Below are 64,232 nucleotides of genomic sequence, written 5' to 3' on the forward strand. Positions count from 1 at the left end.
GAACTCATTGTCAACTCTAAAATTGTACAGTAAACTAAAATTATTCTGTTTCCAATTCGACAAGTGCACAAACTTGGTATTAACGTCAATGCCCTCATGACATCACATACTATAAAGCAACACTAGGGGCGGGGGTATTAATCACCTTCAGTGATACTTCTAGTTTCTTCTATACGCTTAAGGGCGAGACACATTTTGGCATTTGCCTTTGTAAAAAAAAAAAGAGTGCATCACTATGGTCGACACCCCTCATGATACATTTGTAGTTTATTCCAGTATTACTTCGTGAAGATGTATAAGTAAGATTTATACAGCATCAAGTATGAAATATCAGGTACACAGCTTTAACACATAATATAGTTTTTACTCACTCTGCTTGGATCAATCGTTGCAGGTGCCATCAGAAAACTTCTCCAAGAGATTGATGTGGAGAATGTCACCTTGCCCATGCATAAGAAAGCTCGGTACCATGTGTGGTGATGTATTGGAATACCGGGACTTTGAAACCCTCATACATCCCAATTGGTTGAACGGTAAGGTATGTGCCAGCATGCATTGTTAGATGTATGAGTGCAATGTGTGTTGATGTGAATGTGTGAGGTGAGTGTATATAGTACTGAGTATTATATATATATATATATATATATATATATATATATATATATATATATATATACTAGCAGCACCTGTGGGAATCCACGGGTCTGAGGGGTTTCATTTTTTTCTCATATATACGATTTTGCACATAAAATAAAGAATTATATAGATAAAGAATGATGATAAAGAACATGAAATAAAGAGAAAAGTTTTCTCATTCTTTCGTTACTTGTGCTCTCTTCTACCCATGACCACCGTCCAACCCCCAAACACACACACACATTTCCTCCCCCGCAGAAAAAACAAGCAAGCAAACAAACAAACAAACAAAAACAAATATTCAGAGAAACATTACCAAAAGCGCTTATGAGATTCTCGGAAAGTTCTGCCCACAGATTCTTCCCGTCAAAACGGGGAGATACTATTGACACTATGACTTTGATATTAATATAACATATTCCTATACCCCCTGCTCTTGCATCCATGCAAGCACCCGAGGGAATCCACGGCTGGTGTCAAGGCCTAACATTTTTCTTCATTCCTATTTGTTTTCCGCCGTTACGGGAGAAAAATATTATATTTTCGTCTTCAATTGCTTCCTCCTTTTTGTTTTCAGTCACCAAAACTTGGTTTGATAGATCATAGAATCATCCGTTTATCTGCTTCAGACTATACATCATCATTATTATCATCATATTATTCTTCTTATTAGGCCCCTATTGTTATATTGTTATTATAATTATTATTGTTATTTTGGGAGGGGGATCATAGTCATTAGGTTTAATAAGTAATTACCCGTGGGAATCCATGGGTCTCAGGGCCTCGTAATTTTTCTTTAATATTTCTTTTCCCACGTTATTGGAGAAAGATTTTTTTTGTCTTCATTTGCTCCCTCTTTTTTTAATTTTTATCACCAAAACTTGGTTTGATGGACCATAATAAGAACCACCCATTTCATTTCCACTTGTAACTTCAAAAATAGGCGATCGCCAATCTAGGTTTTTCCCCACGTCCGCTCATCTTATGAATATCATGTTTACAGCAGCTATGCAGTAAACGAATGTACAGCGGCACGTGTTTTATCTGATATGGAAGGGTACGATCGGCAAGTACAAATTTAAGTGGATATATAGCCGTCCTAAACAGTCTGAGTACAATGATACCCGACTTGAGAGTAAACTAAATGATGAACCCGAGCTGCATAATTTCCTGCAGTTGTGCAAAATACAATAAAATAACAGCCAAGAAACTTAATAGCTGTTTTGTTAGGGAATTAAGTTGGCCACCTTGAATGAACTTTTAATTAGGTCTACGTTTAACTTGGGAAATTGTGGAAGACATTGTATTTGAGGGTCCTTTGTCCTTAGCTGTGGAGGTTAGCTTTTTAAGTGTGAGAAGGGGAGCTGAATTTTAGATCTCGCCGAGTATACAGACCTACGGTAAAGCTATGTATATAGGGGAAGAACATTTTCTGAAAATGATGATTATAGCCTGCTGCTCATCATCAGTCAGTCCAAGTGTATAGTCTTCGAAGTCTGAAATATCTTGTGACACTTTGATAGATCTGGTGAATATGTAACTTTGGTTACAGAAAAAAAGCTGCCGAGGTCAGATCCGAACTACACACCAATTGTTGAAATCTCCCTATGTTGGAATATACAGTATGTGTGGCAATGATAGTGATGACAGTCACAAAAATGGGACTGTGAGAACAAGCCCACAGGAGTGCAATTTGGTGATGCCTTCCCCGCGTATCTCTCTCTCTCTCTCTCTCTCTCTCTCTATAAACATATACATATATATATATATATATATATATATATATATATATATATATATATATATATATATATTATATATGTGGGCATATAATTATGTATATTGATATATACATACAATGTATTTCTTTTTTGCTTCTGTGTGTGCCATGCCGTAGCATTACACATTCCCTTGAGAAGATGACATTACAAAACAAAGTATACAAATGAATGTTCCCACCAGATTAGATCTCAAGGTCTTAAAAATGAAGGAAATATTGAGCTATTTGCTGGACAGTTTAATTAAGGAATTCTCCATTTTTTGTGCATTATTTTACTGCAAAACAAAAAGTAGATAAGTACATGGGCATGTTGACAACCAAAGCCTCAGAAGAAGATAGGAAAGTGGTATATGAACCAGTGCCATCCATTTTACTTTCAATAGGTGACTTTTTTACTTTGTTCTTTATGTACCCTGGGGCAGAGTGCTGATGATTGTAGTTCCTCCTTAATTTGTAATACATTTTTAATACTTTCTTGATTTTGTGAATACAAGATTTTGTTTAAAAGTGATAACCGGAAGGTTTTGTTTCTTTCTTGGATTATATTTTGTTAGGTCATAAATGAGCACCTCCATCTTCTTCGAAATGAAATCAATGTACAGGACTATGGACATGTGTTCATCTTACCCTCGTGTGTTGCTGTACAGTGGAATGTCCGTGGAATGGCAGTTCAAGAAGGTATGGTCACGAGTTTTGCAGGCAATGTTTTTCTACTGTAAAGCAGTTGTGTTATTACCAACACAAAAGACTTAAGTTACTTTCATACGCAGTTGCTAAATATGAAACTTACGTATAGCAGTTGATGATTAGCTCCAGTCTTGACCTCACAATGCATGTTCACATGTGCACAAAACTTTAAGATAAAACTTAAAGGACAAGTTCACCTTCATAGACATGTGGGTTGAGTGAATGCAGCAATATTAGTAGAACACATCAGTGAGAGTTTGAGGAAAATCGGACAATCTGTTCAAAAGTTATTAATTTTTTAATTTTCTGCTCAGTCACGGCTGGATGAAAAGACTACTATAGCTTGTGATGTCACATGAGTACAACTATATAAAGAAAGAATAAAGAAAATTCAACATATTTCCATTTTTCTCGCATAACAAAAGAACACTGGACTTCTCTCTTTCAGAAGGCAGGGGGAATAATATTACCCTTAACATACGTCAGTAGCAAGTCGAAGAAATGTGCACTTTATTCAAAAAGTAAAGTTTTGTGAAATTCTCTTTTTATTTTCCTTATGTAGTTGTACGCATGTGACATCATACACTGTAGTAGTCTTCTCTTCCAGCAGTGACTGCGCAGATACTTAAAATATTCGTAACTTTTGAACGGATTGTCCAATTTTCCCAAACTTTCACTGATGTGTTCTACTAATATTGCTGCACTCTCTCAATCCTTATGTATATGAAGGTGTACTTGTCCTTTAAGAGTGAATCCTGCTCAATTTTTGTACAGGAATTGCAGAATCTTGTCACTTAACCTTTAATATACCCATGCAAAATAGCGCAGCTGGAGGTTGACTCAGACGCAAACTCACAAGTTCGTTGATTATTGTTGTGAGGTGATGTTGGGCACTGGTGTATATTGTGTAACAATCTTTGGGTTTGTACTCAGATGAGTGAGTATCAGCACTCATAATATTGTGGGGGGTTTTTTAGAGCGAGAGAAAGAGAAAGAATATTTTGGGCAATAAGGTCAAAAATCAAATGTAAAGCGTTGAGTGAAAACGTGAAAATTTTATATTTCCTCATATCTCGAAAATGGTTCAAGGTAGGCCTATACATCATTCATGGAACTTAGTGAATATGCAAATACTGATTGGCAGTGTATGATTGTTGCGAAAATGTTATGGTCAAAGGTCAAGGGTCAATGGCCAATTAAAAGGTCAACTCAAGCTTTGATTATTTCCCTACTATGTATGCGGTTTTTTTCTTGTTTTGTATGAGCCTGTAGTAATTTCACATTTTTATATTCATGTTATATTGCATATAAATATTGTTTCTTCATTTTTATAAAATCAATTTTAATTCAGCCTCTGGCTGTGTTCAATGATTTGTTAGATAAAGGTGCTTAATAGTAATAATAAAAAATTACTAACATTATTCTGTGTACTCACTGATGATGACAGTGTTTCTAATCATCAACTAATCTTTAAGATTGCTAGCTTTTGAGTGCACTCACACGGCAATTAACTACAAGCTAATCATCAAGAGTTTAATTTTGAACGTAAATTTATGTAAAGTTTAGGAACAGCAAGTGAATGCCACTTTTCTAAGAGTGGGTTTGTGTAGTAACAAAGAATTGTTGGCAATTAAAAAAATATGAGATGATAAAGCTTATCAACTGCTTGAGCAGATCGAAATCTGTCAAAAGAACCAATTCCACGCTTTGAAAAAAAAATCATAAAATATAAAATGCCCACATACATCGATCCTCAAATCGTTGAAATGATGTATGAAAAAAACCCACATATACCTCCTTGAACTACTAGACATTGTAACGAATGACGAAAAGTTGTCATTCACTTTAAAATGAGAGTATTGGTTTATTTACCTGTAGGTGACCCTTTCAAAGTTCAAGTGGGCATTTATGCCAATCAACATTAGACAGAGCCACTAGATCCTTCTTGTGGCAAATGTTCCAGAAATGAAAATGTCTGTTCCTGACTCCCTTCGGGATCTGATCACACCATCTATACGTGGACAAGTTCAGGTCAGCTTTTCAAAGATAATGTGCAGAATGCCAATAGACATATGTTATGTTTTGATATCGATCTTTTATTCTTAGAATGGTGTTTAGTACGCCATTCAATGAATTTATTACAGTGAGTATATAAACATGTACATTCAATTTTTCACTCACAGTTCTGCAAATCAAAGGAACATTTATTATGTGTATTGACCTATATTCCCTTAGGTTTTTAACAATTGACCCCAGACTTGACATGTGCAACTACTATCATAGGAGAAGAACAAACCCCCCTTGTCTCTTCAAAGATAATGTACAGAATGCCAATGGACATATATGTTATGTTTTGATATCAAACTTTTATTCCCTCCATTTCAGTGGTGTTTAATGAACCATTAAATGAATATGTTATAGTGAGTACATTGTCATGTACGTACATACATTTCTTTTTCACAGTTCTACAAATCAAAGGACAATATGTTTATTGACCTAACTCCCTCAGTTTTTTTTTTTTTTTTTTTTTTTTTTTACAATTGACCCGAGTTTCAATTGCTTTCATAGGTAGAGGTACAGACCACAAGAGTGTTTTGTAGTCAGGATATCATAACGCATAACCATGGCAACATTGCATTTTCATTAAAAAAGATCATTACTTCACATTTGGCTTCTTCAGAAAGTTTCAGCGAAGAAACACTAATTTCATACAGTGTAATATTGTTAATTGAAATTGGAACATAAAAAAGATGCAAAGTCTGACTGACACGGTTGTCAGTTTATAGTTGCCATTGCAACCAGCAATAGCAAAGATAGCTAAATTATATATCAAAATGTCTGTAATAAGATTTTAGGAAAAGTCACCAAATTTGGACAAAATGGAATGAATGGCGAAGGAGTGGCAAATGACACCGAATCCTGAAATGCACTAGAAAATATATCAAAAAAGGCTTTGTTTTAAATTTCTTATTGCTTTGTCACTTGATACTTTCTCAATTAAGGTTCATGAGTTTGTTAATGCTGGGAGCGTGCCTTCTATTGTCAAGCAATGAAAACTGTCTCGCCACCCCTTGATCATGTTATCGTCGGAAGGAAAACTTTGAAGGTGTTTTTCTCGAAACTCTGATTTCCTCAACCACTTGACATGCGCTAATATAATCACTGACATCTCCGCAATTGAGTACTTTTACGAGTTGTACTAAATATGACATTAGAGTAGAAGAGTAAGGGAATGATGTCATGCCATTTTCAGAAGATTGTCCTCCCCCGACCTTCGGATCCTTTTGTTGTAGCGGGTCACATATTATACTTGTGATCTCCAATAGGGTATTTGGTTAACCTCAGCATAAGCCAGGACAAAAAAAAAAAAATCAAATACATTTTTTCGTCCATAAGAAAGATGTTCTATGTGTGTGTCTAGATCAACGCTGATTTTTTTTTAATGAATTACAAATAGAGTGTTGTCATCTATTAATAGATCCAATTACTTAAGTAATGCCAACAAGTTGACTTCATTTTGAAGCTAATGAGAGTCAAGCCCTCATCCCCACCACCTCAATCTTATCTCCTTTTTTGCATTTTGGCTGTAGCTCTTCAGTAAACCTTTACCTTTACCTTTATCTGTTTCTGTATGTTGGTAAAGGCACTCCATGGCACAGAGGGCCCAAGAAACAGGGGAGCTCCAAGTTGAGTGGAGCCATGATGAGTCCCTGACGTCTGCACTGCAGAAGGATGGAAGTTCGTGTGGTGCCTTTGTAATGCTGGTAATTAAACAGGACTAGCATTCTTCTTTATTTCAAATATTCTGTGAACAAGAACATATACTAATATATTCTTTTCTTGTGCCCATCATGTAAAAGTGAAGAGGTACTGCATGCTTTCAGGTTGTTTATTTGTCCATCCCATAACACTTAATTGCAAGTTTAGAGAAAACAAAAACAACAACAACAAACAGGCTTTTATGTTGGCTGACCATGGTATCTGCTACAGAGACTAACAACTAGTCTAGGGCTAAATCTCTCAAGATCAAAGGTTTGATGTGAATTGTATAGATAGGTATGCTAGTACTACAGTTAACAAAAAGAATAGGGCCTACACGCATTTAAAATCATGGGGTTAATCATAGAAAATAGTAGAACTGAATTCTCACCATATTTCAGAAATGGCTAAAGGTTTATCTTCATGAAACTGTAGGCCTACTCATATGGTTGTACTGACTGACAATAATTTTCTCAGGAAGTTCTTATGCCTCAGATACGCCATAAAGTGTCACCTGAGGCATTATATATTTTCAGGTTGTCGTTCTGTCTGTCCTTTCGTCTGTCTTTCTGTCTGTGTGACAGTTGAACTGACCTGTCTTTTGGGAGTTGAAATGAATATTTCCTCTGAATGCTGTGTTGCTATTTTCTTACAAGGTCAGTCTAGAACATGAAATCTTAGTGTTATGTGTCTGCAGTAATGACATTTATTACTTTGACAACGTCAATTACAGATCCACTTCATCTTTTACTTACAACAGCTTTGTTAATGGTCCTTTAAACCCAGGTAGACGAGCTTGATGATTTCATGTTGATATCTTATCAATACTAGTTGACTATAATAAGACATTCACATATAGATTTCATACACTAGAATGTGAATTTTACATGTTTCAGCATGTTGATGTTCCAAGTTTGCTTATTGATATTATCACATTTGTTGAGCCAGTCTCCTGACTCTTTTTTTAGGAATATGTTTAAGATTGTATTTCCTAATTAGATGTAATAGTACACGTGATTGGTTACGTATTTCTTTACTCACATAAATGTTAATGAATATACGTATATATGTGTATATGTGTGTGTATATATCTATATATATATATATATATATATATATATATATATATATATATATACATTGTACACACAAACAAACAAACATACATACATACATAGTTATGTTCATTAATTATTATTATTATGATGATGATGATTATTATTATTATTATTATTATTAATAGTATTATTATTTGTCTTTGTCTTTAGAACGCATTAGCGATCACAAGAGGTCTGAATCCAGCTAGCCTTGGTCAGGTACATGCAAGAAAAATGAGGGATATGTACTAAGGGCATTACTGGCAGCAGCAGTGAAACCACCCAAGCAAAGACGAATCTGTGATGCTGTGGGGTGCAGCAAGCCCCCTCTGCCAGCAGACTGGGTTTGTTGTGAGGTGTGTGGGAGGTGGTGTCACCTCATATTTGTTGACATCTGCAGACCTCCAAAGGGTGACTTTGTATGCCCTGTGTGTAAGGCACAGTATGAGTAGGTGAATATAGAGGACCATCTTCCATATGTGACCGTGCATCACAAAAAAAAAAGTCTTACACTTGATTTTACGTGAGGACTCTTGAAAGGGGAAATGGGTCAACTGAGTCAATCTTGTGTGTTTCATATTTGCTGAAAGAGCTATCCTTCTACATAATTCTTTAGTTTGGGATCATAACATGAATGTGAAATTGTGTTTTCAGCAGTTTTTCTTCAACCTTTTTGGAGGAAGAGTAGAACGATCAGGTATGTCCCCTTTTCATTTCTTGAGATTATTTACACACTCTTTACTTTTAAGTCTAATAACTTTTGAAACGATAAGTCTACTGATTTGAAAGTTGACATTAAACATGCATACAATATGTTAAAGGAGCATGCTCAATTTCAGCTTAATCTGATAATTCCTTCATTGTGGTAGCTCCAGTGGTTTACATTCATTGCACAGCTAGCACGGCTTGGTAAAGATTAAGTGCTTGAATAGACCCTCTTTTCTCAATTCACACTTTTCCAGAGTGTGTGCTTTCGTTCTAGTATTTAGATAGGTTAGGGGAGTCCATTTGAATTGTGTGATACATCATTTTAAAGCTTAGAGTCCGCTCTTTAAGAATCTGCCCTTAACTAAATATCAATGTCTGGCAACGTTTTGTTGGTTTTGTGATGCATGGTCACATTATGTCACATAATCATTCTGGATGGAGACATCAGTTCTCCAAGTATATATATTATAATGCATTATTCTACCAAGTGGCTTGCATTAAGGTCATAATGACATTTCAATCTTGTAAAGATAACTTGGGGAAACAGTCTCTTCTGCCCAAAATTAGTATACCAAATCAAAAAATCATAATTGTGTATGCAAAATGGCGGCTGAATCAGCATAGATTGCAATTTCAGAAATACATCTTCTCCAACCATCTTATTATAGGAAATATGTAGTATATCATGGCAAAATACCATAGGCACATGCCAGTAAATGTTTTCCTCGCTGTATATCAAGATCCTTTTATTTTCAGTGAATGTTTAATGTAATTGATAGAGACTTTATCCTGATATGAATGCATTTGTACATACCTTTATACAGTTGTTCATACTCATACTTCCATAAAATGCAATGGAATTGATAAAGGAGACATGGCCCTAAAGTCTAAGTGAAAATTTTACACATGTATGTGCCCAAGCTTAACCCCTCGATCGCCCAAAGTCCCCATTACACAAAACAGTAAATGCAAATGCATTTGTTATAAAAGCATAGATGATTTTCATCAAACTATCACTAAGTGCCTGTTCTGAAAATGTGCACATATACCATTTAGGACATAACTTTCTGAAGTTGCTAATTTGCATATTTGGCTGCAACATGCTTGTGAGAAACATGTAATCAGATATTTTCTTGTAACCCTTCATGGTTAGTAAGGATCACCTGAACAGTATTTAAGTCAAGTATATAGTATTAGACAAAATAATGAAAACAAAATAAATAAAAAAGGATGGAGATCCAGTATACAAATGAGATAAGATAAGTATTAATCATGCTGTTACCTGTTTTCGTGAGATCTTTTAGAAGTTGTAGATTCATTCGTTCCGTTAATGCACGTAGTTAAGACCTTATAAAATCTTCAATCAAATCAGTAGTTTACCCTCTCAATTACCCTTATTTACAAACAAATTATTTCATATATTTTATTCACTTATTCATTCATTGACCTTGTACCTTATATTCTTTAAACTTTCATCAACACTCAATGAACAGTTTGTCTACACTGAATGTACAGGCCTTCTCATCATGCATGGGATAAAATCTCTTTTGCCTTGCAATTTTCAGTTCTTTAAAAGAATTGTTGGTAACGATTCATGAAGATTAAAAAGAAGTATTATTTGGTGGCCATATTGTTTATAAGTGTAAGAAATGGCTTTCTGGGCACTACTAAGATTCTTTTTAAGAACTGGGTATTTCTCTTGCCCATGTAGCACAAACGATACATAGTAATCATTTTTCCATCATAGCTGCCATTGTCCTGATCGCTGTCTTTCGCGTACTCTGTCAAAATTTCCATATGGCTTGTAAATGTAAATCAGCTTTCCCTAAGAAGCACAGACGCAAAGTACTGTGGTGTACTCGTATTATCTTTCCGCAGATTTGAGCCATATGACCCCCAAAACTGGCACCACAAAATGTCTGTGTCAATGTGCTTGAATTATGTTTAAAAGTCTGGTTCCCCTAGTTTTTACTGCCGCATGTGCTTGCACGCTATCACATTTTTCAGAAATCCCACTTGAAAGAAATACAACTATGCACTCTTCAACTATAGCACCAATTGATTTATCCTAAAACTGTTGCAGCTCAAAGTCATAGAAGAGTGCTAGCTTTGCTGTTATGTAAATTTTATGTCAGATTTTTTTTTTCCAATGCAAAAGTATGAGAGTAGGAATGATGCGTCACCATGGGCCACAAAGCATTAAGAGTGGCACAAGTGCATCACCAGTTTGTTTAGAACATGCTTACCGTACATTCTGTATGCAAAGTTGTGCAGTATATAGGTCAGATTCTTGTGAGTAGCAGACAGTATGCTACCATGGTAAGAGTATATAATGGTGCAAAATCAACAAGGTCTTGCAACTTGATATTTGTCTCCAGCTAGTAGACAATTCCGACGAAATATGTTTCATGTGATTATTTTGAAAATAAGATGTCGAAGACTTATTTATGACAAGCCAAAAGCATGTTAACAATAACATGATTTCAGTTATTGTTTTCTCCAGTGCAAAAGGATAAAAGCAAGAATGGTTTGCAAGCTTTGACCACAAAGCATTAAGAGTGGCACAAGTGCATCACCAGTTATGTTTGTATTCAACATGCTTGCATTCCGCAAAGTTGTGCAGTATAGGTCAGATTCTTATGAGTAACAGACAGTATGCTCCCATGGTAAGAGTATATTATGCTGCAAAATCAACAAGGTCTTCCAGCTTGGTAGTTGTCTCCAGTTACCAGAAAATTCATACGAAGTATGTTTCATGTGATTATTCGATCCATCTAATCCTTTAAGTGAGGCCTCTACCAGACATAGACTTGAAGCATGTATTAATGATATGACAGCTTGGATGATACGGAACAAACTCAAACTGAATGATGACAAAAGTGAATTCATGATAATTGCATCAGAACATCTGCCAGCAAAGGTCCGTAGTCAATCATTACGAATTGGACGTGTCAATGTACAATCTGTATCAAATTGTAGGAATCTGGGAGTTTATTTTGACCATGAAATGTCAATGGCGACGCACATTACAAACACATGTCGATCTGTATATTTGCAACTATACGCAATATTCACATAAGTATCAGGAAATCCTTATAAAACAAAGTTGCAGCCTCTGTTATTCATTCGTATGTTTTGTCTCGTATTGATTATGGAAATGCATTATTGTTCAAGGCTTCATCTTACCAACTGGCCAAACTACAGCGTGCTCAGAACTCTGCTGCTCGGGTCCTCAGTGGAACATCTTGCTTCTCCAGCATTACCCCAGTTCTAAAAAATCTTCACTGGCTATAAGTATCCAAGAGGATAGAGTTTAGAATTTTTCTTCATACATGGAAAGTATCACATTCTTCAGCTCCAAAATATTTGCAAAACCTTGTTTCAGAATACGTCCCTGGCAGAAATCTCCGTTCATGTAATAATAAACAATTAACGGTTAAAAGAACAATCTCCACTCTCGGAGAAAAAGCCTTTGTTGCTGCAGCCCCATCTCTCTGGAACGCTCTTCCACTGAGGATCCGATCAGCAGAGACCATTGAAACATTTAAAAAGCTTCTGAAATCACATATTATGTTCGCATCTTGTTTTGATTGAATTTTCAACGAATTGGTCATTGGGTGTACATCTCTATCTATCTCTTTCTTCTTTTTCAACCTTCTTTTGTACAATTATGACTACGATGTATGTTATTCTTTTTGTAATTACGACATTTTGCTCACAACATCTAAGATAAGCCTGTTCTGTCAATGTGGCCCACAAAGTATTTAGTAGACAATTAAGAGGAAGTATGTTTCAAGTGATTATTGTGAAGTAAAGTTATGTAAGACTTTTTTTTAGACAAGCCAAAGACATGTACCGAGTAAAATAATTTCAGTTATTTTGTTTTCTGATGCAAAAGTATGAGAGCAAGAATGGTGTGTCAACGTGGGCCACAAAGCATTAAGAGTGGCACAAGTGCATCACAAGTTTGTATATAACATGCTTCCATTCTGCAAAGTTGTGCAGGTAAGATTATTATGAGTAGCAGACAGTATGCTACCATGGTACGAGTACATTATGGAGCAAATCAACAAGGTCTTGCAACTTCATGTTTTTCTCCAGCTAGTCGACAATTCAGGGGAAATATGTTTCATGTTATTATTGTGAAGTTAAGTTGTGTAAGACTTCTCTATGACAAGCAAAAACTTGTGTCCTGGTAACATTTTAGCTACTTTTTTTTTTTTAAACAAATACAGAAGTCTGAGGCCTGGTATAAGAAACAGTTGAAACCTTGCTCTTGTGTTTGCATTCTATAGTATGAGAGTTCCTAGGGATTTCAGGATCCATTCCAAAAGTAAGTAGTTTAATAAAAAAAAAAAAGAAGTAAAGTCTTACAAGTTCAACAGTAGAAATTTGACTGAAAACTAATGAAAAATTAAGAAGTTATGAAATGTTGAAGTTTTGCTAATTTCTGCAAAACAGTTCTTGTACAGTGGATATTATGTAAATGAGTTATATAACCATGTTACAACCTCACAGTTCTCTACTGATTGTGTAAAAAAAAAAATGAAAATTCAATGCTTCCGTCAGTGAAATCTCAAACATGATGTTATTCCGTGTTGAATAACTTCAGAATAGTTATCAGATAGGTATATCAGGATTTCAGCTTTGTCCATATTTACAAATAATATGGAAAGTTGTGAGGGGAAGGCGTGCTCATTTTGCCATTTGTATATTCATAAAGACTGTTCAAGAACTCTTTCGTGAGAAATTAGCGAAATTTCAAAATGTCACAACTTCATTGTTTTTCTTCTGTTTTGATCAGAATTTTACTGTTATACACATAATTTTGTACTCTTTATTCTGAGACAATGTATATTTCGACTGGATTTTCCCTTCAGCCATTGTTTGCACGGAAAGAAATCAGTAACAGAAGTAGTGTGAAGGGTTGACTGCAAACCATCGATGAGTGTGCATAGAGCAGAATCCACTTCTAAGGCAGTGCATCTTCAATTTTTTCTCAATTTATTTTTAGTTTTGAAGAAACTCTGAATCATATTTGTTATATGATTCTTATGTATACATATATATATATATACATATATTTATGTGTGTGTGTGTGTGTGTGTGTGTGTGTGTGTGCATTGTGTACAAAACATTGACATTGGAAGAACAATCTATACAGGATGTTGTCATTTTCTCTGGCTTCTTTGTCTGTCATTTTATACATAAAGTAATTCATACAGAAATATCATTTTCATTGGCAATGTCACAAATATTACCAAAATCCTCAGTCTATACAGTCGCCTCAAAGCACTCCTATACTGTCGCCTGGTTTTTGAGAGTACAACACAAGCATTGGAAGAACAAGATACTAACATGATAGTCATTTTTTATGCTAAAATCACATCAAAACACCAGAGTTTAGAAGACAGGTAAGTGTATTTAGTTCGGCACTTTATTATCAAAATATTTTGTTGTAAATCCAATTTTAGTGGTCGCCAATATGACCAGACCTCGGTCTACTGTCGCCTTTTTATAGGCATTAGAAGAACACTTAATACTAAGATATTGTTATTTTCAAGGGTCGAATCGCATCAAAAGACATGAGTTCGGCTCCAGGGGCTCTGTTTGTTACTCTACTAAAAATAATTTAAGTTAAAAATTCAAGTTCATCGGTAAATTCACCAATATGACCAAACCGCACTCTACTGTCGCCTCGTTTTATGTGTATAACGCATAGGCATTAGAAGAGCATTTAATACTAAGATGTTGTCACTTTTAACGGTCGAATCGCTCCAAAAGAAATGAGTTTCGGCTCCAGAGGCTTTATTTGTCACTCTACTAAAAATAATTAGTGTTAAAAATTGAAGTTCATCGGTAAATTCACCAATATGACCAAACCGCAACGGTCGAATCGCTTCAAAAGACATGAGTTTAGGCTCCGGGGGCTTTATTTGTCACTCTACTAAAAATAATCAGTGTTAAAAATGCAAGTTCATCGGTAAATTCACCAATATGACCAAACCGCACTCTACTGTCGCCTCACCACACTCTACTGTCGCCTCGTTTTATGTGTATAACGCATAGGCATTAGAGAGCATTTAATACTAAGATGTTGTCACTTTTAACGGTCGAATCGCTCAAAAAGACATGAGTTTCGGCTCCAGGGGCTTTATTTGTCACTCTACTAAAAATAATTAATGTTAAGAATTGAAGTTCATCGGTAAATTCACCAATATGACCAAACCGCACTCTACTGTCGCCTCGTTTTATGTGTATAACGCATAGGCATTAGAAGAGCACGTAACACTATAGATGTTGTCATTTTCAAGCGTCGAATCGCATCAAAAGACATGAGTTTCGGCTCCAGGGGCTCTGTTTGTCACTCTACTAAAATAATTGAAGTTAAAAATTCAAGCTCTTCGAAAAATTCACCAATATGACCAAACCGCACTCTACTGTCGCCTCACCACACTCTACTGTCGCCTCGTTTTATGTGTATAACGCATAGGCATTAGAGGGCATTTAATACTAAGATGTTGTCACTCTTAACGGTCGAATCGCTTCAAAAGACATGAGTTTCAGCTCCAGGGGCTTTATTTGTCACTCTACTAAAAATAATCAGTGTTAAAAATGCAAGTTCATCGGTAAATTCACCAATATGACCAAACCGTACTCTACTGTCGCCTCACCACACTCTACTGTCGCCTCGTTTTATGTGTATAACGCTTAGGCATTAGAGAGCATTTAATACTAAGATGTTGTCACTTTTAACGGTCGAATCGCTCCAAAAGACATGAGTTTCGGCTCCAGAGGCTTTATTTGTCACTCTACTAAAGATAATTAATGTTAAGAATTGAAGTTCATCGGTAAATTCACCAATATGTCCAAACCGCACTCTACTGTCGCCTCACCACACTCTACTGTCGCCTCGTTTCATGTGTATAACGCATAGGCATTAGAAGAGCACGTAATACTATAGATGTTGTCATTTTCAAGCGTCGAATCGCATCAAAAGACATGAGTTTCGGCTCCAGGGGCTCTGTTTGTCACTCTACTAAAATAATTGAAGTTAAAAATTCAAGCTCTTCGAAAAATTCACCAATATGACCAAACCGCACTCTACTGTCGCCTCACCATACTCTACTGTCGCCTCGTTTTATGTGTATAACGCATAGGCATTAGAGGGCATTTAATACTAAGATGTTGTCACTCTTAACGGTCGAATCGCTTCAAAAGACATGAGTTTCGGCTCCAGGGGCTTTATTTGTCACTCTACTAAAAATAATCAGTGTTAAAAATGCAAGTCAATCGGTAAATTCACCAATATGACCAAACCGCACTCTACTGTCGCCTCGTTTTATGTGTATAACGCATAGGCATTAGAAGAGCACGTAACACTATAGATGTTGTCATTTTCAAGCGTCGAATCGCATCAAAAGACATGAGTTTCGGCTCCAGGGGCTCTGTTTGTCACTCTACTAAAATAATTGAAGTTAAAAATTCAAGCTCTTCGAAAAATTCACCAATATGACCAAACCGCACTCTACTGTCGCCTCACCACACTCTACTGTCGCCTCGTTTTATGTGTATAACGCATAGGCATTAGAAGAGCATTTAATACTAAGATGTTGTCACATTTAACGGTCGAATCGCATCAAAAGACATGAGTTTCGGCTCCAGGGGCTCTGTTTGTCACTCTACTAAAAATAATTTAAGTGAAAAATTCAAGTTCATCGGTGAATTCACCAATATGACCAAACCGCACTCTACTGTCGCCTCGTTTTATGTGTTAACGCATAGGCATTAGAAGAGCTAATACTAAGATGTTGTCACTTTTAACGGTCGAATCGCTCCAAAAGAAATGAGTTTCGGCTCCAGAGGCTTTATTTGTCACTCTACTAAAAATAATTAGTGTTAAAAATTGAAGTTCATCGGTAAATTCACCAATATGACCAAACCGCAACGGTCGAATCGCTTCAAAAGACATGAGTTTAGGCTCCGGGGGCTTTATTTGTCACTCTACTACAAATAATCAGTGTTAAAAATGCAAGTTCATCGGTAAATTCACCAATATGACCAAACCGCACTCTACTGTCGCCTCACCACACTCTACTGTCGCCTCGTTTTATGTGTATAACGCATAGGCATTAGAAGAGCATTTAATACTAAGATGTTGTCACTTTTAACGGTCTAATCGCTCCAAAAGACATGAGTTTCGGCTGCAGGGGCTTTATTTGTCACTCTACTAAAAATAATTAATGTTAAAAATTGAAGTTCATCGCTAAATTCACCAATGACCAAACCGCACTCTACTGTCGCCTCACCACACGCTACTGTCACCTCGTTTTATGTGTATAACGCATCGTATAGGCATTAGAAGAGCACGTAATACTATAGATGTTGTCATTTTCAAGCGTCGAATCGCATCAAAAGACATGAGTTTCGGCTCCAGGGGCTCTGTTTGTTACTCTACTAAAAATAATTTAAGTTTAAAATTCAAGTTCATCTGTAAATTCATCAATATGACCAAACCGCACTCTACTGTCGCCTCACCACACTCTACTGTCGCCTCGTTTTATGTGTATAACGCATAGGCATTAGAAGAGCATTTGATACTAAGATGTTGTCACCTTTAACGGTCGATTCGCTTCAAAAGACATGAGTTTCGGCTCCAGGGGCTTTATTTGTCACTCTACTAAAAATAATGAATGTTAAAAATGCAAGTTCATCGGTAAATTCACCAATATGACCAAACCGCACTCTATAATATCGCCTCACCACACTCTACTGTCGCCTCGTTTTATGTGTATAACGCATAGGCATTAGAAGAGCATGTATTACTCATAGAGCTCTAATACAGCTCTTTGGTATTCCTATAGACGTTGTCATTTTTAACGGTTGATTGAGATGAACTTCGATTCAATTAGAACTTAAGAGAATGACTGATTTCATTAAGTGTACTTTTCTGTGTTCCCTGACCCAGCCCATTTTACCCACCCCCCCCCCCCCACGAACAAAAAAAAAAATAACAAAATAACAACTAGGCCCTACTAAAAGTATTTATTTGAAGAATCTTCTTACCCCCCTTCAAACGCACTTACCACAATGACGATCAAACTCATCGTCAAACCATGTTTGTACAGAATCTTCGGGATGTCAGCAAGGGTGAGTTGTCGATGGACATCCCTCGAGTGGGTGACAGACAGACGGACAAACACACACACACACACACACACACACAAACACACACACACACATACACATACTGTTGCAACTGTGCAAGCAAAATGTGTTTACATGACGTACACTCGGTGGTGTACGTTTATAACGCAGGGGAACAGGGAATCTCCCACCTCATACATATTCAATAAGGCTTCGGCAGTCAGCGCGCCAGCTCATGAATAATTAATATCTGTGACCTTTGGAGAAACTACTTCCCGCAGAGCATTCTCGCCTCAAAAGTGCCTACCCTCTTCCTTTTCCTTTGCATTCACGTGATACAGCTGCCTATGGAGCGCCTGCAAAGTTCCATCATGTTTATTTACTTCCAATGAATAATGCAAAATACTATACTATGTAGAATTCTTTTCTCAAATCTTTTTCGTGATATAATATTTCTTAAACATACTAAAGAAGGTAAAGAATGATTATTTTGAGGTCCCAACAGTTATATGGGATGACAAGAATATTTAGATAATGGGATGCTCGGATGAGACATACAAGGTACTCAGTAATTATTGGTATATTAAGTAGCTTTCCATAGATTCATATACCACATAGATTCCCGTTCAAGATGCTGAAGGTCGATCTGGATACACGTAAATAAACTATCAATTTTACATTAATTAATGATCTTGATGCTCGTTGGTCTTTTTCTAAAGATGGTGCATGATTTGTCATTGTGTATACACAAGAATGCAGCGTAGTAACATAATTCACCAAGTACATGTGTAACTTAAATGTTATTCACAAGTCTGACTGAGCTGAGTCTGCCTGGTACAGTGGTAGGCCTACTGGTACAGTGGTAGTGGTGCCGACCGTGGTCATTCCATTCATTCCGATCCGGCATTCGTTCTCAGACTTCAATCCAATGCATGCACGATGTTTTGACGTGTGGGTAGTTAAACAACAGGGTAATACCTACCTGGTGGGGTTAGGTTACATACACTGTACATTCGTATGTAGGTTTATAGACTGCCCAGACCCTATCTAGGCTACTTATTAAGTCCACTTTACATGCTTTAATAACGTTGAGGTGGAGAAACGGAGTGTGTGTGTGACCATGGTGACTGAAAGCTGATTTAATAGCATGTTTGTGCAGAGTAGATTTGTGTAATGAATATATTGTCTCATGATGCCCAGTCCAGTGGCATATACTAGTGGGGTAGTAGAACCATAGCATAGCATAATTAGTGGCATGCATTATTATTATTAATATTTTTTGCTCAGGCCAAAGGCTACTCGTGTTTGTTGGGTTTGCTGACATACACAATTGTCAATGTTGGGAGCGAGTACGTGGGAAGGGCATCTTCTGCTTGTGCGTATTGTTGATTTGTTATGTTTTGTTTTGTCTTGTTTTTCAGGGCAGCATGTGCATGCAGCGTGGATCCAGGACTGATCAATGAATGCAATTCCCCTGGGCCTGACCTGACAGGCCAATGCTATACTATCTGCTTCTTATCTTCTTTGTCTTTCTCTTCTATACAGCCGATGATCCAGCATCTGTATTGACATTGCTGATAAAATGATCTGAACGGAAGGCAACTTTATTTTGGCACACACAATCAGGATTTCTCTCAAATGGCTGTGACAATGTCATTAGCAGAAACAGCACAGACTGCAGTGTTACACCATGTGACACTGGATATCATATGATGTGCTTGGCTTAACATTTGCTTGCTGAGAATTGATCTGCAAGTTTGACATACATCACTACATGTAATTGTCGTCTGTTGCCATGCACAGGATTGTCATATTGTCAGGATAACTGCGACCAGCCCGAACGTGAACTGTATACAAGGAGCGCCCCCGGGTTAATTGTCAGATAGATGTAAGGGACAAGAATGGAAGATGGAAATGGCGAGGGCGCTCAGTGATGGTGAGATGGATCTCCTCGTCGCTGGAGTGGAAGATGTCAGCATTAGTTTCAAAGAAGAAGATCTCTCCTTTATGGCTGGCACGTTCAGTCCCGGTGTTGGTATGTTGCCAACTACCACTCCTCCTACCAGTACTAGAGAACGAAAGGATATCAGTGATGACGGCGCCAGTGGCGACAAAGCAGATGAAGGGTCAACAGATGATGAGAGGTAAGAAAATCCACATCAAGATCATAAACATATTTAAAGGGTGCGTACAGTTTTGGTTGAGGTGAGGATTTAGCTTTGAACGTTTTGCAAGATATATTCAGAAACCGCTCTGTGATATGTCAAAGAGCATGCAATTCTAAGGGGCATCAAAAGTTAATTTGATGAAAGTCGGTTTTCTGTTTTGAAATGGCTGAGATATCCAAAAACAAGGTGAAACAAAGAGATCCTAATAAAAGGCATGGCCTGTCGCCTTTTATCATTATCACTTATTATCACTTTTTTTTTTTTCCAAGCACATCGCATGTGACTTTGCTTGTAGCAATCTAGAGGTCTCGGGTTCAAATCCAAATGGAATACCACTTTCTTGCTCAATTTTCCACTAATGAATTTAATAGTTACAGGAAAGAAATGGCATGCCCTATTTTGTGTCATGGTTTTCTCATTGGAAAACATCATGAAACCATGGATAACATGGTATAACATGGTATAACTGTAGTACATATTAATTTCTGGTCAATACAATTCTGAGAGGTATTCAAAGTTTGTTTGAAGAAAATCGGTTTTGAAATGGCCGAGATATTCGAAAACAACATAAAACAAAGGGGTCCTAATAAAAGGTGGGTCCCACCTTTTTATATAGACCTCTTTATTTCTGAATATCTCGGCTATTTAAAAAACCAATTTTCATCAAATAAGCTTTGAATTCCTCTTAGAATCGTATGCCCTTTACATTTCCTAAGACATTAATCATCATCTCACAAAAAGTAGCTGAAAACCTGAAGCTCCATCTCAACCAAAACTATACCATCCCTTTAAGTATCATGTGTTCTTATAGTACCTGTAGTCAAACCTGTATAGCGGCCACCCAAGGGAGACGGAAAAAGTGGCCGTTATAGACGGGTGGCCACTATAGACAGGTAATCCAACTTTGTGTTCATTGCTTACTGTACATGTATCATCGTTGTATACTTACATGTACAATTGTACATGTATGTGTGTACGTATGAAACCACTGTGTGTTTCATGCATTGATATGGCGGTGGATATAGATGAAATTGTTGCCAAGCTGAATGTGTATTGTCGTGAAGAAAGCTTAACACTAGTGCATTATTGTGACTGAATGAGGGATGAATGCAGCGGTGGCGATCACTGAACGTTGCCCGCACGACTACAAAGCAGAAAAACACACTGAATTATCGGCTTGGCTATGGCTCCATTGGGTTTTTGGCTGCTATAGACAGGTTAAAGGGACTGTACAGTAGTGGTTGAGGTGGGGATTCATGTTTTGAACATTTCTAAGTGAGATAATGAGAAACCTCTTATAAAATATGAAAGAGCATGTGATTTTAAGAAGAAGGATTCAACGTTTATTTGATAAAAATTGGTTTTCAAATGGCTGAGATATCCCCAAAAGTGATAATAATAAAAGGCGACATGCCCCACCTTTATTAGGATCTCTTTGTTTCACCTTGTCTTTGGATATCTCAGACATTTCAAAACCGATTTACATCAAATAAACTTTTGATACCCCTTAAAATTGTATGCTCTTTGACATCTCATAGAGTGATTTCTGAATACACTCTCGCAAAACGTTAAAAGCTAAATGCTCACCCTGACCAGAACTGTACACACCCTTTAAAATCTACCGCGGGAAACAAAATTTGTGGCCGCTGGCCGCGTTAGACAGGTGGCCGCTATACACAGGGTCTTGAACAGGACTTTTGTCTCGGGGGGATTTTTCATTGGCCGCTATAGACAGGTGGTCGCTATAGACAGGTGGTCGCTATAGACAGGTGGCCGCTAAGGCAGGTTTGACTGTACCTGTATGCATGCTGGTGAAGTGAAACAGGGACTGTCTGTTTAAATTCATTAGACTCTGAATGTTAAATTGTGTGTGAGATTCAATTTCTGTTTCACATCTAGACATGCTATGCAGAGTCTTTGATACTTTGCTATTCTACTGAGCCACTTTGAGAACTTGTACATGTACAAAATGTAGCATGCAGTGCACAGTACATCAACAAGAATCATGGAGTGATAGCGCCATCTTGTGAGAAATATGTGATACATGTAGGTTGGAATATTATGTGCCTGGAAGTGAACTTTCATCAGGAAGAAGGTTGAAGAGGTTTCACTTTCTGCAGGTCTTCTTACAAGTATAATGGATATTTCTATGCAGTAAAAGAGTAGGGCCTATATTTCAGGGATGTCAGGTTGTTTTCTGTTTCCCATGTGCATTACCCCCAATTCAATGTGTTCTGTTAGAACACTTTTATGAGATTGCCCACATGTTGCTTCAAACAAGCAATCTGTGAGAACTTATGACAAAATTTTGAGGCTAACACATACTTTCCAACATTTTCATTTGAGAAAGCGGTAGAATCCAGGATGCCTATGCGAGCAGCGCTACATGTAGCTTGAATGCTAAATCTGTCAAAAGCGATAGTCAATCGCCAAATGCGGTAGAGTTGGCAAGTATGGCTAACGTAATGTATGTAATGTTGGACTGACATAAGAGTTAGTAGGCCCTACAGTGTACTAACGTATGAAGGTCAAATAATGAATTTTCATCAAAACTTTGTTGTTTTTCAACTGAATGGCCTGATATAAAGACTAGAAAAGATGATAACAGTTCTCAAATTCTATTAAACACTTTATACCATTTCTAGACGTGGACTGACCAAAATGTGACAGTTTGGTCAGTCCACCAAACATGTGCAGTGTGCGCCCAGTGAGAAGGAAAGTGAGTTTACATAGGTTGTCTACAATAGGAAAAGGGAACTTAGTCGCCTATCACCTTCTATAGAAAATGTGCTGTAGTGTCTTCCAACTTTTGCTGACATCTTGCAGACCTCTTTGATCTGCTTTCTGAGGCTTCTTATCATTTGGACAAGAAAGTGATATGCATAAACTGTAAGAAGAATATTAAAACAACAAAGTACCCCAAAAGCAAATGTTCACTTTTGAGTGTTGTACATGTCTGCACTACAAAATTATCTCAATTCAATTAGTTTATCATGACAAGTGACTGTCAATTGGATTGATCTAGATAATATATACAGTAGATCAGTGATCATACTAATTTACTAATTAATACTACTAATACTAATTTTAATACTAATACTACTAATACTAATTTACTAATTAATGATGAAGTCATTCTTCTCTTTCACGAAGGTGTGCGTGGATATACAGTACAAGCTTGTATACTGATGTAGTCTAGTCCGTCAGGATATGGATCAACTCGTCATTAGGCTGGATTGTAGTAAGAGATACTAATGAATGTAAAGTATGAAACGACTATTTAATTATTAATATGAATTGGCATCATTAGTCCCTCACCCTCCTGAAATGCAGATCCAAGATAGTGCATTGTAGTACAAAGTGGAGTGTGAATGTGGCCGTAAATCATCAGCTTGCACAATTTGACTCAATTAAAGTGGAAGGAAGTTTTAACCAAGTTATAGGATTTCTGGGAGGCAATTATAAGAGATAATGGCTAACATTAAGTAGGAGCTTTTTTCGGAAGTTGAAAAAATATCAGTTTAATGTTTTTTTTTTTCATTCACTTGCAGGTGACTGCATGGCCTATTTTGTGTTTATTTGTCTGTTTAATGTCTTTTTTTCAACTTTGCATACCCCATAAATTATCATCAGGAGGGGAAAAAAAAGAGGTACTTTGAGTGAATGTGTTGATTTTAAAATCAACAATTTATTCACAAGTTTACCACATCTCATCTCACTTATTTCCTTTAGGAATGCTACAAAATAGAGAAACAAAACAAACAGACTTAGGAAGGATTTCATGTTTATACAAAAGAAGAAAATGCAAAAGAAATTAGATAGGAGTGAAAAATGTTTTGCTTAGTGTGAAGCGGAGGGGGGGGGGGACGTGTAAGTGGTTGGATGTACGTGATATTTGTAACAAGTAGAGAGACCTAGCTGGGTCCATTGACAGCAGTGATTAACGACGAATGAGCGTTGATGTGTCATCTGCCAGGGTTCATTCTGAGTGCAGCCGCAGAGATCAAGCGGTCTAGGCCCCTCGCTGGTGTCACGTAACTATCTGCACTCTGGAATTTGTTTTGCTAATTGGCTTAAAACCTCTAAACGTGCTCCAGAGAAAGGAAAGATTTTTTTTTTTTTTTTTTTTTCATGTACTGTGGCCTTGGCAAGCTCTACTGAGTGTGTGACTTTGAGAGCAACAGATACTCTACTCACTCTAGCGATGAGCCCTGGAAAGAATGAGCAGACTGTCCACTACCTATGGTGTCTTTTAGACGACGGACTCCCTTTTTGACACAGAATTCTCTCTGAGATTTTTAAACTGTACTTGACGCTGTCTTGTGGATTCATCAATTGTCACTTTGTGGAAAGAGGATAGACTGAGCGACAGGCATGGCGATGCTGGTGGTGAATGTGTTAAAGGTGTTGAAGCATTTGATTGGAGGTTGTGTTAGGCCAAAGAAGAAAAGGTATTGTATGTGTGAATTGTAAAACTTGAGGATGGCATTCTGTGTATCATGATACCAAATGATAATGTAACATATCATATATATATTTTTTTTTTATCAGCTCTCCTCAGATGAAACCTTTGCATTCATTCATCAAGGCATATTCATGCTCGTTCATGTTTCGTTAATATTCTGCTGAAATTAATTGTTCACCCAAATTTATTGCAGTAACTGATCACTTGAAGCTGAATTGTTCGGATTGATGAATGTACACATACTTTGAATATTAATTTATGAATAATGTTATATATTCTTCTTCGTAATTTCTGCTGAGATTTGTAATCACTGTGATATCACAATTTGTACTTCAATTGTTTTGTTAAAACATCTGATTCATTAATTGATTAATAGGAACAGTTCTTATTCATTGATATCTTTTAATATTTATTTATTTATTTATTTATTTGTTTGTTTGTTTGTTTGTATATAATCATTCACTCATTTATTTGGTAATGAGACATCACTGTACGTCATACACAGGAAGCTTGATGAGTGAAAGACTATTGTTTCTGTATGTCTACAGTATGTTTCTTCCAGCAGGTCTAGGTCCATGGTTCTAAGGATGAAGTAATTAACAAAAACCCTTATAACTCCTTTTACTCATAATTCTGTCTTCCTATTTTCATTTAGAAAGGAGAAAGGGAGGGTAAATAGGGACAATGTTAGGAAGGTCACAGTTGGTTCTCTTGTGGAAGTGAGTCAAGTGGCTTTTAAATTTGTGAAATTTTGTTGTTTGCACAGGTTTTAAAGTCATTGTAAAATAAAAAAATTAAAAGTTTAAATACTCATAACATACTGTACTCACTCTCCTAATTTGTGTACAACGCAAATGCGATGTTGCATGGTCCATAGCATTATAGCAATGCATGCAAAAAAAAATATAAAAAAAATCAAGATGCTTGCTCCATGAAAACCTAAAAATGGATAAGTATATGTAGATTTTTAAGGTTAAAATGAAAAAAAGGGTGACTGGAAATGAATGTTTACAATTTTTTTTTTCTGTTACTAATGATCATGATATATGGCTGAATGCCAGAAAAAAACAACAACAAATAAACAACACATCTATGTCCATCTCCTTTTCATGGTTGATTAAATTAATTTATTAGTGATGTAAGGTGGTTAGAAAACAATCAAGTATGTCTTCTTCTTTTTTTTTTTTGACCAAGTAAAGAGCAGTACTAATATAAGAATTTTTATCTTTTGAGCATTATCGATGCTGGAAATGTGTGAACTACAGGCATTGAGTTTATATCTCAAGAACATGGTTTATTTGTTTTATGATTTATCTGCAGGTTAACCATCCTGGACATTCTTCCTTGGGAGGATGTGTTGGTTGCTAGGATACTGCCACACCTGGACATAACGGACCTCTTCAGGCTCCGTCTGGTGTCCCGCGGATTCCGGGACGTCGTGGCCATTCACTTTGCGGAGTCCCACCACATTGATCTCTCGCATGTTGGGCCTAGTTTTACAGCCGACGCATTCCAGGTTATGGCATTGGATGCAAGGAACCTCCTCACGCTGAGTGTCCCCTGCTGCAAGAAATGGATCACGGATGATCTCATCCTCCCTGTCATTGAAAATAACCCCCACCTGCGCAAGATCAACATCTCTGAGAACTCCAGTCTGTCCACAGAGGTCGTGCGCACCATCGGGGTCAACTGTCACGATCTTCGATGTCTGATGCTGGCAGAATGCCAACAGATCACATCCACGTCTGTGGAGGGAATCGCGATGAACTGCGAACAGTTGGAACAACTTGACCTGACGGGGTGCTGGAACATGGACGATGACACCATGAACACGGTGTTGCAGCTAAATCGCAACCTCACGTGGCTGTCAGTGGCGCGGTTGTATGGCATCACAGGCAATCTGGTGAACCTGATATGTTGCTTCTGTCCCAATATAGAGTATCTTGATATTCAAGGCTGCTGGAGAATCACAGATGAAGTTCTATGGTAAGAATTGTCTCCCCCCTTTTTATATCTGCACCCGTACATTAATTCCCACTTGTAGTCTCTTGCCTACTGTAGGTGCTTGATGACGTACTTAAATGTTAACAAACATAACTATTTATAGCACATTAGAATGTCTCTAAATGTTTGTTCATAGAGAGAAAGAGATGGTTACACAGTGATAACACAATATGAAAATGTGAAATGTTACCCAAAGAGGTACACCAGAAGTGTTGCTGTCTTGGAGCATACCCGATCGTGGCCGCAAAATTAATTTTGTATGTCATGGATTATATTGGGTTAAAGCAGTATCCATCATCCAAGATGAGAGTGATTTGTATGCAGCAGCTTGCAAGCTGCATGTGATTGAGTACTACTTCTCGGGAATGATTTGATCGTCACATCCTAGTAACATTCTACCAACCCACTGCTGAATAGGTACAAAATAGGGCCCCTGCAAGAATAAAACCTATGTACTAGGATCAAAATTATTTGACACTTTTGATCTCAATATACTCCAAAACAATTCTTTATCCTGGCAAATTGTGCATCAGCTAGACAGATTTTTAGGTAGAACTTTATATTTCAAGCAGATTCCAAATGGTGGAAAATGGATTTTGAGCCCATCTGAGAAGTGTGCTTAAATAGCTGTAAGTCCTTTCTTCTTTATATGACTTCATAATGACTTGTGTGTTACTTCTTGAAACAATAGGTTAGATTCAGCTGAGCTTATGGGTCAGGCAGATGGAATTTAATGGTAGAAACTGAGAGAGAAGTAGGGGGGGGGGGCAATTCAGTGACTTTGATGACACATCAGTAATACATTGAACGAACGAGTCCAAGATTTGTGACTGGTGGCATGGAAGTGAAAGTGAAGCATCTATGTGCATTACGTCTTAGACAAATCTGGTGATTGTAATGGAGGTAGTCAGCCATTATAACTTGGCTTGTACCCATCTCCTTGGACGGGTAAAAGAGTCAAAACACAAAGTAATTGTACAGTATTTTATTGTTGTGGGATATGGTAGGGCTAGATAGATATACTTGTAAACACACATGAATTTTAGAGCAGCTTTTAGCAGGGAATTCAAATGATATTGCTGAAAGTATGAGAAGGCTTTGAAAATAGGCTTATTTGAATGTTTACTATTTTTCTTTTGTGGTTTTCATTCCAAGTATATGCATGTAAAAGACTACTTGGATCAAAATATTTTAGGTATAGAATGTGGGCTTCATACCATTCATGAAAATTAATCTAAAATCAGTTTCTTTATATACATTGTAGGTCTAAAAATACAAACAAAAAAGATACATTAAGTTGTCTGTTGGAACTAAGCACAGACTTTTGTGAATTGAAAAAAAAAATGACATGTTGGAGGTGTCATCTAACAGACTTGGGAAAAGACTGAGTTTTAAGAATCAGGCATGAAGTATTAAAAGTTCTTTAATATCTACCTGGTAAGTTAAAATGAAATGTCTGTGGCAACAGTTATGAAATTCTTCAATCTTAATCCCATGGAATGTGACATGGTCTTGTGCAACATCGTTTCCAGATTTTTCCACTTTTCTCTATACTACAAATTGCTCCTTGCTTTGCAATTCAGAAGCAACATGGCTCCATTTTATTTGAATATCATAGTAACAAGATTTACATGTATGTATTATTGTAAGGGCAAAATGAGCCTCCCTCAATCAATGGTAAAAAAAAAAAAAGTCATTGCACAGGTGTTATTTAACCTTTATCATTCTTCACTTATCATTCCATTTAGTCATTTATGGCACTACACTGTAGCCTCAGCCAAATCCATCAGATTTTCAAGGCAAATAAGACCAACATGGTGTGATATAAATTGTAAAATTTATATGGCAATTAAGAGATGGGTACAACATTAATGTTTGTAAAGCAGTGATGAAAATGGTTTTGTAGCAATGAGTATTATCTTCTCACACAACTGCAAGTTGACAGAATAGAAACTGGCCATAGTAACACTGAACCAGACAGTCAATTTGGTATACCATAATGACCAATCAGAAATTTGGCATAAAGTCTGAATCTACCTCTCCTGTTCCAGCAAACTATGGGACATGGCCAAACTGAAGACACTGAAAGTGAAGGACTGCCGTTACATCACCGAGCGGAGTCTCGCCCGCTTCCGAACACGCGGCGTCCAATTAGACATCGTGCTGCACGGGGAGACGGACCTCGCCAAGTTAGAGCGCCACCTGAGGGCCAGGGAGTTTGCGAGGACCAGGAATATTCCTCCAAACTTTGTGTTTTGATGAAGGCCCTCCAAGAACATATTTGCAAAGAGCCGTGTGTGGCTAGTGTGTGGACTCCTGGGTGCTGACACCTAAATGTGACAGATGCTTGATGGATGGCAGTGTTGCAGCTGAGTATGACGACAAGGCTTGTGTAGCGAACAAATTTTCTCTTTACTGAACAACCCCCTCCCCACCACCGCCACCATTCTCGTATTCCTCACATACTCATATACGTCTAGTGTACCCCACACATCTTTTAGAGTTCATTAGTAGCGAATAAATCAGCATGTGTATGTCTTGTTTATTCCATGACAGACAAATTCAAGCCGACAGTTACTCACTTTGAAAAAAAAATAACCCAAACCTCAAATTCTGATCTGAAAATAGAGTAGGAGTCCCTGAAATAAGCTTCGCAAGAACTCCCATGAAGGAAAAAAAAAATGTAGCAAGTAATATCTCGTTCACCCTTTCCTTGAACATATTGATGTAAGTTTTTTTTTTTTTTTTTTTTTTTTTTTTTCCCCATGGTAATCCATGGGGAAATATGAGTATGTCCTCACCAAGCCCACATCCTTTAAATTATGCAGGTTTATCTACAGAAACGAGAGACGCTTGTCACACTCCCAAGATTAACTGGGTTAATGACTTTGCATCAAATTCCTGATCATGTGGGAAATAACAGAAAAATCCCCAGCAAGCTGTATTTTCAGGCAAACATCTAATCCGATGCTTTAATTGGTACACGGAGGATGAAAGCATGCCTATCAGAATTCCTATATTTAGCAGGAGAGTTAGAAAGAATATTTCTAGTTCCAGCAAGAGTCAGAAATCAAATATGTCTCCCAGATATCACAGCTCCGTGGACACCATGCAAGTTTTCTTTTAGATGTACTGTAGCTTTAGGAATTGTCACTGATTTTCTCTTTTTTTTTTTTTATGATTTCAGTAACTTTCAGCAGTTTTCTGACACTTGCCTTGGGTAGCCATGCTTTACTACAGTTGTACAGGGCACTCCTGTTACAACAGACATGATTGTAATGAAATTTCGATTATTTAGGTCCCAAAGTCTAAAGTGTAAAATTCCCTTCGGTTATAACGAAATTTTTAATAATGAAAGAAACCTGCTGGTCCCGAGGACTTCTGTACAACAGGAATTGCCTATACATAAATGTCCACTCTGAATCTCTATTTGGTCAGTGTTTTGAACAGCATTGCATATTGGTAGGAGACAACATTTATGCGATCCAGCAGTGTCCTGTGTGCAGAGAAGCCTCAACAAGAGTTTATACATGACGTAACAGTGTAATGAGTCATAACTGTGAACTCTGCTCACAGGAAAGTAATTCCTTGATGACAAAATCCAGATTTACAACATCCTCATGGGAATCCACTCTAGAACAGTTTAATCTTTTCCCCCATTTATTACTGGAACATAGTATGTCCTACAGGATTCTACAGCTCCCTTGAATTCATAATCAGCTGATTTTCCTTGCGATATTTGTTTTATTGTTGTTAGTATTTTTTCTTATCCAGGAACTCATTAGATAGGTAGCCGCCCCCTGCAATAGCTGGCTTCTCTTACCCTGCAGTGATCAGTATAAGCCAGGATTTCTCATGATTATGTGAATGTAACTTGAGTCAGTTGTGGTTTATCTCTTAAAATCAAGATTAATAATACATTGCAGTTAAAAATTCTGGCAGTGTGCATTGTATCAGCACTGGACTTACGTATTCATGATGTGCATGTTCATTTTTTTTTTTTTTTTTTTTGATGATGACAAAGAAATCACAAAGAATCAAAAGTGTAGAACACATGGTATGCATTGTCCATGTATCTGCAGACAATTAGGATAGCAAATACATTTGTATAACCTTGTTTAATGTAATAGTACATACCGGTACTTTGAATATATGCAGTTTATATTCAGGAAAGAAAATTTGACTGCTGATATACATAGTTAGATGCAGGTGGTTTTTTAAGTTATTAAGAAAGCAAAACAAAACAAATTGTATTGTACATAATACATTACAAAATTTCTTGCTGTGGGATAACACATTGATGTTGTTACTTATCTGCAGGAGAGTGTGTTCATTGGAATAAAACAAACTTCAAATGTCTGTAATAGCTGTGATAAGATGAAGTTATGGAACATGTCATATTTGAATAGTTCGGAATAGTTTGTGATGTCCAAAAGTGTGCTATCTACAAGATATTTGAATGTACTCACTGAGCCATCCCTCAAAAATACATACACAGAGTAAGAGAGACAGAGACAAACAGACAGACAGACAGACAGAGAAAAAAACAACAACACAAAGGCCTGAATTCACAAAGGTGGTTTCAATTTTAACCATGGTTTATGCAAATTCCTTCTAAGTGAATATGATTGACAGACTGCAAACGCCAACAGACATCCAGTAAGAAGCGCGCATTGATACGCATATTACATGCCAAATGTAGCCTATTTCACGCTTATTTTAGACCGTGGTCTCAATTCAAACCAACTTTGTGAATTTGGGCCAAAGTGAACAGAGAAACACAGGCTATAAAACATAACAGGAGAGAAGTACAGAAGTAACAGATACACTGAAAAAGATATACAGTACAGTGTAAATGTACAATGTACGTGTACTATTAAAGAAGAAAAAAAATTCTGTGAATATGGGTCTTCACATTGGTCTTATGCAAGTGCTTTGTAGAAGACACTCTCCTTGGATGTAGGGCTTTGGTTCCATGCACACTTTGTGTTTGGTAGGGTGAATATGATTAGGGCATTAATGTACCTCAAACACTATGGATTTAGTGGCTTCCCTTGTGATCATTCTCAACTGATTATACACTGTATGTTGGTGCCCATTTCACGGGTTTGTGTGTGTTTGTTCTTGTGCCTTTGTTTTAAACATTGCAAAATTGTCAATCAAGCTAATGTCCAAAATGTGCAGCATATGGCAGATCAATGAATACAGTATTCTACGTACATGTATGTTACTTGTCATGTGCAGTGTAATGGTGTTGTTGCTACTCTGTTCCACTCTGCATAACATGTACCAGAATTCAGAAATGTCAGATGAAAATGTGTTCCCGTATCTTCTGAGAAGATATGTAATTCAAGAAAAAGAAAGAGATATAGAAGCAAACACATACATTGTACACACACACACACACTCACATGCACACACAGTGCTATAAACTTAAAGGCCCGAATTCATGAAGGTGGTACAAATGAAACCATGGAGCGCTAAGAGTCGCACGGAATATTTCGTTATGAAATTGGTCGTTTCGTCGATAAAATAACCATTTCATTAATGAAATTATCATTTCGTGGACGAAATGTTCATTTAGTTACAAAATGTCTTTTTGTTACAAAATAATCATTTCGACGAAATGACTGATTTCGTAACGAAATACTCCGTGCGACACTTGGTGCTCCATGGTTTTTGTCCGTGGTTTAAACCATGGTTTCATTTGTACCACCTTTGTGAATTCGGGCCAGTGTTTTTTTTTTGTTGATATTTTTATAAGGGTAAATTGAGGGCATTATGAGTACTCGATTTCATGGGTTTAAGTGTGTTGAGTAAAGTATCAGTACATGTATTACAACCTCACAACTAATGTGATCATGGTACGCTTATTTCATATCACAATATGTTTATCGGTGAAATACAGTACATGTTGTATTAACCCTTGGCTAGACCAAAATGTGGACTGGATAGGGCTATGAAAATGTTTATGCTGCAGTCATGCCAAGTTTTCAGTACCCAAACCATTGATTTCTGTATTGATCTGTAAAGCTTTCACATCCAATATCATGTTGATTGTTCAGCGACTGCATGATCCATCCTAATTATGACATCTACTCTGGCCTGATTAATTGGAGTTCTCTACAGCTTCACAGGTCATAGTGTCCTTCCAACTGTGCAAAATATTTGCTTCAATGTCGAGGTACAACCTGTAGTTTTTTGTAGTCTGTCCCCTCCCCCCGCCCCCCCCCCTATTTTCATAAAACTCTACACATGTCAAATAAAGTACAAGTACTGCCTAATAACTTGTTATGGTTATGGTGCTTGCAATTTAGCTCTGGGTGCCAGCCAAGGATTACAAAGTCTTCTCTTTATAAAGAGGCAGGGGGTGGATATGTTGGCTTTAAAAAGACAAGACCAGCCTATGAAAGATGGTACATGTAATCATATTATATAAAGTTTTGTTCATCCATACGTCAACAGCAAGTTAATAGGATCTTTGTCTGGTGTGAACGTTTAGCCAAGTCACAGTATCGTGTAGATATACAATGTATAATGTTATTATGAATTCAGTCATTCTGTTCAGATAAGTGTGCCTCTTCATCATCCCATGGATTCCTAATAAAATATGCAGTTAACAGACTCTGTAGTTTCCTCCTGTGACTAGCATGAAGAGCACCACACTGAGAAAATGTTCATCCAATTTGCATGTGATAAAAACTTCATTCAGAAACGAAGGCACAAATTTTGTGATACCGATATTGCATCATAAACAACACATCAGCCAGCAGCTGGGAATGTTCTCAGCTTCACGCGCTGCACAGCACAAGACTTTGTCACCACTACAAGCGCAAAAAGAGGTGCTTCGAAGATGAATTATTATACATGTGTTATTTTGAAGTTGCTAAAACAATAGATTGTCTTAGAAGCCATTAGTTGTGCACATGTTGCACTTGAAAATACAGTGGACTCCCGAAGTCTTTGGGACCGGCAGTTTTCTTTCGTTATATCAAAGTTGCGTTATAACTGAACAAACAAACAATACATAGAGAGAATAATGTTGTGCCCGTAATTTTAACTTCGTTGTAACCGGAATTTCATTATAACCGTGTTCATTATAATGGGAGTCCACTGTATGTGATGCCTATAAAGTACCGTATACTGTTTGTAAACACACTATCACTCCTTGCTTCCACTAGTATCGTTCTTGTGCAAAGGCAAAACATTCAAATCATGCATGTGTGTGATGTGGCTTGACTAAGTTAATCCTACAAGAGATCAGTTCTTATAAACACACATTACACACATGCAATAATGAAATGCTGTTTTGTGTATAGTGCTCTTCATAACAGGGTTCGCATGTGTGATGTATTGGGGATAAGCTGTTTTTGTTTACGAGAGAAGAATAACATATCTATCAAATTCTATTGTATTCATCTCAGAAGGATTGTATGCATTGTGCTTGCACTGAAGCACCATGCTGTCACTGTGTGTAATAAATTTGATGGTACATGTATGACATTCAGATTATTATAGTTTAAAGAGAAATTATGAGCTTATCATTAAATAAATATTATTCTTGACAAAACTGTTCTAAATTGTCTTTGTTCATATGCATGTGAATTATGTGATATTTTATATGCACACACAAAATACTAACTCCTGTCATCACTACACTGATACCAATGTAAATTATTTTCACTTACGAAAACAATTTTTATTTATCTGCACATCATATGGGCGGTATATGAGAACACGGAAACCTAGATGTAATATTTTCTTTCACAAATATTTACAAGCTCAAATTTGCTTTGACACATATTGCAGTTAATATCATTGATCAATATTGATTAATAGACTGATCATGAATATTAAAATTCTATTATCTGGCATAAAGAGAGATTCGCTTCTGTTCGTAAAAAGGAATGACCTTGGAAGCAAAAAGGTACTGTAATTACTTTTACTGTCAGATTCCACGGTATTGGTGCTCTTTTGAAAGACGATAACTTTTACGAAATTGTTCTTGTGTGCACATATAGTCACTTTGTGCTGAAATTCACAAGAAATTTTTCAAAGTACATGTATCTCTAGCATTTATGTGCATCTTAAAATGCTTGACGCATTTTGTAATCCCATTGAAAATCAAATATATGACGTGACAAGTAGATATCTTGAGATAAGTCGCACAATAACAAGTACTAGATAGATAATTCCAATTAACTGTGAGTGAGAGTCTGTGAGCAGACCTTTCCCTAAAACCTTCATTGCTTTGCATTGTAGGACCGCAACCTTACTGGGCACACTGATCAGCCCGTCTGTGCATCAGAATTAATCAAGTACAAATGTATTCATTGTAAGGGATATCTAAAGCTATACCGTCTGTATTTCTGCCTTTATCCCATTTTCTTATGTGACAATGCAGTAAAGCCTTACTTTCTTAAAGCTGGTATCATAACACCAAAGTAGATTTTTGGAAACTGCTTTGACTCTTGAAATACTTCAACATTTGCACACAGCATCATATGTCTCTCATTTTCACAAAAATCTGTAACCCACTATGACCCAGAATTTGACAAATGCATGGAAAGCAAATGTGCATGCTTATTTGTATGCTTCATATGCACCTAGAAGGCACCAAAGCGTTCAGGAGCTGTGAAATCACAAATTTGGCAGTAGGACATGGGATGGCAGCATGAACACAAACTTTCACTGCAGGTTTTGATGCCTGTACCGCTACAGTAAAATGTCACCGATGCCAAAATTTGGAAGATCGTCATTGCTTTCATCGGAATCAGACTCCACCACCTCCTGAAGAGGCGAGTACGAGATACTTGAATTAGTGGTGCGAACTGTCGAGCTGGAGGTATCATGGCCGCTCCCATGTGGTGGACCATCGGAGCAAGTCTTCCCCGTGCTGGAGAAATCGGGGCTTGAGACAGGTGATGGTTCATGGCTGTCTAGTATTAAGTCTGCAGCAATCATGTCCTTCGAAGTCCCCTGTATCTCAGTATGGGGTGGTACATCCCCTGGCACGCGGGAACAGAACATCCTGCTTGTGTGATCGGGAGGGGTGGGGTTTGGTTCCACTGGATGGATGGGAGCCAGCAGTGTGGACGCATCAAAAGGTACAGGGCTGGGATGACTGCATGAACTGCTCTCGACAAAGTCATCTGCAGTAGGGGTAAAGTCACAGTAAAAACCTCAATTCCATACAGGTCTTTACCAACTGTTAACTTCTTACAAGAATAAAAAAGACTGCAGAAACAAACAGTAAAGAAAGCCTTGATAAATGAGCATAATTCACATAAAAAACTTGCAATAGGGATGTTAGTTGAAATAAACTTTGTTTGTCTACACAAGGCCATTGTGAAATCTTGTAATACTGTATTTGATTTTTCAGAGAACTGATAACATTTTAATAGCATAACATCAATCAGTACTGGTAGTACACTCTTCTCTGTGAAAACAAAAAAATTGTCACAACTTGAGAGTTGATCAGAAACTACACCGTGGCACACAACAGCAAATGTCTTTGATGTACACTGAAAACTGCTTCTTCACAATGGATGTCACACTGGCAAATGTTCATGTTAACCCTCTATCGATGTACCTGTCATCTTCTTGCTTCACACACCTACACACACCAAATTGTGGCTGAAATGGGAAAGTAATACTTGTACATACCATCCTCACTCAAAGACATAATGGGTGAATCGATGACATCTTTCAGAACTGCTCCAGTCTCCTCCATATCCTCGTTCCTTCTGGTCTTTTTTGCAGGCATCTCTTTGACTCTTTCTTCCCCTGTTTCCATGGCGACTCTCATCTCTGCCAGCTTCTCTTGCCATTGCTTCTGGAAGGCTCTGGAGTCCTTGACACCATTGGGACTCTCTGTTACAGATTAATAGTGGATGGACAACTAGTGTTAGTTATTTCTTGGAGTTGGATGTGAGGCTGTCTTGTCTTTCAAAACAGTCAATGTGCAGCTTTACCATGGAATACACGGTGATCGTCAGCAATAATGTTCCTCTGGAAGAAACTGAGCAAGCTACATGCCAAATTTTCTTTACAAGTTGTGGTGGCAATGAATTAGTGGAATGCACCAAGCACAATTACGATGCGCTAAAATTGCAATGATCTAGACTCTCAAACGTATAAATGTACCTGGTGTCAGATGAATGTTTAAACATAAGTATTACACATGATTACAAAGTGTATAATCCTAGCATCTTCTGATGATACTACAGTATATCAGTGGCTGAGGAGACAATGTTGCCTATAATATGATAGAAATGAATTTATCTTTAGATGCAATATGAATATGATGATGCACTGTTAGGTATTGTGCACTGTTCTGTACACTACAAGCAATAGATGGCATGATAACATAAAGTTTGCCAATGAATGGGAAGGGATGTTATGGGACAAATTAAATGTATAAAAACAAAATGGTGTGCCAAGATAAATCTTTTGTAAGAATATCATTGTGGCCTTGAATTGCACTCTGTTATGGACAGGTCATGAAAAGCAAGACTGCTTTAACCCTAAAAAGACTGCGGGAGGGGGGGCCTAAAAGGCCCCCCTTCCCCCTTCGACATTTTGTGCGATTACTTGGCAACGGGCATTGCTTTCACCGCGACGCTCTATGACTTTTTGCTTTTGAGTTTCCCGCACATTTTGACACCAAATTTGCGACGCCCGGGGGTATGGTTCTGATGTTATGTAAATTTTTGTATGTGCACATCGGACTGAAAATGGCTCCAAAATGAGGTTTTGTATACAAAGTGAGTGCAAATTGATATTTTTCACATGGTTCATATAAATATGCTTATTTTTACTCTCAATGGCTGAAATCAATTTGTTTTAGCAGTATTGTTCTTCAAAAACGTCTGACGTAAAATTTTGCTGAAAAACAAAAGGTCAAAAAACTGAGAAATACATAAGAAATTCATAAAAACAATAAAATACATAAGAAATTAATTTTGATACCAAATTTTTTTTTAAGTACATTTGCTAAGAATGCCACAAAGAGTATTTGGACCAAAAATTTGCACTTTTGGAACTTTATTTACTGATTTATAGCAAAACGTCTGATTTTTGCATAAATTGGCATAATTAATTGATATAAAATAAAAGAAGACTATTTTGAAAAATCTAATTATGTGATCTTGTAGATTACATCGCACACTACCATTATGCAAGTTTTCGCGGTGATCACGCGATCCACGGCCGAGATCTCAAGGGGGGGGGGGGGGGCCCTTTAGGCCCCCCCCCCCCCCCCCCAGTCTTTCCAGCTACCAAAATACCCCAGTCTTTTTAGGGTTAAGTCTACACAGTGAAACTCATGACTCACCATGACATTTGTGGATGATTTTTCCCCAGAGGCTGTTTTCTGACAGCATCTTCATCCCTCCTACAATCAGCAGGTGGTTCTTGGATCTTGTCAGAGCCACGTTTGTCCGCCTGCACAAGGAGCCAATGGACAGCACTCAAATCAGAGAGCTTATCTTTGCAGAGAAACAATTTTTAAAAGTTACCTGCCTAATCAGATAGAAATAGGACTTTCGTAGCAACCTTCCAGGATATTTTCTTTTAAATCTCACTTTCGACATTTGCATATTGTCTTTATCTCGGAAATACATATTAACACACCACGACACTCACACTCAGAAATATATATAAACAGACTAATGAATGAACAAAGTCTGTAATTTCACTCAACTGCGAATCACATATGTACAAATACACACATGATCACACACACATCCACACACATAAAGAAACTGTACTAATGAATGGCTCAAAGTGAACATGCTTTAAAAGACAGAGGGGAAGAAGCACAAGCACTATGGTCTCATCTTGACCAGAGTTTGAACTTTCTTTGTTAAACTGTACCCCACAATGTGACTTTTTGATGGAGACACCTACTTGTCTGAGTCGATGAATCCAACACGCTGGGTCCTGACACAAGAAAGGATGATGATAGCCTTCTCCCCACCTTGAAAGGCATCTACTGTGGAGATCTGGATAGCCCTGAGATCCCCACTTGCCTTGCTGCTGAAAGGCAAGGCATGTAGCATATTCATATACCTGGTATTCATCATACTTTCGTGAGGGAGAACTTCAAATTACAATGGGATAATTACAGCAAGAGCATTACAGCCATTCAATAACAATGCTACTTATAATTATCATGATAACATAGAATTTATTTTAGCATTCCAAAATTATTGTTGATTAAATTGCTAGGTATTATTAGGATCACAATTAACCTGTTGAGGACGAGCCCTGAGTATACTCGGGCAAGGGTCTGTGGGAAATGCATGTTCAAATGCAAAATCAGCCCATCCTCAATGGGTTAACAATAATGTCCATCATAAAAATGGTAAGAAAAAAACTCAGCAAAGAGTCCAGCATCTTTTCTCACAAGTAGGCATAAATATGAGGTTAACTCTGAAGACATACAAATCATTTAGTGTACTGGTTAATGGATTGAACAGGAAATGTGCTTGTTGGAATTTGGTCACTTCATCCAATGAGAAGGAGACCCAAATCACATGTAATCTCAGACAGCCTCCACCGACATATGATAGCGACTGCAAGGTTCTTAAGAGGCTCCAAAACGTAAATGGGGGTAACTTAAGCACGGGGCTTGCAAATACCACTTGGACCAAAAATCTTATGAGATTAACAGCGAGAAGTCCACATACACCACTCACACCCAGTCTACAAGGTCAAGTGGAATTGCTTGAAATCCTATTGGTGTATAATTCAATGTGCAATCAGCAAGTCTTACGACGGGACAAAATCCTGAAAGGATTACTTCCCCTTCCTCCACAGAGGCCTGAATTTGATGATATTCTACAATTTTTGTACAAGGATCCTGATAGTGTCAGCTTGAGAAAACTTTGCTGATCACTTGAGCCACAATCAGACTAACGCTCACACTTCTTGAGTGGTCATGAAAAGATTTGGACAAGCATGTGACATGGGCCAATGTCAGTATCACTAGGTCCCCTTTGATAGAGCCACTCCTTCAGCTGTTAATGACTATGTCCTTCATAGAAATCAAATCTCATATCTTCATGTAAGCTCTAACACAAAGAAGCTTGCACATATGCAGTGATATTGACACCCAGCATGATGGAGTTAGGTCACAAGAAAAGGGTGCTGTCAAATTCTATTGACAGAGAAACACTTTTATGAGGAATGATCTACAGATAGAGCATTTTGTTTTGAGCAGCAAAAGCAAATAATTAATACATCTCTTCTAAATTTTGTTTATCAAACAAGGTACATTATATATTTGACTAAAGATCAGTGTAACAAGAGCATATGTCAATAACATGCAGAACAGTTTAACATATGACACTGAATACCTGAACAACCATTGTGCCAAGCTATTGATTTCAAATAAACTAACACTCCAAAATCCTGTAATATGCCAACTTCAAACTGGTCACAAGTCAAAGTAACAAAATCAAAAGGAAAAGTAGTTACATCTTTGCAGAAATGCCGATCCCAATAGTATATAAACTATGATGACACATACTATTTGATTTCCCATTTGCTCAACAGGGCAAAAACATTATTACCTGAATATTAGAAGCATCGCGTGAGCTCTATGTTTTCGACCTTTCCAGAAATATAGAGCAACCTGACAGTATCTATTACCAAGGAGGAAGGACTAAACAGTGAACGGTGAATACCTTGATGTTTGCAGTAGTGTGCTGATCTGGTTGACCTGTGCCTTGTAGAGAGTGATCACGCCCACTTCTGAGGGTGCCACCCCCATTTCTATCAGCCCACCAATCAGGAAGACCACAAAGCTGGCCTCCGCATCGTTGAAGTAACTCCCATCCCTGGCACTCTTCTCTTGCCCATGTGACACATTGAAGAAGCACAGCGTGGGAAGATCATTCTGATGAATGACATTGAGAAGTTGAGCAAGGAAACATTTCAGAAGTTTAATTGCTGTGTCCTTTGTGTTACAGATTCACTGCAGGGTTCCTTGAAAGAGAGGGCACCATTCCAGCCTATGAGGACATCACATTATACCTGCCAGCACTTTATGCACTGTAAGCATTCCAGAAAACTACATGGACACACACATTTGCTGAATGTATTGATTTCTTGTCTATTAGACTCAAGTAGCTGAAATATGGAGTAATGCCATTCTGATATCAAATACAGGCTGCCAATGAAATTTTGAAGAAATTGTAGAGCTAGCACTAGAGCTACTACTTTTTGGCAAAAGAGACTATGATAACCATAAGGCATAATGCTACTTAAGAATTGCATGGCGTCCATCTGTATATTCTATCACAGTAGCTATAATACTTGCCAAGTTTGAAGATAATTTGGTCTTGCATTTTTAAATGAAAGATCAAAATGTGAAAACTGGCCCCAAATTTGTTCACACTCCAAGGGACCATCTCTGGATTTTCCATAAACAAGCTGGAAAATACACCCATTAATATACTTACTCATAGCATTTGGAATTGGAATCACAACACACAGAACTGCATAAAAATGAATTTATGCAATGCAGCTAGCTTACAATTACACAGCAGGTCAAGACCTGGCACATTTGTGTTTGCATAACAGTAATTTTCAATTCAGTCTATCTCAGCATACCACAAGTGGTGGCCTATCTTCAGCCAGCACACCATCCAGTAGGTGGTTGCCATAGAAGAGGGAGTTGGCCAAGGCACTGATGCTGGGATGACATCTGTACTGTGTCCTCAGCATGATTGGGTCGTATCCCTGTGAGGCAGACGAGGTGAAGAATATAGAAAGAAACTACAATTTTGTGTACACCGTGCGTGCCCTAAATTTTAACTCAAGTGAAGGAAAATTGTTATGCAAGTGACAATCATAATAGGAATAATGATGATGGCGATGATAATGCTGATAATGCTGATGCTGATGCTGCTGCTGCGAATGATGCTGAAGTTAATCATCTTCATCACCATAATCACCATCATCATTACCATTACCATCACCATCATCATTGCCTGTTATATTACAGCAGAAATTTACAGTCTGTTGCACCTCTGGGAATGCCACAGTGAGAAATGTAGTTCAAATCACGACAGTATGTTGATACTGCTGTGATTAATTCACGTATAAAATTATTTCCTTTATCTTATATGCAAATTATATTCTGAACGCTGTTTTGTCTTTGGCCTTTGTATAACACAGTCATATTCTACAGCAATACAGAAGATACCACACTACCAACACCAATACCACAAATAAGAAGTAAAATTTGAAAGGTCTGTGCTGCTCCAAAGTTCCTGTTACTGTCAAATCAGAAATGTTCATATGCATGAAACTTTTGTAAAGTTTGTGAAGAGCAAAGATTTGCAAAAGTAAATAGCCTGCAAAGCTTTTGTATATACAATACACTAAATGCCAATGGCAATTTACGAAAGATTCATGTGACCAAAGGGGCAGTTGGCTCCAATTTGCAAAGGTTTTGTGCCGCAAATGTCTCTGGTTTTAAAGTAAACCAGCAGAGGAAGAAAAAATATTGTCGGTGTCAAGACTGCACAAAGAGATCATTCAACAATAAAAACACAAAACAATGCATGGAAACTATTCGCGTACCATTAGGGACAACCTGTCAAACAGAGTCTGCTCCAGACTGGATGTGTGGGAAGACTCGGACCCCTGAATGGTGGGATCCAGCTGGTGGGGATCCCCTACAAGCACCAGCTTCTCACAGCCAAACCTGGCCAGAGGGAGCAGGGAGGCAGGTTCCGTCATCTGGCTACTCTCGTCCAGCAGCACCACCTATCAGAGAAGAAAAGGAGGAGGAAAAGGAGAAGGATGATGATGATGGGGATTGTAGTTCACTTTTACTGGTATTCACAAGGGATAAGTAGCCTTCCAAAATCAAAGATGTTCACTGTAATCACTGGTTAGTCTCAACAGAAGGGGCTTGATAAACAAGGTTATGAAATACATGTATAGACACACAGGAAATAGATCTAACATACACTTCATTAATTTTTCAATGTACTGATGGCACAATGATGGTAATAATTTTATTGAATTTGACTTTTACTTTCAAAACTGAATGTGACCCCAGCTGTTGTGTCACACATATCAGTTACAACTGGTCTTTGAATAAACTATCATATCATGTTGTCAGCATTGAGTACATTACTCAGTTATGTTACACATCAGCTTTTACATAATCTGCCTTTCATGATATAACATCACTATACACAGGACTGCCAAAATTCATCCATCAAACTTGGCGAGATTCCAAAGAGCAATCAAGGAGAAACCTGTGTGTATTATGTATTTAAACAGGCAAAATAAGTCCCAAATCAGGGAGATTTTTATGTTTATCTGGACATGAAGACATATTCAAATTGATATTAAGTCTCCTGCATAATAAGGGAGACTTGGCAGATCAGCTATACATACACAGTCTGAGAGGTCTAAAATCAAAATCAATTGGAGAAAAAAATACAAAAATAATATCTACGATGCCATCCAAAGGCTTGCAAAGTACTTTTTATCTTCAAATAAAGAAGTGGAAGATAACAATTTTAAGAGGTGAGAGTGATGCCCATTAGTCATCTCTCACTGTCAGCAATTGAAAGGGTGCTTGGAGTACTGTGCATATGTATCAGTCTTCCCCGCGAGCCATATTTCTCAAGGACAAGTATTTCACACCAAACCAATGGAAACAGCCTCTGAAAACAGTAGCAAAATTACTACAGTTTTAAAGACATCAAATTACATTGGGCATGAAGTTTGATAAATGCTTCTTCCCCCATTTGATTTCATTAAAAGCATGTCTGGAAGAAAACAATGTACACTCACAGGGAAGGTGAGATTCTTGATACAAGGGAAGGTACAGGCTGCACACGTGACCCCAACCACTTTGACCTTTGACATCATCTCCTTGTTCTTGCCCAGGCGGTGTCTCTCAATGCTCTTCCGAACCAGCTGCTTCTCTCGGCTGCTCAGGTCATCTTTCAGCATCATCTGGAGCTCTTTCATTTCTTGGTTCTCTTTGTCTGAGGCATGAACACTGGAGATGAGAAATAGGCAATCAAGAAAAATCTGTAACATAGGAAAGGGGTTAATCTTCTTCATAGCGGATTAGAAAAACAAACAAACAAACAAACAAATAGATAAACAAACAAGCAAACAAACTGGTGACCGATTTACCAAACCTGAACGCTTTGTCCTCACGACTTCACTTGTTTATGACGTACACTTACTTACACTAATTGCTTATACACTTAAGCGTGAAACTCTTGAATTCTGTTGCCAAATATTGGTAAAACGGAGTTCATTTAAAATAGTATTGCCAAACAGTAGTATCTATATAATAAGAAGACACTGCTGATCAGCTTTATTTCATTAGTTTGTTCAGTAGTTTGCATAGTGGTAGGACAGACACAACAATATGCTACTATATTGAAACATTCTACTGATGTGTAAACTTATTATTAAAATATCTTACTGCATAAAATGAAGAACAACAATAATTGTATGCTTAAACTGTCACAAACTAATGATATTGTCCACAAATAAAATCAAGCTATAAGATAAGCTCACAAATCCTCACAACCTGTGACATAAAGAACAAAAACAAGCAATTTTATTGATAATGAAAAAATAATCATTTGTTCAAACCTGAATGGCAACACTGGCTTAGCAATCTTCCGCATACTTCCAACTCGTATGAAGTCCTCAAAGCCAAGGTTTAGAAGTCTAGAAGAGGATATAATTGCAGACATGATTATTCTATCTAAAACAAACTCAACGTGAATGTGGACATAGAGGATGACTATTTTGTCTGTAAGTCACAGATTCATGTCTGCTTTGCAAGTAAGGTATTTTCATTAGCATGAGCATTTCAATGCAATATTATGAATTTTTTTTTTTCCTGGGGGGGGGGGGGGGAAGGTTGCTAGCTTTAAAAGGACTTTATTTCTAAATTTTCTGCATATATTACATGTCATGATTCAACATAACATTGACACGAAATTGATCACAGGAAAATCAACAATTGCCTCAAAAACAAAAATATGTAAAGAAACTTGATTTGTGCATATTTTACAGAAAATGTAAATGTTGGCTTACATTTGTGAGTACTCCTTTGAGAATTCAGTCATAAGCACTTCTTCCACTTTACATTTCAATAAATGGGTTCAGTTATGCCAAAGTAGTTTCAGTTCCCTGTTGAGGATATGGGCCATCATGGTGACTCACCCCAAGAGAATCCTGTCCACTGCAACATTAGTTGTGGAGGACACCAGGACCTTCCAGGGAGTGGTCTGTGTGCCTCCATCATTGGACTCACTCTCGGCAAAGAGCTGAACAAGCAGCAGGATGGTGACAGCTAGGAGGTAGCTTTTTCCAGCACCAAATACTCCTACAGAAGGAGGTGGATTGGGGGGGTTACTCACAATACATTTTTTTTTTTTTTTTCAAATCACTAAGCTACTGAATATTCATAGGAAACTTTGCACTTTGGAGGTGGCTCTCACTCACACCAAATACAGAGGGGAACATTAATAACATAGCTGCCAACATACTAATATTGCTGGATTTCTTCAATTCACATATATATTTAGGTTTCATTCTCCTTTAGAATAAACAATGAAATGACAATCAGCTGTAGATTTAATGGGTCACACATCTTTTGAGCATATATTCAGATTAGTTTCATACCATGTATGAGAGTGATGGGAGGCTGTGAGCTGTCATTGTCTGTCTCGGCCGTCAACATTGCAGCAACTTGTTGCAGCGCCACTGCCTGGTCCTCATTCAGGTGGTAGGTGTCAATCATCTCATTGACAAGGTCAGTCTTAGGTGCAGATAAGAACATTTACAGTGGGTTACAGCGGTGGAAGAAGTATACAGCGATGCATTTCACTACCAATTTATCAATTTCCTTCTCCATTTAAGATAATTTCAAAATTGGAACATTACAATGACTACACTGAAAGTCTTAAGACTACATGATGGTTCTGTTCTTTCTATATACTACATAACCCAGTGTAATGCATACCTAAATGGATGACACGTCCAATCAGAACATCGCAGTTCTAATCTTTATTACAAGTTAATCACTCAAAAGGATAGAAACGGCACGAATATTGGAATTATTGAACACTGCTTAAAGGGTGGTAAAACTGAACTGAACTGAGATATGTTGTGGTCAAACACAGGTGATGTATACTTCAGTGCTGTAATACACAACATGGGATGAAACTCACGATTCGTTCTGGGGTCACATTGAGTTGATGCAAGTGGGCAGCTTTGCTAGCATGGCCGTGAAGGGAGTACCTTCTATCAGGAGCACTTGGTATGCTGCCATCACATCTAAACAGAAACAGAATTGTAAGGTAAATAATCACAGTAAATGAAACATTATTTTTGAGGGGATGAAAGAAAGTCATATTAGGGCTGTATGACGAAGCTTTAAGACAGGTAAGATTCTTGTTTAAAATTTTCCAGCACGATGGAGTTAATTATAATGAGACACCCTTCAGATGATGGACTTGTCAACACAAGAGGTACACAGACAGGAAAACATCATAGACACTGGACTGCTTTGTTTCACACTCTGCCTTCAAAAGTTATGTCACTACAAATCACTCACTGCTGAAATAGCACTTTGATTTGACCTTTTTTCGCCCATTTAACTCTCTTATTGCCTAATTATTAGTAAGAAATTCACAACCGAACTGACTAATCTTATTTACTAACTACAATGAAATATCAGTGGCAGACCACTTGATGGATATAAATTCATGACAAAATGAAATTCACCCCCTGCACCACAACATCAGGGGTGTGAGAGTACTTGCAGAAAAAAAAAAAATCTGAAGAACACAAATCTGAAATCAGATTAAACTGAACTTTCTCATCCCTTACTGTACATACCCACTGGTCAAATGTGGAAGAAGAGGAAAGCTTCTTGGATTGACAAAGTCTTGGATGTTGTCCAGGTACGTCAACTCTGAGCTGACATTGGCTGCTAAGATGCCATATACAGTATCTGTACATGACAGCGTTGAGACAAAATTTGATCATTGGCAAATAGTGGAAAAAACATGCTGCTACTCACCCAGTTGAATAAATAATCACAATGTAAATAAACATGTATGTACCACACATAAATACAATGAAGCAATGTACATGTAGCAATGAAGCAATGAATTCATTTGCGCAATATCATACATTTTCTATATATGCAGAAGAGTTGACAATTCTATGATGCAAAAGAGTTAACGATATTACGCATCAAATAGCATACTGGATACCTTGATTAGCATATCATACCTTTGCTGCGTACAGTCTGATTTGTATGTACAGAAACACATGAGCACTGGTCACTTTAGATGACAATGATACTAAAAATATTTGGTGACATTATAAAAAACGTGCCCTTTGATAATCTTTTAAATGAAGATAACTTTCTCTCAAATGATATCCTTTGAATAAATCATGCAGTGAGCATGAATAGATGTGTATTATAAATGATCAAATTTCTATGTCTATACAAACTCTTACGGAAATAGCTTATCAAGTGAGTTTAAAAGTGTGTAATTTCAATTTATGTTTGCACCAATAAAAAAAAAAAATGACATGAATCTAAACAAATGCTAACCCGCTCTAAAAACTTGAAGATGTGATTGAAAACAATAATCATGAAACTAAACATATGGATGCGAGAACCTACAGCCAGAGGGCCAATTTGACGGTGAGTATCCCGTCAGGGGCTCAATCTCAATCTCATCGGAAGAGGAAGGTCCATGGTACACACTCTTGGCGGTGAAAGAACAGGCTGGGTCAAAGGTTAAATCCTGGCTGATAATCCAAAGGTCATCTGAAGAAAACGATAGAAAGCAGACAGGTACCAACTCTGATCAAATCTTCTCTTTCCAAAAGTAGCAAAGTGTAGATGAAATGTTCATAACTGGGTGCAAATGAAGCATTATATTTCATTTATCTTGTGAGAATATAAAGCTAAAGATGAAATAATAGCATAACAAAGCTAACCTTTGGCATATGTCGAAGAGTGCTCCTTTCGATGCAGTTTCAGAAAGATCCTCTTGGTGGCATTGTCTATCTGCTGTCCCCTGTGCCTTTTGCCATATGGCTGTAAAGGACCAAATTGTTGGAAATTAAACCTTACACACAGGTGAATGTATGAAACTATGTAATTCATTGACTTTGTCCTGTTAATATCTTTAATATTATGGTCTGTTGCTTTTGTTTTAAGTACAATATCCACTTACATGACTGCAGAATAACAGCCTTTGGCAGAAATGGTTGAATTTTTTTTCTTAGATAAAACAAAACATTCTAAAACCTCTCAAAATTGAGTGAAAATCAATTATCAGGTATGTAGCCTATTCAAGGCTGGTCTGCAGTTTCTCTAGGATGGGTGGAGTGATTGATTCTTTCAAAATACCGTCACACATGGCAAGAATTTTATTTCCCAGGAATGAATTATGAAATATCCTTTAAAATCTAGCAAAAATGTTCGTCTCTTACTGTATTTTCATCTACTATGTAATCATCATAACATATATCTGAGTTACTGACTTAAATACAATGCAAATTGTTTGACTGATACACACACTTCATATCAGTTTACATTTTTAATGACAAGCTTCAGCTCTGAACATTTAACATAAAGTACACAGTCTTTTTTGTTTGTTTGTTTGTTTGTTTGTTTTTTTGTCCTGATACAAATGGATGTGAGCTAGTGTGTTTAGCAAGCAGTGGACACTTGTGTAGAAAATCAGAAAAACTGCTAGGAAGGTGGTGTCAATGTGTCCAAACATTTTTACAGAAGGACTCACAAACTTTTTCCATACTTAACCCTAACTAGGCCGGGGGGGGGGGGCCTCCAAGGCCCCCCCCTCGACGTTCCGCGCGATGTATCGCTAACGCGAAAAGCTATCGCCGCGACGTTTCGTGACTTTTTTCTTTCGAGTCTCCCGCATCTTTTGACACTAAATTTGCGATACCCGGGCGCGCGGTTCCGAAGTTACGCATAAATATGTACATGCATGTCAGACCAAAAATTGCTCAAAAACGTGAATTTGTGTACAATTTCAATGCAAACTGTGCTTACAGGCAAATTTCATAAAAGCATGATTATTTTGAGGTTTTATGGATTAAAATCAATTAATAACATATTTTCTTGTTCGGAACAATGTCACGGAAAAGTTTCATCGAAAAAACAATGAAAAACATAAAGTCGAAAAACAAAGAAATACATAAGAAATTCAAAAAACAATAAAATACTTGGGAAATTTTTTTCTGATGGCGTAATTTTTTTCTCTTATATTTGCTCAGGACACTGAAAAGAATATTTCCACAAAAAATGTGCCCATTTTGAGCTTTATTTAGTGATTTATACCGAATTGTCTGATTTCATGCATCATTACGCATAAATTAGCATAATTTAGCATAAATGATAATTTCTTTAAAATTCAACTTCATGGTACTTTAGATTACATCATAGGCAACGTGTGTGCCAATTTTCGTCGCGATCGCGCGGTCGACGGCCGAGATCTGGAGGGGGGGCCTGGGAGGCCCCCCCCCGGCTCTATGATCTACCTAAATAGCCCGGCCTAGTTAGGGTTAAGAAAATTGCCTGAAGTTTCCAGCCTTTATGAGCATTCAACATGGCTAAATTTTCATTCTTAATTGTTTAATGATGAGGAAAATATGTACACAAGAACAGATTACTACATAAGAACTCTTGACCCTCTCTGAGTTGTTATATTGGCAATATGAAGACAGATATCTATGTTTACCTATCATAGAAGATTAAAAAATATATTAAGTTTGTATCATTGTACATAGTTTAATGAAATAGTTATGTGAGTTGGTATGAGAAATGATGTATTTACGGGAGCCCCTGGCAGTGATCTCTGACTGAGCCCACTCCTCTTGCTGAGGTAGCTCTCACAGTAGAGGTGCACCCGGTGGGTCCTGGCAAACTTCTCCACACTGGCGGCATCAATTAGGGAGACTAGAGCTCTTTCTCTCTGACTGGCTGGGACTGATGAGGCTCCACTAGCTTGACTGGATGATGCTGCATGCTGGTCAGCCCATAGGAAGAACTGGACAAAAAGTGGAGGAAACAGAAGTAACCAGAACAAAATTCTTATGACAGTACAAACTTTCACCAGATTAAACTTTTGTACTTGGCTGTGTATGATAAATCTTGCGTGTTTTTAAATGCATAGACGGTCATGACAACCTCGCCAGCAACTTAAACAGATCGCTGCTGCCACACTGGTAAAGGGCTTTGGTAGCACATACTACGGTAAAGGTAACTGGTCCACATTATGAATTTGCATGTTTTTTTTTTTTTTTTTCAAGCTAGTTTCATGTCACGAACACATACACACACACACATATTAAATAATTATGCTCTATACCTTGCACTGGTTCTCTCTGGGATTGTTGCATGCATAGAATATCCTGCCTTTGTTGGGACCTTCTTTCTTCACACAGACCATCTTGGCTGGCTGGCCATGCTTGCACAGAGGGTTGCTGGCTGTCTCCCCTGAACCACTGGCCTGGAAGGAACCATGCCGTTGACCCCCAGATTCACAATATCTGGTGTATGCCGTCACATCAGTTTTGGCCATGCACGAGTGGTATCGGTGTGCGACCTCAAACAGAATTATGTTGAGGTGTTCTGATGGGTAGGTAAGGAAAGTTCCAGGGTACATGCACGTCAGAATTTCACATAATGTTAATCAACATATAGCAAGTGAGAAAATAGATTGTACGAAAAGACTATTTATGATTGACAAGTCAGACATCATCCACAGTTCAATTATTCCATATCAAAACCACAAGGAAAGCAATTTTTAATAGTTACTTTTGAAATTAACTATTAACAAAAGTCAAAGTGGAATCACTCTGTGATGCACATTTACATGTTATGGAATCAAATATCTTTCTGACTTTTCAAATGACCATGAGGTAAATGTATCAAAGAATTTTCAGCTGTAGGAATGATGAATTGTAGTCACCACTATGCAAGAAGAAGAAGAAGCAAGAGAACACAAATACTTAGTAATATGTGACATAATACTACTCTTTGGAAGAGATAGCATTTTCCTCAACTTACCCTTCACTGCAGCAAGTAAAACTTGCTTGTATGTTGCTACATTTGGAAAGGAGACTGGTATCAGGACCCTTCTCTGTGGTATGGTGCTGGACTTCACTGTTGCAGCAGGAGGGAATCTGAGCTCACCACTTACAGCCATCTTCAGGTAGAAACCAATGCACATCACAAATTTTGAGTGGGAAAAAAATCCTCATCACACATTTTGATAGACTTTGAAGCAGAGGCACATATTGTATCGTCAGTCAAATCTGCAATGAAAACCCTTCACTATTCACATTATATAAAGATGAGTTTCAGGACACTCGGTTTTAATGCTCCTTCCATTTTACTGAATGCTTTTTGCAACAAAAAGTTAAACTTTTTTAATGATCTTAGTACAATAACAGCAGTTTCATGAATTTCTTATTTTATTCCTGGTAGGAGCCACTACCTACAAAGTTGACTTGAAGAGTTTAATCATGGAGCTACCAAAAAGATGGAGTAACAACGAAGGCCACCAATATTACGTAACCCAACTACGAGCGGTCAGTTCTGACAGACTTCAAAGCACCGCACTCGCTGGGACGGCTTAACTCGTCCCGCAGGGGATACTTTGGCAAACGATGCTCCGAGCCGCAAAAATGACGTCATACTCACCGACATTGCACATACAATATAGTGCTGTATCGAGTCGAAAACTCGACTTGCAACAACATATGGCTGCACAAAACTTTGCTGAAGACCACGCGCATGCGCATAATATCCACAGGCAAAACAGAGGAGATACCGAGTGCAGTGCACTTTGAACGAACTGAATTGGCCCATGAACAGCGAAGGTACTGTACAGTGTATTGTCGTCATGCTTTGTGACTGTGGCGAGTACATACCCTAAGAATAAAATTCTTAATAAAAATCCCTCACATTTCTCCACATATTTCAATATCTGTCCGTAAAGCTGACATTTGAAACCACAATCTTACGTAAGTGTTGACTGCGTACAATTGCGGACATTTTATCTATACCGTTGTGAAGCCAGCTGTTATTTGTCTTTGTGTTTGTTCGGGACAGCGTGACGGCCATTATTGATCGTGTCGAGAGTGCAGTGTTTGTTTACATGCCGGTCGTATCATATCGTGATTTACATACTAAACGACGGTATGACATGTTAAACAATTTGTTACACTGCAGATTCACTATTTGTAGCTATAATTAATTCAGAATCATGTTAAATCGAATATGCTCGAAGTCGACGGGGCAGTTGCAGTTTGTGTAGTCCCATGCATTGACGTTCCATGGTGGAACCATGGAGCTAGGTGGCTCCATGGTAAGAACCAGTTTGCGAACGCGCTGCGGATGACGTCATTGTGCGTACGCACTGTCTCATCTGTCATCGCTCTCGCTCACGGGGGCTTAGCGAGGATTACTTTTTACGAGTCGGCTTCGAGCATCACTTCAAGACACCCAGTCGCGAGGATACATGGACATATTTCAGCCGCGGGCGGCAGCACGTAAACTCGCTTCCGAAGTTGCTACGAAGCGAAATGTGTGTGTGCGCAAGACATCCCTAAAGCAATGTATCGCGCTATAGTATCTCGTTTGCTCGCTTGATTGATCTGAGCGCGGGGAGTACGTTTTGTGTAATGTGAATTGAATGTATGGTATACTGTATGTACTGTGTGATGCAATGTTCGCATATGAGCTATAGTAGCTAGCTGCCTATACTTGTACGACTACAGTGTAGGCCTACGCCTTCTCTTCATCGCACCGTCGATCGTCGTCAGTCGTTAACTACACTGTAATCGTCAGATCAGATTATATATAGGTAGGGTGGCCATCATGGACGATGACACATCGTCATGGGTAGCGGATATTACCGCCGAGTTGTCCATTCTGAACGCGGACGATTGGGTCGGAGACCCTGTGTCTTGTGTAGCCCTACTACATATCGACCATACCACCCTTATTGAAACCGACCGCGTATAATTCGCGCACTGAACACTTAGTACGCACTTCTCTGCGCGCAAAGCACATAAAAATGGATTGGCTTTGAATGTAGATGAGGATGGTGTGGGAAAACGCGATTTATTCATTGTTCATTAATGGTTTTAATCAAGGACAAAATTTCGAATGAATATTTTCACCGAATCGTAATGACAGCACAATGTAATGTCTATGGAAGTTTCTAAAAGGCTTCTAAAAAGCTTCGTACAAACGGTGTTCAGTACAACTCGGTTTGCGTGCATTGTCAATGCAAAAACAGCGGTCGATCCTATTAACGCGATTTACCGCGGAGAGCTGAAACGAGGCCACGCAAGTTCGTCGGCGATATTTTTGCACTGAAACTTCGAATCGAAAACGGAACAACGGCATTTGATAGAGCTGGATTTTCTCAATCACGTAGGTCAAGTTTTTTTTTACGTGAATTTCAGTGTTAAATATTCTTATCAAGCAGATAAACATTAGGCGGTCGATTAGTAGTAGGTCCAACCATACTTGCCCTGGCGTGTGTAAATTCAGGACGGGGACCGGAAGCGACTGTGCCCGTGCAGGGCCAACGGCCACAGTTGCACTGCACAGTGTAACTGTGGCCGTGATAGAAGGGGGCCGTGCACCAACCGACATACCTTCAAGTCGAAGTAGGGCCTAAACTAGAATCTATTATTGTTAGATCTATCATCTTTGAACCTTTAGTTCCCCTGTTTAAACGTTAGAGTTCTACCAGATCTATTGGGTTAGACTACATGTATGATGGAGCTTGCGATAGATCTATTCATTTTTTTTTAAAATTTATTTGCAAATCCTAAATCATATTCTTGGGGAATTTGCATAACATGATTGATATGAAAAACTTCTCATTTAATGGGACTAATGACATTAAACTGACCCAGCAAATGTCATTTCAATTACGGCATTATCATAATTTGACATAAATGAGAACGCGGAATTATACATAGAAAAATAGGCCTACTTGTCGATCAAACGCAAATGCCCTAAAGTTACTGATACTAGATTAGAAAAAGTCATTCCACTTCAATTACTGATTCATGTGTAGACTTCTACTTACACATCATCTGGATCTGGATTCCTTGAAGTTGTTGACTTGGCCAGCTGGGGTTGCTTGATTGGCGTAAGCCGTGGCAACACAATTCCACCGTGCATGTCGTAACACGAATTTGCACATTCTAAATAAAAATTCCTGCAAAACTGTTCATGCAACTCCAGCAAGTGGAAAGCAAAATTTTCATCGGCACGCTGACGCTGCGAGCCTCCCCCTCTGGTCTCTTACTTGTCCTCCAGCTAAGAACACGTCTCTCTGCGTTCTCCACTCGTCGATAGCGTCAAACAAGTAGATACGTTGCCTCGAGTTGGACGGCTGTTTGATCTCCATTGTGAGGTTTCATTACTAAACCAAAGCCAAGGCTAAGCCGAAACAGTACAGCACTTTTTATTGCAAACAGTACTCGCATACCACACACAATATTGATACTGACATACCGGTACCGACGACTTTCTATCAACTTTGTTATGTTACGATCCGGCCCAACGTACTGTAAGCTGTACGTATAACACATGCAGCTGACGCAGCAGACAACATTGCACGATGAGATCATAACAACCTGCCATATGGCCATATGCATTGCAACTTGCTATACATGAAGCTTAGAGTTTTAATATTTCTTCATCAAAGCATATTTATAAATACCAAATATTAAACAACGTAATATATGAATAATTTATGATATTGTTATATAATATTTTCAGACATTTTTAAATATTATTGCCTAGATTGCTGAAATTGGCACCATAGTGCATATAAACAGAGACTGGAGCCAGATACGTACGTACGTACACCCTACACAGCTCTCACTACTTGTTGTGTCGCGGACCGGGAGAGATTTTCATGCGCATGGCTGTTGTGCGGTTTTGTGCATGCACCCATTCGGCCCCATTCGGTAGGTATTCGGGCGTCCATGTTGAAATTACAGTGGACAGCTCACACGGCGCTCGTGCCCCATCAGGTTTTCGCTGGTGCGCTGCGTAGCGTCGTGTTCGGCATTCGGTACGTACGGGGGTACAATAACGGGAGGAGCAGCTTGTCGTGCTTTTCTACTGAGCTGCGAATCGCCTGCGACGACCGGCTGCCTTTCAAAAGGACCCCAACCGTTGTTACTCCATCTTTTTGGTAGCTCCATGGTTTAATCGATCTGAGGCCCAGTGTGTGAATACCACACATTAGAGCAAATTGGTGTAAAAAGGATCAACAAAGGAAAAGGATCAACAAATTTCAAATTGCATGTAGATATGTTTTTAGTTTCAGTTTCATATAAAAGACTGGATTCACAACAAACCTTGTGCTACAAACTAAATAAGTGATAAAATGCTCACATTTGATAAGGCAAGTTCTTTGATGACTGGCGTTCTGAAACTCTTGCTTGCAACTTTTGCTGACTGGGCTGTCATCTGCCCACTGGACAAGGGTTTTGCTACTGCCAGTGATGAGGTACAAGCTGGTCTGGCAAGACGAGATGGTCTAGGTAGCTGTCGATTGGAGGAATGTACAGCTCGCATTGGTTCCCTTGCATTTTCTTCCACATTGTGGGCTGGCCATGTTTGATGAAGGAAAAAAGAAAGGAAAAGAGCATTCACATATGAATTAGCAATGTGTATCAATGCTGGATATCAAAATATCATCTAGCATTTGTTGAGATATGAAAAAATCTGATCTACCACACAAGATCTTTAACTAAAGTTTTATATTTTGTGGCTAATACTCTCTCTTCTCTTTCAAGTCCTTTTTTTATGATATCTCATCATGCATTACCTATGAAATGACATAGATTGTAAATAAGTAAAATTTATTTGTAGTATTCATAAATGCATAATCAAAAGAGCTCTGCTGTTAAGTTAACAGTTTACACAGTGTGACAAACCGCACTTGCTTTGTGTGACATGATCACTCTTGTGGGTATGGGTACCTTGGCTAATAGTTCCTAACCCAATGCTATCTTGACTTGGCCTTGCATCATCGGCAGTGTCTATTATGTAACATTCACAGGACCCTTCTGAAGGATGAAACTCTCCTACATCAAGTGTAAGATCAATTATCATTGGCTGCTTTCTATCATTGTGGGAGGAGCCATGCTGATCCATACATTGGTCTTGGTCTCCTCCAGAATCCATCAAATGATCCTTGTCTTCATCATATCCTGTTTGCATGCAATCATCTCTTGCATCTTCAAAGGCTGTGCCACAGTCACTGTCACAGGTGCTGTTCTGAGAATGTTGTACCTCCAGTGTACCATGCTCTATATTTCTAGCATGCTGACATGGGGAAGATCTTGATGCTTTAGCTTCAACCCCAAGTCTTGTGGGAAGAGTGGTTCCACATGGTGAGGCACCCTGTGAAGGAGCTACACACTCTCTTTGGCTGTGATCGAGTTTCTTAAAAATGTTTGGTATAGGTGTGTTCACACTCTCATCAGGTGGTTGCGCAATAAGTGGTCTTCGCTGCGAGTGTGGATTAATATTGCATCTCAGAATCTGAACATGCCTCCTGTTCTGCACACCTGCAGACCCACTAATGTCAGTTTGTTGACAACTTGATCTTTCGTGAGAATATTTTCTTTGGGATGGGGTTTTGAACGAGCCATGCTTGAAAATTGGACTCTCATCAAATGAAGCACTGGAAGTTTGTGAGGACAGCATCTCATCACAGACTGGTGAAACGTCACATCCAAGACAAGCTCTCGGGCACTGGATATCATTCTCATCATCTGGAATGATGTTGCATTCACTTGTACTTGACAGCAGATTTGTTCTCGATACAGGCCTTTGTCCAGAATGCTTTGGTGGCATATTCTGGGTTGCAGCATGCTGTTGCACATGTGCTACATTCAAGCAGGTGCTAGAGTCTTGCAATGCGACTGACTTCTGTGATTCTAGTGTACTGACCTCTGTATCTGGGTTTACTGGGCCTTTCTGTTGCCTACACTCTGTGTCAGCCTTGTCAACACTATGCTGTGTCAGAGATGGACTGTCACATGCAGGACAACTAGCACCCTCTCCTGATTGAAAGCATGGGAACAGTAGAGGTGAACTGTCACTAATTCCCTCTATAATTTCTTGCACTTCTGGTACTTTATCCCCAGAATCTAGGAAGGTAACATCAGGGCTGGCATGGTCTTGACTGTACTCAATGACACTAACAGGAGTGGATGTCTGGCTCAATGGCTGAAGCTTTGGAAACACACTTCTCAACACAACTCTGCTCTTGCTGTCATTCAAGTTGACAGAGCTTGATCTGCTTGGCAGTTCTTGCTTGTCTACAAGCTTTAAAAGGTCTGGTTGTCTTGATGAATACAGATGAAGGACATCATTACATGAACCCTGCGGAGATGGCTCACAGTCATGTTGACTCCTGAAAAATGGTGACAGGATCTGTTCATCCATACTCTGTGTACCTGAGTGCAGGTGGTCACCTCGAGTAGTTGGGGAAAAGTAATCATCTGGGAGGTTCTTGTATCTCTTTGATGCTGTACTGCACTCACTTGTTTCTTTGTTCATACAAAGTTCAGAAATGCTTGCTTGGGAGGAGACTGGATAGAACCAAGCTGATGAAGATTCTGAAGGAATGCAGCCACTGCTACAAAGGTCTGTTGAATGATGCCTCCTCTGCACATCATCAATATGATGGGTGCCCATTCTTTCTTGGAAGAGTTTTATTCTTTCCTCCAACAAAGTATCCTCTACATTAAAGCTACGAGCTGGATTCCTGCAGAGAGGTTCTATTTCATCGCCTTGCACTGCTGCAAAAGAAAGGCTTCTGCTGTTGTCGTCACCTAGATAACTGTGATGTGATGGTATCCCAGGCCAAGCTCCTAATCTTGCAGTTTCATCCACGAGCTCATGCACTACATGGTAGTCAATGTCCTCATCGTCTCTGGTGCACTTTTCACTCATCATGACAGGAAGACGGTGCCTCTTAACTGTTTCGCTCGATTTGAACTGCTTCCAGCTGATTTCATTTCTGGGCGAGACATGCTGAAATTGAAACAAAAAGAGAAAAAGGAGAACACACAACGGAACTGATTAATCTTGATTTTTCTTAAACATCTTCAAGACTTCATTTAATTTATGTATTTAAGTGAAAGATTTGAGTTTATACAGCACAGGGAAAATGGGGCTATTTGCAAAGCAGGAAGATAATGTCTAATTCCATGATACATCTTAATCAACAAAATCTGCTGATATCTGTCTAATCTGAGAAAAAAAAATCTTTATCAAAGAATAAGTAGCTTCTTTCAAGGTTTCCATTTAGATGCTAACTGCCAAATTCCACACTCTCTAATTGGATAAAGATTCATTTTGTTTTCAGCCACTTGTGGATAGTAGCAGAATAAAATTTAAATGATCAAATGTTTGTCTGACACTAGGGCTTCTACCAACTTGTATTAAGTTATGTATATTGTAAAATTATGCAAATAACATTTGCTTCAATTTCTCCACTGACCTTGGATGACAACTTTTCCTGGCAAAATGTTCCAGTGTTTCTCTTCATCAATGGTCTTCTTAGATTATTAGGATGAGGCAATACTGAGATGGTGCTTTGATGCTTTTCAGGCTTCATGTACTTTGGCTTTGAACACTTTGGCTCAAACCGATTCTTGCCAAAACAGCTATCATCTGTGTGTTGTAACAATTCATCAGAACATCTTAATCACTCATGGTGATATACAAATTTTGCAAGAATTGACACCAATGATCACAGTAAGGTAATATTTTAAGGATCTTGATTGCAAAAAAATGCTTCTCACATATTTAGTTGAAATACATGTAGTGCATTTCAGAATTATTGAGACATGAAAATGTGGAATAGATTACTCTTTAATCCCTAATCTATTCTTTTATGAACTCTGATGAGGATCTGTGTATTTAAGAAAGTAGTGTGATGCACTCCACTTACTTTCTTCTTTTTTTTTCTTTGTCCTTACGCTTGATTAACTTTTGAAGAAAAATGTAAACACAGGTAATGTTTTCACTACTGATGTTGTACTGTATTACTGCTGTATGTCACTTGCACTTCCATGCATACCAACTGTTCATATGAAAACACAGATAAGGGAGAAATATGTGCAGAAGGTTCTTACCTCCATTACCAATGCTGCTTCTATCCATGGTGTCAGGGTTGGACAACACTACACTCATATCTGGTGGATCTTCTGCCAATCCATGTGTACACAGCACGGCCCCTTCTGAAGTGACCTGGTTTTCCACTGTGTCATCTGACACATCATGCATCCATGCATTAAGGCAATCTGGCTGTTGGACACTGGCAACAGTCTCTTTTGAGGGTGAGAAATCTTCTTCAAATTGACTTGCTTGAGATGTCTTGTATGCCTTCACTGCATATTCAGCCCCATTCTGTTCCAGTTCATTGTACATATCTAGAGTGGTTTCTGTGGCAACTCCATCTCTTCTGCTTGCATGTGCTTCAACTTCATTTCCAACATTGGGATATCCATCCTTTGCCATAAGTTCTCTGGTATGAGAAATTCTTCCTGGTACAAGATCATGACCAGACATGTGTGAAACAGATAACACTTGAAACGGCTCCTCACTTCCAGCAGCTGCAGGATATTTTGTAACTCCATCTCCGTTGTCTGAACCTTGTAGTGAGCTGGTGATATTCTCAACACCTCTCACTGTGCTAGCCTCTGTAACAACAGCACTTATTTGACAATCCAAATGTGTTGACTCTTTATTTCTGGTCACTGCATGATCACAAGACAGTTCACCTGCAAAGGCTTGTGAAAGTGTTTGGTTTCCATTTCTTCCTAAGTTGTCATTGGAAGGGGTGATGGCAAAATCAGTATCAATTTCCTGTGATTCTTCAGATGGAAATTTCCCTCTAAAAGAAATATCTAAAGTTTGCAGGAATGCCACCCTTGTGTTGGACTTCACTCTCTGAGCAAGCTCTACTTCACCTGGCACTGTATCTTCCCTTCTGTTACTGCTATTGCCAGTTCCACCATAACAACTCTCTTTAATCTCTGGGTTCATCTCTGGCACAGACTGCTCAGTCTCTGAAATATTCACGATGCTGAGATCTTCATCAAGCCCTGTACGGTCACGAAGACAGTCCACATGCATTGTGATCAAAGGACTGCCAATCCGCTGAGCTGCAATGTCAGGAACCACAGCATCCTTATCCTGTGACAACCTCTGCAGAGATTCACACTCGCACCTGTTCCACGTTGGAAGTTGTAGTTTGTTGTCAGGTGTGGATATGCTACAATCACAGTTCTGGGTATCCTGGGAGAAGTCATAGGTGTCCACCGATGTCACAGAAGACAGCTGACTATCATCATTCAGAAAAGGAAAATTTGATTTACCTAGATGGTCATCCAACATCTGCACCTTTGCTGCAACTCCTTCTTGATTATCTTGTGGTGCATTTGAGCCATCTGCTTCATGAGCGCTTCTGTCTGCAGATTTCCATCCTTGTGGTGGTCCACCATTCACTTTTCTGGCAAAATTGTCTTTTGTGGATTGCTGAATTTGGTAATCTACTTCCTGGGTAGAGTGGGTCATATTCCTGGAAAGTACACTACCATGTGCAGCACTTCTATTCTTTAAGTGGGCTTCATCATTACTGCAGGAAATCTCTCCTTTGGTGTATGCACCATTACAGTATCTAGCCTCTGAACGAAGCATTCTTGATTTGTCAAGTAGGTGTGGTATCGCAGGCAGCTGGCCTTCATCAAGCCTGTTTGGATCATTCCCTGTGCTCGACATGACAACACTGGAGGATTCCGTGATGCACAAGCTCTGCACTTCATTATGATTATTCACGTTTTGTGGGCTTGCGATGTTGTCAGGGGAGACCTGTATCACTGTGCTTTCATGAGCATAATCAGTGTGTTCTTGAAAACTGTCAAAACAATCTTTTTCCGATGTCTGACATGCCATCCTGTCATCCCATGTGGAGGTCAGTTTGTCTTCAAGCACTGACGCATTGTCTGACCTGATGTCTCCAACACATCTTGGAGCTTGTTTGCAGTCGCTTTCCCCTGTTCCACTGCATACCTCAAGTTCTTTTACTCCCATTACGCTATTGTCAATTTCACCAGCAGTTTCTCCAAATCTCATCTCAGAAGTGCGGCATGTGTTTTCGTTTTTGCACTCCTTGAATTTTTTTTTATTCTTCATGGCTGGATTACTGTATTCAAACACTGCTTGAGGGACAATGACACTGCATGTAGCTGGCTGTGACCCTTGTTCCTGCGGTAAAGTTTCTGCTTTTAGGTTATCATCCTCATTCTGATCAAGGTGAGCCATGAGCAATTTACTTCCTAACTGGCTGGTGGCCTGATCCATTTCTTCCTTACTGTCCACATCTTGAAACATGATGTTCCTTTCTGGAACATTTTCTTGTGCACTATTTCTACTCCGAACATTTATGCTCTTTTTGAACTCATCCCTTTTGCTTTGTGACTTCACTACATGCCATCTATCTTCACCTGACTTTGTTTTCTGGCTATTCATGACACCTTCAGACAGCTGTCTACCTTCTTGCAAATCAGATCTTTCCTGTGCAGAGAGTGAGTCTTGCATCTCATAAGAGACACTATCCTTCAACGTTTTGCTTGCTAGCCCATCACTTTTCTGACTTGAACGTGTACTGTCTCCTTTATCTGATCCATTCTCTGTTCCTATGCTTAACCTGGGATTGCAAACACCACTACATTCAAGAGGTACTTTACCATCTTTTAAAGATTTCACAGCTTTTGAGCAATCAAACATCTCCCCTGTCTCATCCTGTTCATTCATAATATCTGACTCTATGGAATCTAAGATGCCTCCATGGTCTGATGACATATGAGCTACATAGTCAGAACTATGTCTGTCCTCTATCTCTGAAGAGCCTTGCATGTCTACTTCGGCAGTATCCTCTTTTGCTTTAACATCATCAACATCTCTATCCTCATTCAACTGAATGGAAGATGTTCTGCCTGAATCTAGCCCTGTTTCATATCCACTGGGTTCTTTTCCTGTCATGCCTAATGACACATAAATAAATAAATAATAAGGTAGGTTTATTTGCCTAAGAATTCAATGACACCTGTGCACAAGGAAGATGACATTTGAAACATGTTCATGATTCTAAAATTGCAAAAGGGAAATGAAAACATCTTGTTAACCCGTTGAAGATGAGTCTTCAAGTATATTTGGGCAGGTGTCTATGGGAAATGCATGTTGTAGCAAAATAAGCCTGTCCTCAGTGGGTTTAAAAGCTTGGCACATGCACATGAGAAGTCAAGACAGATCAGCCACTTAATATGCTATTTTGACTCAGCCAACCTAATGTCTAACTGATTTCTACTTAATGGTCACATTCTACCAGCATGATTAAAGTTGATAAAAATTATAGTTTCTAAGTAATTCTTACCTGTCGACTGATGGGTGTTCAGTCCAGTCCTCATGCTGAAACTGTATTTTCTGGTCACCAGTGATGGATTGGCAGGTGATGCAACATTTGACAGATGTGTTTGCTCACTACCTTTGCTTCTGCAGGGCTCTGAGTCCTTTTGAATAGAGAAATTACATGGCTCAGCCAGAGAGTTGGTAGCAAATGTTTCATAATCAGCTTTGCCACTTTGCAAGTTGCTCCCCAAAGTTTGTCCTTGCAGAGCATTTTCCCCTTCCATAAATGTCTCTGGGTTAGAGTAGGTCCTGTCACTCCCATACAAGTTTGTAAACTTTTCTCCAATGACAGAAGAAAACATAGACCCATCACCGACACCAGGCAAATTTTGCTGTTCCATCTCAGAACTTGAACAGTGCATTGAGTTACTGATTAACATGTCTGCTTTGGTTGTAGCATCCTTCCCTAAAGCTGCTGTTTGCTTGAGTGGTGGCTGAAATGGCCTTTTCCCCTTGCCAAGCAGAGCTAGAATCTGGGATGCACTTCTCTTGCCTTTAGGTGCAGACAAGTCACCTACACGACAGCTGACAGCAGCTTTGTCTTCAGTACCATCAGCGGAGTTAGTTGCTGAATTACTGGGATGATCTGGCTGATGTAAGGTATGATGATTCTCAGGTTCTGAAAAGTCTGTAGTTGTACACAAAGTAGTTCTAGGGATATGGGAATTCATAGTGTTGTCATCAACATGAATTGCAGTCTCACTGAACGTTCTAAAATGTTTAGGAACTTGTCTTGCACCAGTGGGTAGGTAGTCTTGACTTGCTCCTAACATGAATGCAGGAACTGCTTCAGGACTGTGAGGAGAGGATGTCTCCATGCCTGAACTTTGATTCACTTGCATGCTACCATCACTACAATGCAAAGCGTTTGTCTGAAGATGCATCGATGCAGGTACACCTAGTGATGTATGACCAGCATTTGATCCATGCACGCTCGAAGGGTTTGCATCTCCTGACCCTGCAGAGTCTTTTTGGCGATAATGACTGCTGAAGAGAGATGACACCTGCTTGGGACTACTACAGTTGCTGAGCATGCCTTGGGTTGCTCTGACGCTGTTACAAGATGAATTATCCCTCTCTGGGCTGGCTTTCTTTGCAATCTGTCTTGGAGGAACAAACCCCTGCATTGGAGAAACAGATCACAATCTATCAAAGGAAATGGGTTTGTGATACACTGTAAAGTATTCTTCAGCACAGAATATTAAACAGTATATTTACAATCATATAGTAGTCTTCCAGTCTTCTCATCCAGCAGTGACTGCACAGATACTTTAAAAATTCATAACTTTGGAATGGACTGTTCCATTTTCCCCAAACTTTCACTGATGTGTTCTACTAATATTGTTGCATTCACTCAATCCACATGTATATTAAAGTGGACTTGTCCTTTAAGTTAATATCACATCAAAATGTTGAAGTTAACTGTGACAGTTTCAAAGCTCTGCATTCAGACATCTTTAAAAAAAGGAGTAAAACAAATATGTACAGAAATTCATCATGTGAAATCAGATTTGAATGAATGACGAATCAGCAATCACAAAGCATACAAGCAAAGAGAACCATGTTTAGAATTAGGAAAGTACTCTGGCTGTAGCAAGCATAGGCCTCATGTATTCCAAACAACATGAGTAAGGGAAGAGATGTATACATGTATATACCAGTTCTCTGATATTTGCTTCAGCCCGCCATTTTGCACCTGAGAAAGACGTCAGAATACCACTACCAAGCATTAAACTGTCAAAGGTAAATGCTGGTTTTACATGAAATATATGACAGAGCTCTTGTAAGCTAAACATTATTGTAGTTTGCAGTGCAAATTACTTGAATATACACCTGCAAGAAGTGATGATTAGGGAGGCATGGCTGGAATAGAAATACATACTGTTCTCTTTCTTTTCATAGGATGTCTCCTGATGACTTGGGCAGGAGCAGAACTGTGAAGAATTTGTTGGCTCTGTTCTTTCTTCTGCTGAAGATTCCCAGCTTCATCAGCAGTCCCAGCAGGCGAGGCATCATCCTCCTTGACTTCCTCAATTGTGATGAGATACTTTTCACTTTCAAGTTCTTCGCCAACATTTGCCTACACAAACACACACACACAAAGAATGAGAGGAAAAAAAGAGTAGATGCATATTTTAAGTATAGTTTAGTACACATCTTGCAGATATGGAGGACATAAGAAATAAAATGG

General features: G+C 38.4%; 3 protein-coding genes across 3 annotated transcripts; 1 reads left to right on the forward strand and 2 right to left on the reverse strand.

Annotated features, from left to right (window-relative positions):
• The first annotated feature begins 19,561 nt into the window (after positions 1–19,561).
• Positions 19,562–28,737, forward strand: LOC140229078 (uncharacterized). Its single transcript, XM_072309339.1, has 3 exons — positions 19,562–19,958; positions 25,768–26,433; positions 28,503–28,737. The coding sequence occupies exons 1-3, from the start codon at positions 19,723–19,725 to the stop codon at positions 28,708–28,710; spliced, it is 1,110 nt and encodes a 369-aa protein (XP_072165440.1). The 5' UTR covers positions 19,562–19,722; the 3' UTR covers positions 28,711–28,737.
• A 5,254-nt stretch (positions 28,738–33,991) lies between these two features.
• LOC140228587 (5'-3' DNA helicase ZGRF1-like) lies at positions 33,992–56,793 on the reverse strand. Its single transcript, XM_072308817.1, has 20 exons — positions 55,534–56,793; positions 54,944–55,158; positions 50,579–50,717; positions 49,878–50,140; positions 49,344–49,556; positions 47,476–47,575; positions 47,156–47,302; positions 46,357–46,471; positions 45,687–45,792; positions 45,139–45,274; positions 44,677–44,839; positions 44,098–44,175; positions 43,276–43,486; positions 42,046–42,231; positions 41,071–41,199; positions 40,143–40,354; positions 38,362–38,490; positions 37,787–37,896; positions 36,118–36,324; positions 33,992–35,603 (listed from the first exon to the last, which is right to left on the reverse strand). The coding sequence occupies exons 1-20, from the start codon at positions 56,411–56,413 to the stop codon at positions 35,167–35,169; spliced, it is 4,176 nt and encodes a 1,391-aa protein (XP_072164918.1). The 5' UTR covers positions 56,414–56,793; the 3' UTR covers positions 33,992–35,166.
• On the reverse strand, positions 56,581–60,711 carry LOC140228498 (uncharacterized). The gene is made up of 4 exons (XM_072308729.1): positions 58,705–60,711; positions 58,068–58,240; positions 56,696–57,598; positions 56,581–56,622 (listed from the first exon to the last, which is right to left on the reverse strand). Exons 1-4 carry the CDS (start codon positions 60,704–60,706, stop codon positions 56,581–56,583), a joined length of 3,120 nt encoding a protein of 1,039 aa, XP_072164830.1. The 5' UTR covers positions 60,707–60,711.
• Positions 60,712–64,232: the final 3,521 nt, after the last annotated feature.

The sequence above is a fragment of the Diadema setosum genome, chromosome 5 (genome assembly GCF_964275005.1).
Source record: "Diadema setosum chromosome 5, eeDiaSeto1, whole genome shotgun sequence".
Classification (NCBI taxonomy): Eukaryota; Metazoa; Echinodermata; class Echinoidea; order Diadematoida; family Diadematidae; genus Diadema; species Diadema setosum.

Excerpts from the sequence above, each read along its gene's own strand:
- LOC140228498 (XM_072308729.1), bottom strand. The coding sequence starts at position 60,706 with ATGAGATTTGGAGAAACTGCTGGTGAAATTGACAATAGCGTAATGGGA. Across the intron at positions 57,599-58,067 it reads AGGAAAAGTTGTCATCCAAG|CATGTCTCGCCCAGAAATGA; the intron begins GTCAGTGGAGAA and ends TTTCAATTTCAG. Across the intron at positions 56,623-56,695 it reads TCCTAGATTCTGGGGATAAA|GAGAGGGTGCTAGTTGTCCT; the intron begins GTACCAGAAGTG and ends GCTTTCAATCAG.
- LOC140229078 (XM_072309339.1), top strand. The coding sequence starts at position 19,723 with ATGGAAATGGCGAGGGCGCTCAGTGATGGTGAGATGGATCTCCTCGTC. Across the intron at positions 19,959-25,767 it reads GGGTCAACAGATGATGAGAG|GTTAACCATCCTGGACATTC; the intron begins GTAAGAAAATCC and ends ATTTATCTGCAG. Across the intron at positions 26,434-28,502 it reads ATCACAGATGAAGTTCTATG|CAAACTATGGGACATGGCCA; the intron begins GTAAGAATTGTC and ends CTCCTGTTCCAG.
- LOC140228587 (XM_072308817.1), bottom strand. The coding sequence starts at position 56,413 with ATGCCACCAAAGCATTCTGGACAAAGGCCTGTATCGAGAACAAATCTG. Across the intron at positions 36,325-37,786 it reads AATCATCCACAAATGTCATG|AGAGTCCCAATGGTGTCAAG; the intron begins GTGAGTCATGAG and ends AATCTGTAACAG. Across the intron at positions 35,604-36,117 it reads TATGTCTTTGAGTGAGGATG|ATGACTTTGTCGAGAGCAGT; the intron begins GTATGTACAAGT and ends CCCCTACTGCAG.